The sequence below is a fragment of the Cajanus cajan genome, chromosome 10 (genome assembly GCF_000230855.2).
Source record: "Cajanus cajan strain Asha chromosome 10, NIPB_CcT2T_4, whole genome shotgun sequence".
NCBI classification, from domain to species: Eukaryota; Viridiplantae; Streptophyta; class Magnoliopsida; order Fabales; family Fabaceae; genus Cajanus; species Cajanus cajan.
Genome location: NC_138526.1, coordinates 43626338 through 43698426, shown reverse-complemented (window position 1 = coordinate 43698426; position 72089 = coordinate 43626338). Strand labels below are relative to the sequence as shown.

General features: G+C 30.8%; 2 protein-coding genes across 3 annotated transcripts; one reads left to right on the top strand and one right to left on the bottom strand.

Annotated features, from left to right (window-relative positions):
- Positions 1-18744: 18744 nt before the first annotated feature.
- On the top strand, positions 18745-21759 carry LOC109806453 (transcription factor MYB4). The gene is made up of 3 exons (XM_020368865.3): positions 18745-19366; positions 20001-20130; positions 21182-21759. The coding sequence occupies exons 1-3, from the start codon at positions 19234-19236 to the stop codon at positions 21582-21584; spliced, it is 666 nt and encodes a 221-aa protein (XP_020224454.1). The 5' UTR covers positions 18745-19233; the 3' UTR covers positions 21585-21759.
- A 16461-nt stretch (positions 21760-38220) lies between these two features.
- LOC145952919 (uncharacterized) lies at positions 38221-41078 on the bottom strand. Of its 2 annotated transcripts, XR_014430415.1 has the most exons (4): positions 40565-41078; positions 40403-40436; positions 39847-39969; positions 38223-39226 (listed from the first exon to the last, which is right to left on the bottom strand). XR_014430415.1 is itself a non-coding variant. In XM_083066042.1 (3 exons), the coding sequence occupies exons 1-3, from the start codon at positions 41027-41029 to the stop codon at positions 39953-39955; spliced, it is 516 nt and encodes a 171-aa protein (XP_082922168.1). In that variant the 5' UTR covers positions 41030-41078; the 3' UTR covers positions 38221-39952. The 2 variants fall into 2 exon arrangements, 1 of the variants encoding a protein (XP_082922168.1); XM_083066042.1 differs by having other exon boundaries at positions 38221-39969.
- Positions 41079-72089: the final 31011 nt, after the last annotated feature.

The following is a 72089-nucleotide window of genomic DNA, read 5'->3' as shown; positions in this document are numbered from 1 at the left end:
TAAGCAACAATTATTGAGAAAAACTTCTCATAAGAAGGATTCATCATCATCATCATCATCATCATTTTCACATCATATAGAAATGACCATAGAGATAAAGAGTACTTTTCTAAGAGTTACTTCAAGAGTGAACCATAAAAAAAAAAAAGAGTGAGAAAAGAAAACTCTCATATGAGAAGGAAATCCCTAACATGTTTTAGGACTAGTAACATTAAGTGTTTCAAATGTCTAGTGAGAGGTCACATTATTATCTCTCAATGTCTCACTAAGAAGACCATGATCTTAAGGGGCAAAAAAACCATTATAGTAGTCAAGAGGATACTATAGATTCTTTTTTTACCTTTAGTGGTAATGAAGAAGAAGGGGGAAAGAGCTCTGGTGGAGAGGAAACCTATCCATGTGATGTTGAACTCTTATTGATTTAAAGGCTTCTTAGAAGTCAACCTTGTGAAATTAGCATTTACCAAAGAGATAAAATCTTTCATACAAGATGTAAAATTTTAGAACAAACTTATTCTATCATTTTGATGGTGGTTCAAACGCTAATTGTTGTAGCAGGTTGGTTGCTAAGTTAGGCTTCACTACCATTCCTCATCCAAAACTTTACAAACTTCAATGACATAATGAAAAGAGGATATGATAGTCAATCAACAAGTGAATATTAAGTTTTCTATTGAGAACTATAAGGATAAAGTTTTATGTGATGTAGCTTCCATGGAATCTTGTCATATTTTGTTAGGAAGACCATAACAATTTGATAGAAAATTCATAAATAATGGTCTTATTAATGAAATATTCCTTATTCACAAAGATAAGAAATTTGTATTGCATTCTCTTACACCTACCCAAGTGGGAAGAGGATAAAATGCAAATGAAACTTATGAGGGAAAAAAATGAAAAAATACAAGAGAAGGAAAAACAACTCTTAGAAGGCAAGAATGGTGAAAAACAGGAAAATGTTTCTTCTCAAGTGATTGCCAAGAAAGAGAGTCATTTTACTATAAAAAGCCAAATTAAGAGAACTCTCTATCTCAAGAAATATCATGCTACACCACTCAATGAGATGGCAAAAGACATTTTTCCTTCCTTTTGGGATGGAAAGTTTGAGTATGCTTTTCAATCCTCACAAGATGAGTTCTTTAATACATATTTAGCTCTTGCAAACATTTCTAAAACTTTTGAGTTAGAATATTTTGCATTTGAATTAGTTGTGGGAGCTATTTTTTTTTTGAAAGGTGGACACCCTATTGCTTCTTTAAAGATAACTCCTTTTGGTACCACTCTCGACTACTTTACCTAACCGAGAATTCAATGTTCTTTTCTAAGCCTTACAATCTTGGGGACAACACTATGTTCCTAAGAAGTTTCTTAGTCATGATGGCTATAGGGCTATAGATCACCTCATCTTCTCAAAGGCAAGGAATTTTAGTTGTAAATATGTTAGTTTCTTGGAGCATACGTGATCACAATAGACACCTAAGGCAAAATTTTTAAAAGTTAATAACAAACCTCCTTTAGAAAAACTATAAAATATAGTTTGAGTGTAGATAGTATTGTAGGATTTTTAGGGGTTTAAGAGGACCCAAAGAAAATAAAAATTTTTAAGAATAGGTTCATCCCATACTTAGAGAGGATAAATAGGTTAAGCCACTTTAATCATAAAGAAAACAACATTTCTTGTGGATAAAAGATAAACACCAAAAGGGCGGTTGAATAATGTATATCAAAAAGTCACACTTTTTTCATAATAAAGTAGTAACGCTAGTCAGATAGAGTGCGAAGAAAAGTTAGATAGAACACTAGGTATTTGTATACCAGTTTGTTTTCAACTATCGGAAACTACGTTTAATTCTCAATCTAATAAGATTGAGTTCCACTATCTTTAAACAAAGATACAAGTATTCCTTTCAACAAGTCACTTTTGGCTCAACCCTAAGCATTTTTTGACTTGTCTTTTCAAGCAACTACCCAAGTATTCTTTTCACCATAAGTATTTTTAGGCTTAACAACTAAGTATTATTTTACAAATAAGTCTCTTCTAGACTCTACCTTACAACAATGATTATAAAGGTTACAAAGATGTTGTTTTGTCTAACATAGACTTTATAATACCAATATAGTACAAGAAAGAATGAAGTTTAGACACAAATATAATTTACAAAAGAGTGTCTCTCTTGAATGTCTCTTGTCTTCTTTCTTTCTAAACTTCAAATCCTTTTATATAGTAAATTTAGAAAGAGATGACCGTTGCAACACTTTAAGTTTAGTTCATAAATTTGTTTCGTCTGTCTTTAACGTCTTTCCTTGTGATAAAAGATAATAGTCAACTCATTTAATGCAAATATTAAATGCATTTCACCAAATGCTACCTACTTGTAGAAACAATGTCAATGTAGAGCAACAATAGTAATGCCTTTTATCTTCTTTTCTTCATGATTTTGGGGATCTTTGTCCTTGATTTTGACGGAAAGCATGATCTTATTCTCTTTAAAAAATTTGTGATTTCCAATATGACTTTCTAGTTTGATCTATTTAGGAATAAAGCATTCAAATGAATTTTGTTATTCCCAATAAATGATGAATATTTAATGTATATTAGACAAACTGTATGTTTCGTCTGATTCACATCATCTTATAGATGATCCGCATCTTACACTACATCTAATATAATAGAAGAAGAAGAAGAAGAAGAAGAAGAAGAAGAAGAAGAAGAAGAAGAAGAAGAAGAAGAAGAAGAAGAAGAAGAAGAAGAAGAAGAAGAAGAAGAAGAAGAAGAAGAAGAAGAAGATTAAACTTTGAGTCACTTTTAGTAGCTTACTTTTTCTTCTTTATAAATATTTTTCCATGTAAATATGTCTTAATTTTGACCTTGTATTTTTGGGTCAAATAATGTAAGAATTTATTTTCTTGTAATTCATTTTTATTTTTTTGGTGTAAATAGTATTTTAGTGGGTATAACTAGAAAAAATATATACAGGCTTATTGGGCTTCAATGACCCATGATCACTTCCTTGTACACATACTCCAAGTGGATGATTGACCACTTGTGTGTGGTGGACGTCCAACATAGGTCTCATAAGTCATTCAAGAAGCCAACATGTCACATGGTCTTTGGTCACAATTTTGGCACCTTGCCATATGGCTAGCTAGCCTTTATTGGCTCTTCTAAATCTAGGATTTTAACATGAATCACATTTTTCTTGCCTTAACATGAGGCAAACTTTTATTGATTCTTCTAGATCTAGGATAATGACATTAGAAAAAATTGAATTTTAAATTATCACTAGAATTAGTAGTTTTGAGTTCAATAACCTAACATGGGTTAGTTTAGCTTGCATCTCAACCAAGCCCTATATATATCTTCTTCCTCGTTTTAGCACGTCACTTTTGATGTATTTGAAAATATAATTTGGATTTGTTCTCTTAAAAAGTCTTAATTCTCTCACCTGGAGAAAATTTTCTTTATGAATTTTTATCAATGAATTCTTCTTTATGATAATTTCTTTACCATTCTTACTTATCTTCTTTATGAAGTGACGCACCTCACTTCCTCTCCTCAAAGCTTGAAACTAGTTGAAGAAAAACTACAATCGTCTCTCCACTAATTTTCATCCTCTCCCTTTACTTTCATCTAATTAAACATCATCTAAGTAAGAGAAAACCCAGCAATATATATAACTCATCATAATACTTTTAGACTTTATAATTTTAGACTTTTGTTTGTATGGAAATGCTAAAGTCATTTTCTGTTAAGGACTATAAATTATATTGCAATCTAATGGAAACTTATCTAAATCACAACATTCGTATTATTTTGATGATGAAATTATTTGAGGAACTAAAAGTCTTTAAAAAAGTTTAAACAACAGTCGAATCAAAATCAAATTTTCTGATATTGAATTCTTTGAAGATATTTAATTGTTTTTTAATATACATAAAATTTATAAAATAATATTAATTACGCTTGTTAAAGTTTTTAAAATTGCAATTTACTATGTCACAAGATAGAGTACATAATATTGTTTGATTTTTATCGGAAATGATTTTTAAAGATCGATTCTGAATGCATAATTTATTATTTTATAGCAAAAATGCAAGGAGAACAATAAAAAACCTATCGGGTTTTAAAAAAAGAGGAGTCTATATATCACCCATAATAAGATTGTCTATAAAAAAATACATAAATACAAAGAAATTGGCTTAATTGCTCAAATCTTCTCTACGATATGATATAATATATATATGAACAACTTTTCTGTATTTTGTTTCTTCTTCATGACATAGGATAGTGGAAGACAGAAACGGCATAATATTAATATATAAAGTTTCCGTGTCTGGTCTTGGAAAGAAAACATATATTTGATCCCATCTTTCCCTATCTATATATTTCCAAGACCTTGGTCAAAAAGCAAAAGGAAAAGAAAAGCATCAAAGGAAAATCGAAGACATGGTCAGAAAATTGAACCAAAGAAAAAATAAAAAACATCAAATTAAGAAATTTGCATGCCTAGAAAGGTTTATTTTCAGAAAATTAATTATTTTTTAAACATCATTTTTAGGAATTTTGAAGTGTATTACGAGTCAAATATAGTTTGTAAATCTGAAATTTGTATCGAAAACTTAAAACTTTTAAATACTATTTATAAAATTCATGAAATTATATGCATCATATAAACACAAGATATTATATTATTCTTTTAGCTTTATATTAGCGTTGAAATTTTGAGTGAGATCACTCAATCATTTTCTTTATTCATTTAAAGGAAAAAATTTAGTAATTACTTAGCCAAAATTATAGAACTATACATAAATTGTTCAATCGTCATGAAAATTTTGATATTTAATAATTTTATCATTATTTAATTATTTTTAAATATCATCAATATTCAAAGAAGGAAATTAATAACGAAAAATAACTTATTTTTATTTATTTATCAATGACTTATAGCACTCCATTTTCATCCTTACTCCAAGTTCAAAGAATGATTACAAAGTTCATTTACCTCACCCCCAAGAAAAGAGGTGGAACTCAAACTTGGGCCTTATTACACAAGAGGAAGCTCATTCTTGAGATTACACAATATATACACTTTGAACACCCACTAATTTAGGTATTGGAGTCACTATTGCAAATACAACCATCAAATTGAAAACCAAAGGCTTTGGAAAAGAACACGTACTTTTTCTAGCAAGTACATTTTGCGTCTGTCGTGAGGCCATAAAAATCTTTCCTATGTTTACTTGTGCTGATAATTATTAAGAATGACAGACAATGAAAAGATCTCACCAAAATAAACGCTCTTAAATGCAAGTTAAAACTCAAATATATCGAGTAAATGCTCTTGGATACAAGGTAAAACCCAAGTATAAAATCTTGGTAGAAAATATCTCATTTGAGTAAGCGCTTTTAGATGCAAGTTAAAACCCAAGTATAAAATCTTGGTAGAAAATATCTTATTTGAGTAAGTGCTTTTGGATGGAAGTTAAAACCCAAGTACATTTGGCGCTCATCATGGGGCTATAAAAAACTTTCCTACGGTTACTTATGCTAATAATTATTGTACTACCCACATTGGACACCGAAGTCCCAGCTCGACACCCGATCACCCTGTAACATCGATCACACGGCCGGGCAAGTCCCCGATCTATTGGGCCATAGCCAATTTCGGGCCATGATCAACCCTACCCTCTCCTAAGGAGAAAAACCCTAATTCACACCAAAGTATGTGCACTATATATATACGAGACTCACACACTTATAGGAACTAACTTAAGTATCAGAGTCTCTTTTGTAGGTACCCGCCCCCATCTCGGAGTGACCGATGTACCAAACAAGGGAGACTCGCTAATCTCATCCGAAAGGTCACCCCCAGACCGATCTCAGGTGAGAACAATTATTAAGAATGACAAGAAATGGAAAGATCTCATCAAAGTAAATGCTATTGGATGCAAGTTAAAACTCTAGTATAAAATCTTGGTAAAGAAGATCTCATCCAAGAAATGCTCTAGGATGCAAGTTAACACCCAAGAATAAAATCTTGATAGAGAATATCTCATCAGTGTAAATGCTCTCGAATGCAAGTTAAAATCCAAGTAAAAAATTCTTGGTAGAGAAGTTAAAACCTAAGTATAAAATCTTGGTAGAGAAGTTCCCATTTGAAAAGTTGACATGTTTTCACCTAAGTAAAAACCCTTAAATGGATTTTTCATGTATAAAATCTTGGTCAAAGAGTTCCCATCTGAGAAGCCGATATGTTCTCATTCGAGTAAAAACACTTGGATGGATTTTCCAAGTATAAAATCTTGTTTGACAAATTCTCATCTATCCAATAAGTTCCCATCCAAGAATTCAACTACTTCTTACCCAAGAAAAAGCTCTTGGATGGATTTTCACAATTATGGACATGCTTTAAACAATTAAACTTCATTTCCCATAGAATCGAGGCTTATGGAGCTTATGTATATAATCTGATCAAATAATAAATGAAATATGAGGAGATTAGCATAATGTAATGTCCATCATTACTTATTAATTAATTATTTTAAATACTTTTTATTGCTCTCATGCGAACGGTAACATATCCCCTATTATTTATATTCTTGCACTTCTTTCTTAGATGGGACACTTATTTTTGACATTACTCTATACACTTCGAACACTCATTAACTTAGACATCAAAGTTCCTTTTATAGATACAATCACCGATCCAAAGAGCAAAAACCTAAAACTTTCGAAGAAGACTAATTGTATAATTGGTTTCAGAAAATATTTTCTATTCTCATTTTTTATTTTTAGAAAATAATTTTCATTTTCTAATTTTAAATTTTAGAAAATATGTTTAGTATGACTATTTTCAATAAAAGTTCATAAAATGTTATTGGTATAAACTTTACAATCAAAATTACTTTCTATATAAGAATTATAATAATATTTTATTTAGTAAATATTTCATTATTTTTATTCTATTTTATATTTATTCTCATTTGAATACTCTCCTCTCATAATAGGTGAATTTCACTTTAAAAAGGTGTAAATACCTCTTATATTTTTTGTATCAAATGAATAATTTATTATCTAACAAACAATAATTGTATATCAAAATTATATATATATATATATATATATATGTATATATATATAATTGATACTACTTATCTTAAATTATAGCAACCAAAACTTAATCACGTTAAATATTAGTCATATTTAATAAATAATATTTAATTAAAATAATTAAATAATATAAGCAACATATTTAATTAAAATTCTATAAAATAATTATATCTAATAAATATTATAATATTAACATATGTAATACATATGAAAGCACCAAACAAAACTTCTCTCTATATAAAAAATAATAAGATATATTGATTGAATTACATGTATAAAAAAATTAAATCTATTAAATTATGTGTGCAAGACTGCAATCTTTGAAATAAGTTTATAAAAAATTTTAATAATTATTATCACATGTCATTGTATTTTCAAAAATGCAGAAAAAAGTGAAAATAATATTTTTTTCATTTTCAACTTTGGACTTCTTTTAAAAGCATTTTCAAAGAAAATATTTTCTAAAATGAAAAATAAGCACATTTTTATACTTTTTTTTTTGAAAAATAAAAATAAAAAACGGTTAAACCAAACGTAGTACTCTTTCCAAGTATAGATTTAATATTTCCATTTCCTTCATACGATAAATATCCCATCCATTTCAGGACTTTGTCGATGAAAATAATTGTTGGTTGCATTTATATTACATATTGAATATTTGGGTGGCTAAACGTTGTGCAACGACCAGCGACAGCGAGGCACACGATGTTGAAACTTTTCAAACGACAAATGTGGATATGAGACATGTTCAAGTGCCGAGTTCATATACGATATGCCATTACTGTTGAAATAGTACTGTTACTATTGATAGTCTTTTTACGATAACAAATAAATACATCCCATCCACTTTCACACTGATTACGTACTTGAGAAACTCACAGCTCAACTTCTGGCGTACGTAATTGTGTATATGGTTCACATGAAGAGGTTGCTTGTCATTCTATGCAACTTTTGAATAGGAAACAGAGTTTGTACATTAATACACTATTTGAGAAAAAGATCTCAAGTTTGTTTTTAAAAAAATAAATAAAATGAAATGGAGTGTTTTACCAAGTTCATTCATAAAACTTGTAATTTTATTAAAATAAAAAGTGATTATTCGTTAAAATATTTTTATGGACTTAGATAAAAGGTACCATCAACGTTAAATTTGGTGTCTTTCACTATTTCTTAATATGTGTGGTGTGTTTTAAATTTGGTGTTACGTCGTTTTTGCTAACCCCACATCTACATGGCATCATATAAAACCCTTCTGTACCCTAACATGGTTCCAATAATTTTTTTAGGTAGATGATAATGAATTAAATAAAAAAATTATTAATCTATTTAGATTTATTAAAAATTCAATCCATCCAATTTATTTAAAGAAGAAAAAAATCATTCAATCTATCTATTAATAATTTTTTAATGGATAGATATCCAATCCATTCATAAAATAATGTTTTTTTTAAATTAAAGAATATTTTTTAAAATTTAATAATATTTTTAAAAATAATATTTAATTTAAAAAATGAAATAATAGTTTTTAAAAGTATATCTAATTTTTTAAATTAAATAATTTTTTTTCACTCGCTTTCTCCCTCTTTTCCTCTTCTCACACACTTTCTCTAAAAAAAAAATTTCTCCACATAGTTGTTAGATCAAAATACTAAAAATATTATTAGACGTATTTAAAAAAGAAAAAAATATAATTAAAGGCAACATTTTAATTATTATATTATATTAATTTATTAAATTGAATTTTTTATATCATTGGTTAATTATTTTTTATGTCGTATATTTTAATGAAACTCAATCTACTTTAATTATTTTAATGAAACACATGAAACACAATTACCTATTTTGGTAGTAGAAATACTTATGAACAACTCACATATGTTTGGAAAATATTTACTTAAACTCATCTAAAACAAAAATAATAGAAAGAGCAACCGACAAACATAGTGCTATATCAATTGAATCAAGCAATTGTCAAGTCCAATCATTTTGCAATACACAAGTACTTTGTCATACAAATTGCTCAAGTTCTTAAAAAGCTAAAATTGTGATATAAATTGTAAGAAACAGATGCAGGATGTCAAAGGTATTTTCACAAGATGGAGAAAAAAAACCTCTTTATCATAGATATTGTCATCAGTGTTTACTTGAGTCCATAGTTAAATCTACAATCACAGTAGAATATAAAAATTAATAATTAATAACAAAATTTATGACATAATTTTAATATAAAATTAAAGAAATCCAAATAGCAAAAAATCGAGTTGAGAATATAATTAGAACTGGAAAATATCCAAATATAAATTAAATACTTGTAAGAAAAAACAAAAAAAAAGGTAACTTAATTTATGACATGCATACACTTTCAAATTGATCCACGTTTAAGAAAGCTGTCTTGTGTATGCAGCTGCGTTAAATCTTGGGGCCAACTATCCTACCCTTTGAGATGCCTCCAACGTAGCTAGAAGATTAGTCACTGCTATCGGCGGTCGATACTTCAGGACGAATAAAAAAAAAATTGTATCAACTTAAGAGAGAGAAAACTCATAATTATAAATTTTTGGATATAGGTAAGACTGAAAAGTCCTCAGCAAGTTCTTTATCATCAAGATCCAACTCAATTGCAAAAGAAAATCAAAATAAAAAAAAATTAAGCATAGTAATTAAAAAACTCAAATTAAATAAAAGACTAAACATTGCTTAGATACAATCATAAAGTTCCATAGAGTCAATCATTTGTACACAATAATACTTCAACATTTTCAAGTAAAAGAGAACTTTGGTACTTATTAAGTATACGCCCACCAATGTTAAATGTTGACTCTGATGCAACTGTGGTCATCGGTATACTCAAAAAATCTCATGCTATTAAGGAAAGTTCAGGATATTTACCTTCATTTGATTTCCAATACTCTAGAATATCCAATTCAATATATTGCTTATGATTAAGTCTATATTCATACAAATAAGTTTGTAAATCTGATTCTTTTCTTGACAATTCACACAACTTACTTTGAAATGTTCCAAAGTTCTCTAAATGACTTGAAGAGGGAATGCTTGGGCTACTTCTAAATATCTTTGTGAACATGAAAAATTTGCCTCATTTTGACAGGAATTAAGATACTCTTGAAAACAAACTTTCAACTTTTCATGAATCTCCTTTGCTAATTTCACACGCTCGTCACTACCACACAACTTTGCATAGCAATATTCAACAAATTGCAACTTATATCTAGAATATAAGATGACAACAAATGATAAGATAACACTGTAAGAGTCCCAACATTTTTCAAATTTCCGTTTCATTTTTCTAGCCATGCAACAAATTGGATTTTCATGTTCAAACTCATCGTGAAAAAAATAGGCAACTTCCCTAATATTAATTTGAATACTCCACACACCATAAAAATATAGGTTAGTAATTGGATAGGTGCTATTTGAGAAAAGAGTGGTGATACCATAAAATGGCCTTAAAACTTCTATTATTTTTTCTACCTCAACCCATTCCTTGTCTGATAAACAGTTATCAAAATAAGGATCCAAATTTTTCAGGAGGGTAAAGGTTTCCCGAAAACCTATAACACTCTTAAGCATGAGATGCAGAATTTCATCTTGTGGGCACATCTTGACGAACCTACTTACATGTTACATATGTGAGTTGCTCTAAACATGATGCAACTTTGACTTTCGTGCATCTGAACCCCTAAAATATTTCACACTCTCTCTAATTCTAGCCAAAGAACCATTTATCGCCTTTAGACCCTCATGAACAACCAAATTTAAAATATGTGCCACACACCTAATATGAAAATACTCTCCATTAGCTACCAATCTTGATCCAAACGATGGATGTCTCTTCAATATATTCACCATTAATTGTGTCATTGTAAGATGCATTATCTAAAGTAATGGTGAATATTTTTTTATCGATGCCCCACTCTTTTAACAAACTCAATAACTTCTCATCCAAATTAATATCAGTATGAGGTGGTGGTAAGTGAAAGAATGCTAACACTTTTTTTTGTATCTTCCAACTCATAGTAATATAGTGAGTAGTTAACACCATGTACTGATTAGTAGTGATTGATGTCCATAAATAAGAAGTTAAACAAAATTTTCCAGGAATAGATTGTTAGTAACATTTGAGATTTTCTTTTTCTTTCCAATATGACTTCAAAATATCTAACTTTGTAGTGTTTGTAAATATTTATTTAGCATGAGGGTTTTAAAAAAACAATGCAATTTCATAACTCCTTCATGTTCAACAAAAGAAAAAGGATAGCCATGTTTAATGATTAATTACCTTAGAAACCTTCTCCCTAAGCTTTTCTTGATCCAGAGACAGATATGAACATATTTTCCTTCCTAAACAACATTTCTCTACATGCTTTATCGTATTTGAAGTTCCACTAGTATATCTTGAAATGTAGGATTTACCACATATTTTACATTTTGCTTTTGGAAGTCCATTCTCATCGACAAACTTCTCAAAACAATCCCAAGCCATAGATGTTTTAATTTTTTTTTGAACTAGGGGCTGAACTTTCTTCAACTTCATCCTCCTCAATTTGATGCTCTTCACTAGACATATTACCTATGAAAATAATGATATCATAATAGAAAATGTCATTCCTAAACAAGAATTTATAAAAGTGAATAAAAAATAATGATCCTAAATTATGTAGTAACAATAATAGTAACATGCATATAAATTAAATAATGTGAGCACAAACACATCTTACCCCACAAAGAACAAAATAATGAAAGAACTAAAAAAAATCATTCTTATAACTATATGTAAAAGAAATTAACAACAATGAAACTAATAGAATCAATGATAGAAAAATTCTCTCCAAGGACAAAGCTATTTCCTTACAAATGATTACATGCTCAATTCTCTCCAAATGTAAGACTTTTGAATGATTCTCTATCCTTACTCCATCCATATATTTAATTAATCATATATAGCAAACCAACTGTTCTAACTATCTAAAGTAACTACCTTATTTTCCTTTTATTCTTCTGAGCAACAACTTCTCTTTCATTAACAACAGTCAACAAAGATAAACAAATTAGCTGAAATAGAATATATTTCCCTAGAAATAAAGAACATGTAAGAAAAACATTAATCCAATAGAGAAAAGAAGTTGCAGAAAAATCAGAATGAAGGGAAATAATGGAAGATTTTGGATTATAGTTTTTGAAAAATATAGAAAAAAGAAGAAGAAAAGATTAATGCAATGGAGATGATGAAAAACATTGAATAAGGAAGAAAAATTCAACATATCACAGTGATACACCTACTGTTGTTGCATGCTTCTTCGATATTAAAGTTGGATAATTGAATTTAGAACTCTTCCCATTAATTTTGGCTACACTTCCGTGTATTTGGTTGCCACTTGCAAAGTAAAGGTGAGCGCGAGAAAGGGGAAGAGAAATAAAATTAGGGTTAATTTTTTCATAAATTAATGTTATTTTTTTTTATAAAAAAAAATAAAAAGTGAGAAAGGGAAAGATGGATAAAATTAGGGTTAACTTTTTCATAAATTAACGTTATTTAAAAAAAATTGATTACAAAATAAAATAAAAAAACTTATTAACGTTAGTTCCTTTTAAAAAAAAGTTATTAGAAAATAAAAGAATGCATATTAACGTTACTTTCTTCTTTTACAAAAATTTGATTAAAAAATAAAAAAAAATGCTTATTAATGATAGTTTCCTTTTTTAAAAGAAAATTTGATTAGAAAAATAAAAAAAAATCTTATTAATGTCAGTTCACAACAAGAAATTTCAGAATTACAAACGATAAATATCCGTGAGTAATTTAAAAAATCCGTGGATAATTACCTACGAATACATCCGTAGGTGTTTTCGTGGATATTGTTGATAATATTTTTAAAAATCATTTTAAAATTGTATTAAATAACACCATTGTTTAGTGCAACATCCCTCAGGTTTGAACTCTCAACAACTCCATTTCATAACACTTCACGCAACTCTTTGTTGGCCAATTCCCTCCATGGGTAGCCTTTTCTGAAATGTCCATTCGCTTTTAGGATCAAAGACTAATTCCACAAATCGATACAAGACTTTTCAATGTGCTTTGTCTTCACTGACACATTTTCTGAAAAAATTTCCCAGAAGATCATTCATCCCTAAATTACTCTATGTCACACAAAAAGTAGATAGATAGTATACAAATTAATTCCTTGAAACTATCATGCACTATACAATATCATACTTTTACAATCTCTGAATCCCTCTCATTCTGGTGTATTTCACAAGTTACTATATAATATAATACTATAATTTTTATATAAATTAAAAAATACTAGTATTTTAGTTTGTGTATTTCACAAGTTACATTTTTATTATATATAATTAAAATTTATAATAAATTATATATAAATATATATTATACTTAAATCAATAAATCATATTTAAAAATTTTATAAATATATATTAAACTAAAATTAGTAACTAATCAAAGAATAATTAATTTCTATATATAAAACACAAATGTCTATCTTGTGCCATAACGTTTTTAGAGACTTTTCTTTGACTAGAAGAATTATATTTTTTTTTTAACTTTTTATCTAATTTAGTTTCTATTTATCATAATTACTTATAAATTAATTTTATTACTTTTAAAACCAATTATAAATAAAAAATAATCATCTACGGATACATCCGTCGAGTTTTTTACTCAAATAATACTATTTTAAAATTTTTTTTACCCAAATAGCAATTGTACAAATTTATTTCCCCAACTAGCATCATTTACTGTTCACGTTCAGGACGGACCGTTCCAGTTTAAAAAATAACACATGACAAATGGATCAGAACGAACTGTTCCAGATTCAAAAATAGTACATAAAAAGTGAAACCAGAACGGGCCGTTCTGGCCTATAAATAAATATTTTTTTTCGATTTTCACTTATTAAATACCAAAACTCAGAAACTAACATCAAATAATTAAATTTATTGAATATTAACATTATAAATATAACTAAATAAATTTATTAAAATTCAATACAACAATAAAGATCAATGGTGGCGGAAACTGTTTATGTTGTTCTCTAATGTCTATCTCTGTTTTAATCATGCTGAAATTTGCCGTAATCACACCACATTACATTTAGCCTTACTGTAAATCTCTCAGCGGGTCATGCGAACAAGGGATATGAACTTTGTGGAACTTGCCGCAATCACACCACATTACATTTAGCCTTACTGTAAATTTCCCAACAGGTCATGCGAGCAAGGGATATAAACTTTTTGGAACTTGCCGCAATCATACCTTGCAGCAATCACATCACATTACATTTAGCCTTATTGTAAATTTCCCAACGGCTTATGCGAGCAAGGAATATGAACTTTCTGGAACTTGTCGCAATCATACCACATTTCATTTAGTCTTACTGTAAATCTCCCAGCGGGTCATGCGAACAACATAATCAGTTTCCTAGCGGGTCGGCCAAAGTCTAGTAGGATTAGAACAGAGATGAACATTAGAGAACAACATAATCAGTTTCCGCCACCATTGATCTTTATTGTTGTATTGAATTTTAATAAATTTATTTAGTTATATTTATAATGTTAATATTCAATAAATTTAATTATTTGATGTTAGTTTCTGAGTTTTGGTATTTGATAAGTGAAAACCGAAAAAAATAATAATTTATTTATAGGTTAGAACGGCTCGTTCTGATCCATTCGTCATGTATTATTTTTTAAACTAGAACGGTCCGTTCTAAACGTGAACAGTAAATGGTGCTAGTTGGAGAAATAAATTTGCACAGTTGCTATTTGGGTAAAAAAAATTTAAAATAGTATTATTTGAGTAAAAAATTCTACATCCATCAGTAATTATTTAGGAATTGTTGATAATATTTTTAAAAATTATTTCAAAATTATATTAAATAACAACTTTGTTTAATGCAACACCCCTCAAATTTGACCTCTCATATTGGCGTCACTCTTCGACATTTCACACTAACCTTAATGTTTATTTTTTAAAATAACAAATCTATATTCATATTTAAAATTTGAATAAATATATATTAAATTAAAATTAGTAACTAATCAAGGAATAATTAACTTCTGTATATAAAGCACAAATGTTTTTCTTGTGCCATAGCGTTTTTAGAGACTTTTCTTTGACTAGAAGAATTTTATATATTTTTTGACTTCTTATCTAATTTAGTTTTTATTTATTACATTTACTTATGAATTAATTTTATTATTTTTTAAAATAAATTATTAATAAAAAAATTACCCACAGATACATCCGTGAATAACCCACAGATATATTCCTGGATTATTACCCACGGATACATCCACGATAATTACCTACATATACATCCATTGCTAATTTCGTAAGTATTGTTGATAATATTTTTTAAATAAATCATTTCAAAATTATACTAAATAACAATTTTGTTCAATGCAACACCACTCATATTTGACCTCTCAACGGCTCCACTCCACGGCACTTCACACTAAACTCAATCTTATTTTGTTAAAAAAATCTATATTCATATTTAAAATTTGTATAAATATATATTAAATTAAAATTAGTAACTAATCAAAGAATAATTAACTTTTATATATAAAGCACAAATGTATTCTTTGTACCATAACATTTTGAGAGACTTTTCTTTGACTAGAAGAATTTTATATATTTTTTAATTTCTTATCTAATTTAGTTTTTATTTATTATAATTACTTATGAATTAATTTATTATTTTTAAAATAAATTATTAATACAAAAATTACCCACAGATACATCTGTGAATAATTACTCATGGATATATCCATGAATAATTACCCATGGATACATTTGTCGATAATTACCCACGGATATATCTATCGGTAACTACCCACAGTTACATCAATTGATAATTCCGTAGGTATTGTTGATAATATTTTTTAAAAGAATCATTTCAAAATTATATTAAATAACAATCTTATTTAGTGCAATACCCCTCATATTTGACCTCCTAGCGGTTTCACTCCACGACGACACTTCACACTAAACTCAATCTTTTTTTTATTTTTTATTTTTATTTATTTATAAAAATCTATATTCATATTTAAAATTTGTATAAATATATATTAAATTAAAATTAGTAATTAATCAAAGAATAATTAACTTCTATATATAAAACACAAATATTTTTCTTGTTCCACAGCGTTTTTTAGAGACTTTTCTTTGACTAGAAGAATTTTATATATTTTTAATTTCTTATCTAATTTAGTTTTTATTTATCATAATTACTTATGAATTAATTTTATTATTTTTAAAATAAATTATTAATAAAAAAAACAATTCCTCATGGATACATTCGTCAGTAATTACCCACAGATACATCCCTCGATAATTTTGTGGGTATTATATTGATAATATTTTAAAAAATATATTTCAAAATTGTATTAAATAACAATTTTTTTAGTGTAACACCCCTCATATTTGATCTCTTAGCGACTCCGCTCCACAACACTTCACACTAACTTCAATCCTTTTTTTAGAAAAAAAATCTATATTCATATGTTTTATTATTGGATCAATTCAATTATTTTTTACACTACAAATATTTTTTTATTAAAAGTAATATAGTTCAAAATTGGTAAAATTTTTATAAATGTTAAGAAATTATCTTTTTAATTTTAGACTATCATGCATCAATGTCACTTCACTAATTATATATTTCTCAATTTAAATAAAATTAACTATATATAATATTAAAAAATATATATTGATAGTAAATTATTATTTTATACTATCATTTAATTATAAATTATATATATATAATAGTTAGTATGAAAAATTATATATATTTTATAATAGTTAGTATTGTTAATCTTTTATTATTATATTTTTAAAGTTATCGACAAATTTTTTTGCATTTTCCACGAACAACATTTTAGACAGATAATCTGTGGAAAATATCTGTCTAAAACATTATAATTTTCCCATGGAAAAAATATGTGGATAACATTCATTTGAAATTTTAGACGGAAAGAATCTGTGGGTAATATCCGTCGAAATTATTCATCTTTCAAACGGACACATATTCATAAGAAAAACTCGTCGGTAATGTCATTTTTCAAACAGATATTTATCCATGTGAAAAAGTCCATCAGTAATAGATGTTTTTTTGTAGTTGTTTCTTTTGTTAAAAAAAATGATTAAAAAAATAAAAAGAATGCTTATTAACGTTAGTTTCTTCTTTTAAAAGAAAATTTGATTAGAAAAAACATTTTTTAAAAATTGTACGGAATGTAAAATTGATTTGCAATCAAAATTATTTATTTTTATATTTATTATCCAATAAATTTTTTAATTTACTTAATATAATCCAATGGATTTTTTATTTAATATAATCTAATAGATTTTTAAAAAGTAGTGGATAAAATCATCCATAAAATTAAATGAATGGATTGAATCCAATCCTTTTCTTTTTTTTTCTATAATAAATAGATTAGATGAATTTCTATATAGATTAGATGAATTTCTATATGGATTAATTGAATGAATGATGGATAAATAGATAATTTTGTCAGCCCACATAATATATTCACAAATTCTTGTTATAAACCAATCATAACATAATTAATCATTCAAGGCAATAACAAAATATAGTATGATGCATGAGATCGAGGATACCCTTTCTTAATCATCAAATAAAGACTCAAGGCAAACAAAATAATAACTTGAATAAACACATCTACACACATGACCACACACGAAATTACCCTTTCTTAAATCCCAAATATTAAAATGTCTCCTTTAAATTCAACAATCAAACATCCGTCCAAAGGTAAGTCATTCAACACAGAGTATAGACATTAAAATCCCAAGTTTAATCCATCAATTATATAATTAAATGTTAATGTCTCATTAATCCTAATCAAGTAGTTAGTGCGAAAACATCATGGATTAGGAAAAAGAATCACATTCAATTCATAGGAAAAAAGACATGCTTTGAAATACACCATACCAATTGGTATATATTTCATACTAGTAACATATTTAAAAAAAAATGTATAATATCATGTCATTATTGTTTATATACCCTAAACATTGTTTTTTTGAAAGACAACAATTTTATTATAGTTAAATTAATTGCACACAAGAAGTGTCAATTAGAATAAGTACAATAATGTCATTGAATTAATATTTCTTGATAAACAAGGACACTGTGATGCAAGAGAATAACGAGAGCCTTACTCTACAATAAATTGTAAAACCGTAATAAATACATAAATTCACTCACAACAAATTACAGAATTGTAACAAACACACTTGCCTCTATTTCTATCTACAAATACAACAAACACCATCTATATTTTTCCAATCTTTTGTGTCTATTTGACTGTGTTGCAATTTTTATTTGATATATTATATTAATCTCTTTTTATAAATGAAAGTATATGTTAGTTTAAATTTATTAATTTATCTTACATGTAACGTTTATGTGGGCGTATTAAGGTAGGAAAAAAAATAAAGTAAAAAAAAATAATACAAAAAAAAGTTTATTTGAGATGTATGTGAAAATTTGGCATAAACAGTAGAAAGTTGACCCTAGATACACATTTGAGATGTACGTAAAAAATAATTGGAAATTTTATGTTAATGTTTTATTGATAATATCATAACACGTCAAATTTAATATATTCACAATGACTTATTATATATCGATATGTTTGATATTTCCACACATTTATTTCGATTTCATTTTTATATCTCATTTCTTTTTCCAATCCCTTTCTTTCTGTTATTTCCATTATACTTACTACTACATTTTTCTATCCATCTTTTCTTGACTACGTGTACCCTCAAATTAAGGTCGGAAAGAATCTATTTTTTTTCTGCGAATTAATGAATTATGACGTTATGTACGTGCAACACGTTGGAGTTGTGAACGCATGTTATAGAAGAGGAGAATAATTCAAGATTTTCTGGCGAGAAGAAGCGAAGAAAATATAGTAAACCGAGTCTTTGTCTACCTCGGCCCCGGCATCTGTTTCTCAGTCTCACGTTTGAACACAGAAGCACAACAACCACAGCACTGAAAGATAAAAACAAATATCATAATATTATATACCTGCAGTCTGCAGAGATGGTGAGAACCCCTTGTTGTGACCAAAATGGACTCAAGAAAGGAGCATGGACGCCAGAGGAAGACAGGAAGTTGATTGCTTATATCACTAAGTATGGCCACTGGAATTGGCGCTTACTCCCCAAGTTTGCAGGTACTTTCATTTTATTTTTTTTCTTACAGTGGGTGAAGAAAATTAGAACATTTACAATATCTCAGATTGCGTTTTATATAGATCTTCTAGTTATACCTTATAATGTGTCTTTGAAACGAAAAATTATCATTGAATCTTCAACCATATAATTTTTAACTAATTTTTATATAACAATCAAGCTAGTGTTACTATTTAATTTCTTATAAATTGAAAAATCTAAATATATGTCATGCAGTGAGTAATCGGAATTATGAACGTTTGTTACGTAAACTACCTAATAATTTTTTCAGAATTGACATTACATTGAATGTAACAAAGATACAAACACACTTAAACTAAAATACTTCTAAAGAGAGAAAAAATAAGATAGAAAAATGAAACAAGCTTCTTGAATAATCATAAGTTACAAAAATTTTATGCATGAACTAATTTGTAATTTTTTTTTAGAGAAATTACGTGAGAAAACTTCTACATTAGTTTATATATTTAATTTATGAAGAAACTTATTTCATTTTTTTCTTCATATTTTTTTTCTTTTTAAGAGTGTTTGTGAAGAAGTTTACTCAACCATTCTTAGTCTTTAGATTTCAGTTCTAGCTCTAACCATGAGAGGTTTGTTTGGTTTGGTTTTCAGGTCTTGCCAGGTGTGGGAAAAGTTGCAGACTGAGATGGCTGAACTATCTAAGACCCGATGTCAAGAGAGGGAATTTTAGTCGTGAAGAAGAAGAAACTATTGTCAAACTTCACGAAAAGCTGGGTAATAGGTATGTATGTTATATATCACCCGTATTGGAGCTATTGTTTCTTCTAAAGTTTCCACAACTCAACGCTCACTTTTTTCACGCAAAATGCAAATCGCATATTGTCATGAATCTGATAAACATCTTACCGCAAATTCGCAATCGCATTGTGATGTAATTTAAAATCAAAACAGTAGAATGGAAAAAGAGTTGGAGTCTATTGAGACATGATTTGCACGGACAAAGCCAAGTATATAAGTCTACTTAGTTTCAAGTGAGAAAATATTACAAATCTGTCGTGAATCCTAAATTTCAATGCAACGTAACATAGCTTATATAAACATAAACATTCTTCGTATGCATATTTTACACTAAAATACTAGTCATAACTCATAAGTAATTCAAAAGAGCCATAATATTGTAGCTTGATCACAGTTTAAAGCTATGCAGACAGCCAGACACCATACATCTAGCAACACCAACAATTGCTTATACTATAATACAAATAAACTTTTTAATTTATTCCATTTTTTTTTATATCTGTTGCACAAGAATTTAATTAAAATATGCTAATAATGTAAAAAAAAAAAAAATTACACCGTCATTCAATTCTATCTAATATTATTATGTAAAATATATTTGTTAACTTTTATACGGTACTATCTTAAAATCATATTGAATTGCCTGTATAATTTATTTTTTTCACCCTAACAGTAAATCCAGATGATTGGTTCGATGTCCTTTAGTTTTTGTGGATTTCAGGTTCTCCTATTGGTAAATAAAACTATAACACGTGTCCTTATAACTCAAACATAAGATTCATTAATGTAACATTTCTGTTTTATTAGTACTTTAACTAGAGTGTGATATCATATATATCATATTTCTAACAATATATTGTATCACAAACTCTACTGTTAGACAAATATAAAGATGAATCAATATCATATAAAAAAAATTATCCGGACTTTAGAATTGATTGAAGTTGTGCAGATTTAAAAGAATATTAAGAGAGTACGGAATATTGTGTGGTGTGTGTTGAGGTTGGTTTGATATCCATCAATTGTACGTTCAGATGGTCAGCAATTGCTGCTGAATTGCCCGGAAGGACTGATAATGAGATAAAGAATCATTGGCACACAGCCCTTAAGAAACGTATTGAAAAAAAGTCATCAGAAGCTAAACGTGAAACTGCAAAAGAAAAATTACCCAAGTCAATGGAGACAGTGTTAGAGAACCACAGTGATTCCTATACAACAGATGCTGCTGCTGCTGCAGCCGCAACAAACCGTGAAAATTGGGTTCCAGAAATCGATGATGATTATTTTTTCTCTGTGGACGCTTATACGGAGTCTGCAGTGTGTGCAGATTTCTGGACAGAGCCTTATTTAGTTGACAATTCCTATGTTCCACCTGAGTATGACGTTGAACTTTGGAGCCAAAACGAATTGTATGAGTGTGAGGGTTTATTCAGCTGATCGCATGTTTCCGGGGATTAATTGGAAACTTCTATTGTTGCTACTCGAGCGTGCCTCTGTATATGTATGTATTTTGAATGCTTAAGTAACTTTATGCCAATTAAAATGTTGTATGTGATGTAAACAATATATTTCGTGACGGAATAAGATAATAAAGAGTAGCAATATGTGATTACTTTCAAATACTTCTTTAACCTACCAATATCTTATGTTTGAATACTATGGATAAAAAAGACGTGACTGGTTTTTTTAAAATTTAATTATCATCAAAATTGATAAATATTTTATACTCATTATATAGTAACAAAAAGACTTATATTTTTCTTAACTTATAAATGTGTATTAAAAAATAATTATGTGCAAGTTAAGAATATGAAAAAAAATTGCTCGAGAGTTGTTTACCATATAAATTAGAACATTTTATTTTTCACAAAACTATAGTAGTCATTATTTTTTATGAATAAAAATTATAATGAGGATAACATGATTCAAGTTTTGGACTATCTACATGCTACTTTTATCCCTTTGTGAAAAACTATAATGACTCAAAATTTAGTCAAAAAAATTGACAAAAACAACCAAGTAAAAACTAAATTAATAACCCCAAAAAAAAGTTGTATATGTGTGTCTAGAAATTTTATTTACTATCTTACAGTTGATTTGAAGTTCCTTTAGTTTCGATAATATATATATATATATATATATATATATATATATATATATATATATATATATATATATATGAAACACTTCTATTACCGACAAATTTAATTATATTTCCAACATTTTTCACTTTAACCCATTTCTTTTTATGGAAAATATAGCGAGTGGTACATAAAGAATATAAAACGTAAGTTAGGATAAAATGCAATTTAATTACATGGAATAAAATATAATTTACCTACGATCAATAGCTTTTTTACAGCAACATATAGACAAATTTAATAAATCAATTGAAGCGAGTAAAGGAGTCCTTACTAATTTTGGAATAATCTACTATAGAACCAAAACATATATCTAAATTCAATAAGTTACTAGTTAGACTCAGGCTAAACACATCATCGCCTTTTGCTAGAAAATTTGATAGCATATTTCTATAAATTCTTATAGATTTGTTTGGGTAAAATTTTAAGCTACTCGAATTTACAAAATCAAAGAAGACTAAGAAAATGAAGACAGGTTCAGAAACGAAGTAATGTTCAAAATAGATGAAGGTTTGATATAATGACCAAAGACCTCGTAAAAATCATTCGATAATGTATTAAGAAATTGAGAGGGAAGTTGTGAAAGGTTAATAGTAGTTGAGAGTGGTTACCTAAAAGGGGGTTAGGTTACCTGAAAACTCTTCAAATAAGTTGAGAATAGCTTGTACGTATCGACCAAAATTTTTGATAGACCTCTTTTTAGGGGTTAATGCAGCCAATCTTACCCTTTCGAGTGAGTATGAGATGGAAGATTAAAGAGGAACAAACTTAAGTCTCCTCTCAAAAATAATATTAAGCCATAATTGTAACAACCAAAGGGGTCCAGAAAGGTTTCGAAAGTCATTCTCTCGAAACAAACTCTTTAAAGCCTCATCAAGACAAGTGTATAAAGAGGCCAATAACAACTTACTTAAACAAACCTTCTTCTAAAATGCAAAGACTGGACAAGAACATAGTAATACTTCGATACTTAAAGAAAATGGGTGCAAAAAACATAGGCAGACAACCAATATAAAAGAAAGACTATATTCTCAGACTCAGTAATAGGGTCACCCTCCTTGCCATGATGAGCATTGATAGAAGCCAAATATGTCTTTTTGTCCCATATGATGAAGTATCCATAAGCAAGATCTCCTCCTCAAATGCCTCAAGATGATACCTATACCCTATAGGCTTTAGATCTGTAATAGCAACAATATCCACCAGAGTCGAGCATACAAACCCACAAAGAAATTCGAAAGCTCGAGTTTCCCTGTTCCAAAAGAAAATAGAAGATAATAACATCTGAGGATAAAAAACATGCAAATCAAACTTTGCTACATGGACAAAGTCAAAAAATACTTGCGTCATGCCATATTGACTTCATAAAACTCTTAAGATGCTCAAGTCACTAAATGTGTCTATCCTTAACAGGGGGGAAAAGCTCTAAAGATTTTAGTGGTATAAAAAAAAAGAGATAAATCTATCTTAGGAGAATAAACGAAAGGCAAGGTAGCATCATCCTTAGAGAGTAAATCATTGGCATATCTCTTTTTATTCTAACCCGAGAAAGGACCTAGGAAAGCATGAGAAGAACCATCTTGAGTAGAGAAGGGAATGAGTACCTAAGAGTGATAAATCTTACGACTAGCCTCCTCCATTCCAGGGATAGGAACGAAAGGATCACTTCCTCCCTCTAGAGTTGAATTAGCAACATTCTCCATCAAAAGTGGAAGACTTGGTGCAGAAAAAGCATAAACAGGGGCTGGAGTAGCTGAAGTAGAAGTTGCTGAAGTAGTCATGGATGCAGAAGAAGAAAGCATAGAGGTTAAAGATGAAGAAGAGAAAATTTTTACTAAGGTAGTAAAGGTGAAAATTCGAAACAATCACTACAAGAAAATGACGATTTTGCGACGGTTATATGGCCTACATTGCGACGGTTAGAACTGCCGCAAAGACAACATTGCGATGGTTTGGGAACCGTCGCAGAATTGTCCGTCACCAGGCAATTTTGCGACGGTTATCAAAACCGTTGCACAAACCGTCGCAAAATTGGAATTGCGACCCTTTCATCAACTGTCGCACCAACTGCCTCTATATTAACATTGTGACCCTTTCATCAACTGTCGCACCAACTGCCTCTAAATTAATATTACGACCCTTTTTTTACCCGTCGGAAATTATAATTTTTTTTTAATTTTAATAAATTTATTAATGTAACAATCCTCATATTTGATCTTTCAAGGGTTCTATTTCACAATATTTTACTGTTTAGCATGTTTTATCCTTACTTGTGCAATTTCTGGGAGACTTTCCAGAAGGTCACCCATCCCTGTACTACTCCAGGTCAAACACGCTTAACTGTGAAGTTCTGATGAGTAAGCTACCGAAATGTATATGTATGTTGTCAGTATAACTTGTACAAATTAATTCATTTAAGTCATCCTCAAATATACAATCTCATATTTGTACTATAATAATAATATCTAAGAATTTTATATTACGAATAATAATAAATAATAATAATAATAATAATATATTTAGTTATTCTTTATTTATATGTACTTACTTTTATAATTAACATATACTTATTTCTATTTAAAATTATAATTTAAATTATTTAATTTTATAATTTATAATGATAATATAATTTATAAAATTATAAATATTTATTTATTACATACTTATAAATTAAATTTTAATATTTTAAATAAATTATTAATTAATTTAATATATTTATTTACCTTAAATCAAGCATATAAAATTAAAAAAAAAATATTTATCCTTGTTTTATTTTCTAATTATCAACTATTAATAAAATACTAACTTAAAATCTTATCTAATTATATATAATATTCTCATATCAAATTTAAAACCAGATATTAGTTATACAAAAATATTAAGATCATATAATAAATTATCAAAAAGATTTTACTAAGTGTTACACCGCTTAATAACTTTATATTAAATGTGAATTTTGAAAATCTAACCGTTAGATTGAAAGTTCATATCTCTTAGATCATACATGTCAAATTTTATTAAAAGTGAACAACAACTTAAAGGTAATCAAAACGTTCATATTTTAGTATATTTTGAAATGTATATTACGTCAATTTTATTTTATGAGAATGAAGTATCAAATCATCTTAGATTAATATAAAATTTGACATATATGATCTAAGAGATATGAACATTCAATCTAACGGTTGGATTTTCAAAATTCACATTTAATATAAAGTTATTGAGTGGTGTAACACTTACTAAAAGTTACACCGGTGTCGTTTGAACCCTCCTATATATATATATATATATATATATATATATATATATATATATATATATATATATATATATATATATATAGGGACGGATGCACGTTTGGAATAGTGGGGCACTTGCCCCCACTACTATTTGACATATACATAATTTTTTATCTAAAAAAATAATATATTTTAAAAAATAAAAATTATATTATAATAAAATAAAAATATAGATTCAGAAAAAATGTTTATTTATTTGATATCTGTCAAATTTTTGAAAGAAATTAATTCTCATGTGATACAAAAAATTTCTTAATAATGAATTAATTTTTTAAAAAGTTTAATTATAATATATATATGTATATATATATATATGTCTTAATATTCACATATATAATGTAATATATTAAAATAAATAATTTTTTGATAAAATAAAATTTGTACCATGCATGTTTATCTTTTGTGTTTTTTATTTATTGTATATGTTGATTGAAAAAATCAAAATAGTAAAATTGTATATATTGATTAAAAAAATCAAAATAAGAAAAATCAGAAGATTTATGTTCCATTTAGAATTGTTATTATATGATATAAATTAAAATAAATTATCATCTAAAAAATATATATTAGATATTAAAAACATATTTATATCATAAATAAATTAAACTGGATTTTTATAAAATTTAACATGTTTATTTTTATATTTTTAATAGTGTTAAAAAGATGGACATTTAAAATAAAATTTATAAAATTTAACATTGTAAATTATTCAATAATATGTGATCTGATAACTCAAAAATTAAGTTATAAAATAATAATTATATTTATTTATATACTCTAACACATCTTACATACAAGATAAATTCATAAGTTTGTTGAAAGATAAATTTATATTCTAGTCACGATTTTGAAATTATATAAAGAAAAAAAAATCGTGTACCTCATGTTAAAGGAAGTATATATAAAATTGTTAATAAAATATAAGTTCATTAAGATAATATACATAATACTTCAAAAAAAAAAAACTTTTAAATTCTAATAAAAAAAATTGTCTTGTAGATTGCAACGGTTTATAGTAAACCGTCGCAATGCTGAAAATTTTGCGACGGTTTATGACTAATTGTCGGAATGTTAAAAAAATTTTGCAACAGTTTATGATTAATTATCGTAATGTTAAACAAATTTTGCGATGGTTTACAATAAATCGTCGCAATGTTGAACAATTTTGCAACGATTTATCATAAACCGTCGCAATGTTAAACAAATTTTGCGACGGTTTACGATAAACTGTCGCAATGTTAAATAATTTTGCGACGGTTTTGAAAAATTGTCATATGAAGGATCGCAATATCAAAGCGACGATGGTTTCTAGATAACCGTCGCAATTTATCATTTTTCTTGTAGTGAATAAAATGCTTAAGTAAGGGCATAAATGGGCCTCAACTAGATTGGCCCCACGTTTGAAATCCAAAATTTTAAATTTTATTCAAACGTATCAAAATGCAAAGATATGATTGCCTGTCCTAAAAAAGCATGATCGACACTACCATATTACTAAAAAGATAGAAAAATCAGAACTTTGATTTGATTTGTGTCAAAAGCATTTAATGAATACAAATAGTGACACATTTAGGGTTCCTTGAGAAAGGCAAAGTACATTAAGATACTTGTAAAAAAAAACATTTGCTCTCATGCATTCCGAGACAAATATTTTTTAGGGGGTATATGTTTGGATAAAATTTTAAGGTACTCAAATTTTACAAAATCAAAGAAGACTAAGGAAATAAAGAGGGGTTCAGAAACGAAGTAACATTCAAAACAGAGGAAGATTTGATATAATGACTACAAACCTCAAAGAAATCATCCGATAATGTATTAAGAAATCGAGAAGTTAACAGTAGTTGAGAGTGGTTACCCACGTCGCATAGTGCGGATTCGTTATGTATCCCATGTTGAAGTAGTGTAAAATAATTGCTCTCCCCTACTTTCTATAAATAAACAAGTTAGACTCATTTGTAAGGGTTAAAAATTCAACTTACACACTCACACGCACCCATTGCCTACATTCATGGCTCCTGTGCACTATTGAGTATGATTTCTTGGCGTTGTTCTTTTCTTTCTTAGCTTAGTTTTAGAATAGCTAAGTTTAGCATAGTTTAGTATCTTTGTTAATTTCTTCATAGAATCCTATGCCCTATAATTCATGTACTATTTGAAGTCAAGGATATGGTTATTGTACTTAATATACACACTGTTCATTTGATTTACTTAAGTGTCTATATGCATAAATCATGTTTTGTGGTAGTCATTGAAGAGCATATAGAAATCTTTGCATGCTAAATCACATAAAATTGGACCTTGACTAGTTTAGCTTGTTTATTTCAATATAGTCACTTATATTTTATGTGTATGAGATTAATTCTTGAAAAACTTGTTGCATTCTAAGAACGTACATAATTGAAACTGGTTGTCTTACGCATACAAAATGGTTTAATCTTTATAGTTGTGAAATTTGTTGGTGATCATAATTGAGAAATATGTAGGATACACTACTTTACACATTTAAATTGAAAACTGTGTTAGTTCAAATAAAAAAGATCCATAAACAAAAATCTCCCAAATAGATTGTGATAAAGCAACTAAGAGCCATCCATACTATTTCTGTTGAAAACAAACAAAAAAAAAGTGCATTAATAATTGTAAATCCCCCCTCCCAAGCATGAAGCATGCGGCATGCATGGATCATTCCCTTTTCTATGGGTCTCGATGAAGAGAAATACATAGAAAACTAACCATAATTAATGACAAATACTTCTTTTAAAAAAATTATTCTTTCAAATTTAAAATTAATTTTTTTAACTCATAATTTTGAAAATAAATATTATTTTAATCCATCCGCTCAAATATCATTAACTAAATCTATCCAATAAAAATCACCTATTACCAAATATGTCACACCAAATTTACATATTAGTATTTTTGTTAGCGAAAACATCTAATGTATATTTGTCTCAAAATTTTACTTTTAATTATGTTATTAGTACTCCAAGAGAATAAAATAAAATTTTGTTAAAATCATAAGGACAAAAAAAACCGTTTTAAAATTTAAAAGATAAAAAAATTTATCTTAAATTTAATGGATTAAAAATATATCTAAATTCCTAATTTATAAATAACCTCTCCATTAATGTTACAGGCATTTTTGATTATTTTTGTCATAAGATAGATTTCGATAAATTAATTGTTTTATTATATAATGCCCTTTCAAAATAAAGATTTTAAAGGCACAATACTGAACCTTTTTATCAAATCATCTTCGATCTGAAATGAAGGCAAATTTTGGCCAAGTATTTGGTAAATACTTAATAAAAGTTATAAAGGAAGAATATTAGTTCGATAATATCGAAAGGAAGATTCTATATCAGTTGGAAATTGTAACCTCCTTGCCTAGGCCGGACCTGATCTTTTGAAGTCTGCTAAACAGGTATCTAGGTGTCGGGTTCAGATATGTCAATTTATAGGGTCGGTAGTCAAGCTCATATAATTCATTGCTAGGTGATCGAGTTTATATAAGCCAACACAACAATACGTAACTTTGAGATAAACGCGAAGGAACAAAAGAAATCAAGTGACTTATTTTTTGAAAGGGGAATGACATGAAAGATGCGACATATCAAACGTTGAGGGGCAAACCGACAAAACTCATACCGCAAAATATGGAACAAAAAGATATCAAAAATATGATGAACATGCACATAGATAAGATATAGGTAAAAAAATTTAGGTTAAATAGGGCAAGAAAGGAACCCTGAAGGATACACATTCATTCAAGAGAACATAGAAGAGAGTTGTATATTAATGTTCCACCAGCGACGAGACCACCAATTCTTGACTGGAACAAAAATATTTAGGCATAGACAACGTCTCAAAAAAACAAATTTCAGCAATAATTGACAGACATATCCATTAAAAAAGAAGAAGAAGATAAATATAGAGGTATTTTATTTGATCAAAAAATACGACGGTTACATCGAAGAAGCAATTTACAACAATTATGAGAAGAAATTACATACCAATTTTGATAAATAATTACCTGGAGAACACATGTCAAACTCTAGGAATCATTAGACAGATTGTACACATGTACGGGGACCTTAGATTCTGACTGTTAGTTAGGAAATCTGTAAATAAGGGTGCCTAAGTTCTTAACAATTTTTTTAGTTGTGATTAGATAAATATAACACTCAAAAACATCGTTCAGGCCGACACAATGGCTGTCGAAAAATTGTTTATGTAATTCACTATCTTAAGTGTAGTTATTCTTTCCCGAATTTCTTCTATCTTCTATAACTTTTTATCCCACCTATGACTCTTTCTTTTGTTTATGACATTTTGTTCTTTCTATAACATCTTTTATTAATTGCATTGTTCTATATCTCTCCATCTTTCTTCTTTCGATAACTCCTACTTTGAATGGCTTGTTCTTATCTTTGTTATCTATGTTTTATGTATCTGTTTAACTTTATAAATTAAAATCTTAAAACATATGGTTAAAAAAAATAAAAAAAATATTATAAGGTATACTTATTTAAGTCTATAAATCTCAAATAAAAAAATCATATCCCGATAAAAACTAAAAATATACATGTCATTTTATATAATTAATGAGTAAAAACAACGTAATATGTCTGATGAGTATCAAAATATAAATATTTGTTTATGCACAATGTTGTTATATCGAAAAGGAAATAAAAAAAATTACTATATATGCTAAGTTTGGTGAATTTATTTGTTTCATACTATTTTCTCAAATTATATGTGATAAATGTATTATACTGGTAAAGAATTCACAACAACATTAAATTTATTTGTTCTGCGAATAAAAATCTTATTTATTAGAATTTTTGTGAGAAGTTACTTGTTTCAAGATTTTTAAATTCTATTCTTATATTCTCAACACAAATTTCTACCAAAAACAAGTTGGTACGTATTGGTTCACCGTCTCTCTTATTAATTAATATCATATTATTATGTATAATATATTTATTAACTTTTATAATAACTAGTACTTTGCAGACTAAATTTTTGTAATTATTATATAAAACTAAATTATATAAAAATAAATATTATATTTAAATATATATATATATATATATATACATATATTATATTTAAAATTTGCATAAATAGGTATTTTTAAATGTATTAGTTATATTTTCTATTTAAGATAAAGTTTATATTATGACAAAGATTATTTTTAATTATTGATAATTTATCTTAAAAATATTAAATTTTAATTTATAAATAAATATAATAAATAAAATTTATTTAGATAAAAAAAAATTTAAAAATCCTTAAAAAATTCCCGTCAAAAAACAAAATACTCTCCTAAAAAATACTCTCGATAGTTTTAGCATATATGGATTGCTTATCTTAAAATCATATTGAAAATGAATTTTTATTATCTGATATTATAAAATCCGGATGATTGCTTCAATGTCCTTTAGTATTATAGGATTTCAGGTTCTCCTGTTTGCTTATTCAATAAAATTATCACTTGTGTATTCTTCTTATTCATATATAACATAAATGTAACATTTCTATTTGAATACTTTAACTAGAATTTGATATCATGTAATATTCATTTCTGAGAATATTGTATCACATACTCTATATATTGTTAGACAAATATAAAGATCCATATAAGTATATATCCATACTTTAGAATTGAAGCACAAATTTAAAAGAATATTAAAACTATTTAATGGATTGAATTTTATTTATCTGGCAAGGATTTAATGGATTGAGTTTGCTTCGATGTAGCAACAAGAACCACTTATTATAACTTGATTGACAAATGGTGTCAAAAGAAAAAGGAAAAAAAAAAACTCTATTTGACTAATAAATTTTTTTTTAAAAAAAGAGACCAAAACCCTGGACACAAAATTATTGGTTGCCTAATTAAGAGAGCATGAAAAGGAAAGAGACAGATCGAGAAAACAATGATGGTAGAACTATGATATTTCTAAAGAAATTATTGGGCGGCATGTGTCGCGACTTTGGTTTTTCAGTACAAACTATTTGTGTGTGGTGTGTTGAGCTTGAGTTTGATATCCATCATCAATTGTGCAGATGGGTTAGCAATTGCTTCTGAATTGCCAGGAAGGATGGATAACGAGATGAACAATCACGGGCATACCACCCTTAATCCTGTCTTTTAGTAGAAACAAAAGCAGCAGAGAAAAATAGAAAGAGAAGAGAAAATAAAGAAAAAGAAAGTAGGTAAGAAATCAAGTCAACACAACATAACATGACTTAATAAAAAAAAGAAATATGAAAGAATACAAATTAATTTTAAGAAATTATTTAATTTAAAATCAATAAATTATTATTATTACTATTATTTTATTTAATATTTATTAGTATAATTTTATTTTTAATTAAAAATAAAAAAAAATTATATCTCAAGTTTATCATAATTGATTATGTATGTATATAATCTGTTAAAATAATAAATTATACACACATATAATTAGTTACTATACCGAATGGTAGCCGACCAGGCCGAACACCCGAGTCCGTGGATGACCCAGCCGAATACCCGAGTCCGAGGATGATCATAATACCCGAGCCCACCGACTACTCGCAAATTGAACGGAACGCGTCGGTGTGCTCGGCCAAGTTTCAACCCTACGACAGGATGATTACGAAGAGCTTAATTAACATAATGCGTCGAATTAACCCCCTAATTTTCTGGGGCCCAATCCCTAATCACGGCCCAACAAGAACCACTATAAATAGGACCCCAACGAGGTATGTAACTAACTTTCAACTACCGCATTTATTACGCCGAGTACTTACTTGAGCGTTGGAGTGTCTTTGCAGGCACACCCCCCTCACATCAGACTACCCGGATAGGAGCGAGAAGACCGAGACCCAGGATCTGACCCACTACAACAAGGAAAAGTGAAGTGTGTATCCTAACACAGGAACATTTGGCGCCCACCGTGGGGCCGAGGAGACATTTTCAGCCCCTTAGAACTCTACAACTGAGACCGAGACATGGTGGTAACACGCAAAGGACAATCAACAACAACCCAACCGATCCCTAACCTCGAAAACAATCTCGCCATGAACAACCAAGAACGTTATCCATATGGAATGCCTCAGACACAACCGGAACCCGTGATACAAGAGGTCTAGCCGAATATTGACCGAGCTCAGCCCGACCTCCAAGATGACTTGCGCGTATTGCGTGAGGAAATGGCGGCCATCTGAAGACAGAGAGAAGTCGATGCCCGAGAGCTGGCCGAGCTGCGTCGGCAAAATGCCGAGCTCCGGAGCCTGAACCAAACTTACGTGCCATCAACTCCCACTCTCCAAGAGGAGTCGGCATACCATGCCCCAACGGACCATATGACCCGAACACCAGTTACCTCTCTGATAGGTAACAAGCCGATACCAGCGTTCACTCCTTAAGGCATCCTTTTTCACGAAGGATAATGGAAGCAACCCTGTTGGATCATTGGAAGAATCTTCCAATCGAAAAGTATGACGGATCTACCGATCCCGATGAACACCTGAACATCTTCTTGACACAGGCGACCCTCTCCACTCAAGATGACTCGACTTTGTGCTGAATATTTCCCACGTCGCTGAAATAAAGGGCCCTGAGTTGGTTCACGAGATTGTCGAGCTCTTCCATCGACTCGTTCAATGAGTTGTCATCTCAATTCACTCTTCAATTCGCGACGAGCAAGCCGTACAAGACGACCTCGTTAGCTTTAGCGGGGGTCCGTCAAGAAAAGAAGGAAAGTTTGAGAAGTTTCATGGACCGATTCAACAAGATTGCCATGGAGATTGGCGATCTTAACCCCGTTGTAGCGTTGGACTGATTGAGCACTACCCTCAGGCCGGGGCCATTTGTAAATAGCTTGTGCAAGAAGCCACCCGTTGACATGAATGATCTCTGACACCGAGCTGAAAAGTATATGCAAATGGAAGAGCTGGCCGAAACCCGAAATCAAGCTAGGGCCGAGGAGAACTACGGTCGAAAGGAATCCAGCCGAGAGCCGACGATAAGGACGAATGTCGAGCCTTCAAATGCTCGCCCCCCACGAGGACCACGCTACACAGCGTATACTCCCCTCAATGCGAGTAGGGCTAAGGTGATGGAGCAGGCCCTCGCATCAGAGATTCTGGTGATGCCGAAACGGGCGAACACACCCCCCAGAGCCAACAAAGCTAAGACGTGCCGATTCCACCAAAATAGGGGGCACTCGACAGAAGAATGTTTAGCGCTAAAAGGCAAGCTTGAGGACCTTATCAAGCAAGGTCACCTCAGGAGCTTCGTTACCCAGCAACCAAGGGAGAGAGACCATCACTCTCGGGAAGCACCACCCCCGAGAAACTGATGCCACCGGTCCCGGTCAACTGAAAGGAGAGACCACTCACGGCATTCTCGAGAAGACAACGACCGGCCGAGAAAGATAATAAACACAATAGCTGGAGGCTTTGCTGGGGGAGGTTCCACATCGTCCGCAACGAAGAGGCACCTCCGAGCAGTGCGATCAGTGAATAGTGTGAATCAGCTGAGTACGCCGAGGATGCCGCCAATAACCTTCTCCAATCGAGACTTTCGGGGTGTCGATCCCGTTCAGGACGACCTCATGGTGATTTCGGTCGAAATGCATAACTGCATTGTAAAGAAAACCTTGGTTGATCAGGGGAGCTCGGCCGACATTTTGTATTGGAATACCTTTGTGCAGCTGGGGATCCCGGAGGAGAGCCTAGAACCGTATCACGAGCCATTAGTAGGATTCTCAGGCGAAAGAGTGATGACGAGAGGATGCATTGACCTGTACACTTGTTTCGGCTTCGACCAGAAGTTCTCGCGAGAGATCAAAATCCACTACATCGTGGTGCATGCGAACACGTCGTACAACATCCTACTGGGCTGACCCTCCATTAATGCGCTAGGAGCCATCGTCTCGACCCCTCACTTGTGCATGAAGTTCCCATCGAGAGATGGACAGGTGATAACCGTGCACGCCGACCAAAAGACGGCAAGAGAATGTTACCTCTCTAGCCTAAAGGTACAGCCAATTACCGACCCCCCGAAGACGAAAGGTGTGAACGTAGTAAGGCAGCCAATGACAGATAGCATTGACCTCGACCCTCGGATAGGTGAGGAAGAGAGGATCGATCTCGCGGAGGATCTTATTCCTTTTTCAGTTAGGCCGAGCACCCGAACAAGTAACACACGTGGGATCTCAGTTGGGCGAGGTCGACTCAAACCGGGTCAAACGAGTGGTTCGAGACAACAAAGACCTCTTCGCATGGACAGCGTCGGACATGCCGGGAATAGATCCCAAATTCTTGTGTCACCGACTGGCCGTATGTCGTGACGCCCGACCAGTTGCACAAAAGAAGAGGAAGATGGGAGACGAGAAGAGAAAGACCGCCAATGCCGAGGTGCAGAAACTGTTGCAAGCGAAATTCATCAGAGAGGTCACCTACACCACTTGGTTGGCCAATGTGGTGTAGGTCAAAAAGGCGAATGGGAAGTGGAGAATGTGTACCGACTACACCGACCTCAACAAAGCCGGGCCCAAAGACGCCTATCCTCTCCCCTGCATAGACCGACTCGTCGACGAGGCATCCGGGCACTCCGTATTCAGCTTCCTCGATGCATATTCTGGCTACAACCAGATAAAAATGCACCCGGTCGACAAGGAGAAGACGGCGTTTATCATCGAGAGCGCCAACTTTTGCTACAAAGTCATGCCATTCGGACTGAAAAACATCGGAGCGACCTATCAGAGGTTAATGGACAAAGTGTTCCAGGGCCAAATTGGCCAAAACATTGAGATCTATGTGGACGATATGGTGGTCAAGTCCAACTCCCTGGCCGATCACATAGCCGACCTAGCCGAAATCTTCGGTGAACTACGCAAGCACAACATGAGGCTTAACCCTGAGAAGTGCACCTTTGGGGTCAAGGGGGGCAAATTTCTAGGATTTATGCTATCAGCAAGAGGGATAGAAGCAAACCGACACAAATGTCAGGCCGTGTTAGACATGCGAAGCCCGAGCAACCTTAAGGAATTGCAACGACTGGCAGGAAGGTTGGTCGCCTTGTCCCGATTCCTCCCTCGATTGGCCGACAAAATTAGCCCGATGACAAAGCTTCTACGGAAGGCTTCGGCCTTCTCGTGGGACGAGCCATGCGAAGAAGCCTTTGCAGCATTGAAAACAACCCTGGCGAAACCGCCGATCCTCACGAGACCTGATCCTGTGAGTCCACTACTCGTATACTTGGCTATATTCGAGGAGGCGATCAGCTCGGTCTTAGTACAAGAGAAAGAAGGAACCCAAGTTCCCATATATTTTGTTAGCCGACTCCTACAAGATTCCGAGACCCGGGTACCAGTTGATAGAGAAAGTGGTGCTCGGCTTGGTACACACTTCCCGACGCCTACGACATTATTTCCAGAGCCATCGAGTAGTTGTACACACCGACTTCCCGATCGCTAAGGTCCTAGGCAAGCCTGAACTCGCCGGAAGAATGATGGCTTGGTCGGTGGAGTTATCCCAATTTGACATCACCTTCAAACCGAGAGGACCGATCAAAGCTCAATGCTTGGCCGACTTTGTGAATGAGCTCCATCCTCACGGCCAATTCGAAGAGCATTGGTGGACCCTCCACGTGGACGGTTCCTCAAACACTACAAAAAAATCAAGTTTTAGCGACCACCAAAATCGGTCGCTATTTAGGTAAATTCAGTCGCTATTTCATTCAGCGACCGAAATAGCGACCGAAAAAATCCGTCGCTAAAACCCTGGTCGCTATTTCAAATAGCGACCGAAATTTTTTCCGTCGCAATTTAGCGACCGAAAAATCAGTCGCTAGCCAATAAAAATCCGTCGCTAAAATTTTGGTCTCCTAACTTTTGAGACCAATTTTGCGACCGAATTTTTTGGTAGCAATTTCCGTCGCTAATTTTTGTATTTATTTAATAAAAACATTTTATAAATCAGTCGCTAAATCGGTCGCTAAAAAACTGAAATAGGTACGAATAAATTCAGTCGCTGAAATAGGTACGGATAAATTCAGTCGCTATTTCGGTCGCTAAAAAAACTGAAATAGGTACGAATAAAATCGGTCGCTATTTCGGTCGCTAAAAACCTGAAATAGATACGCATAAAATCGGTCGCTATTTCGGTCGCTAAAAATTTGAAATAGCCACCAATTATTTTGATCACTATTTCAGTTGCTAATAACTTTAATTAGCTACAAATAATTTCAGTCGCTATTTCGGTCACTAAAATATACCAGTATTTTTAAATTCTTTTTTAATTATAAATTTATACCTGTTAATGAATATGTAATTAACAATATATTTATTACACAATTTATAATAATAAACTAGAACATACTAAAAGACAAAATCTTATCGAAGAAGATTTATATTATAGTGAAAACTAAATAAAATATAAGTATGTCAATATAATATGCTAAAAACACAATAATAACATAAAACGTTTAAACTTGAACAAAGTAATAGTCAAATACAATAAAATATCCCGAAACAAGTGAAATAAAGAAGTTTAATTAAGGGTCTTCTGCTATGTCATCAAGAGCATCATCAACAGCATGGTCAGGATCATCTGGGGTAGTACTCGGTGCAGGAGGGGTTGGCCTTAAAGGGTCAATGTTGAGATGGCGTAGTATATACTGCATCTGCTCATCATGCTGTTGAACTTGTATTAGCTTCCTTTTATATAATGTCATAACTAACTTACAAAAAAGAATAATTTCTAAGTTATAAATTAAAACATAACTGAATTGGAATTTCTAAGTGATAGCCAGTGTCCAACAGCAGTCCAACAACATAACAAAATCAAGTACAAGAAAATAAACAAATTGGCCCCTTTCTTGAGTAAACTCATAGTATAAAACGAATCATCTTCTATTAACGATTTGGCAGCACCCTAAGTGCAGAAGTAGCAACAAGAGAAGAGAATCAGGACAAAACATAAAACCCCTTGAGGATGAAACGAAAATTCAAATTGTCTGCTACTTTCTTGAAAGAAAGAAGAGACAGTAATCTGTCCATTAAAATTTTATATTCCACACCAAAGGAAGTTATATTTACATGTCTAGTCAAGGAAGTTCATTTTGTTGTCAGAAAAGCCACAAGTTTATACATATCTAGAGAAACAACAATACAGCAAAGTAAAAGTAATTAGCATGGCGAATGAGATAAAAACTCATGTAAGGGAACGACTTTAGAACAGTATCTTAACTCCCAAAGAATGCTAACAAATACAACGAGCATAGAGTAAGAACTTGGCTCGAATGCATCTATCTTGTCAGGTTTCTTAAAGCAGTTTTTAAAAACTACTTAAAACTTCAATTGATCGATTATAATTGAAAAGCATGAAGATTAATACACTTTGTAAGGCATGATCAGAGAATCTTATTAAACATATAAACAAACAAAAAAGAACAAGTTGACAATTTTAACATGTGTGGACTATTATTTGGTTTTCAGTTTGTCAATTTTAATGTGGGTATGATAGAAGTGGACTTGGAAGTAGTACATGAACACAAAACCTATGAATTGTTTAAAATATTGATCACCTTATTATCCATGGATAACACATTATAATTTTAAACCAAAAAAGGCTATTAATCTTCATTCATAAAATTATTGGACTACCCAAAATTATTACATGATGCTAAATAATATTTAATTAATTGTGAAAAATTTTAGTAACCGTTAAAAAAAAATCTGAGAATTACTTTTGTTTCTTTTGATTAAAAAAATATTTTCTTCTAATTCATAACCTTTTGGATTCCCTCTGTTCCTCTCATATTCAACATGTACAAGATCAGACTTAATAGTAACTTAGTAGTTGCTCATGAGTCTGCAATATAGGGAAGTATTAATTTAACCATTAATTTGACATGCCAAAAGAGATTTCATTGTGCCTTGTAAATTTTTTCTAGAAATTATGATTAAAACACCAAATTCAGCTTTTGAAAAAGATTTAAAAACTCAAAGTATTAGCAACCCAAAAACAAATTAAAGATCAAAGAAATACCTTATCAATTCTATTTATTACACAATTAAAGCAAGGGAAGTATTAATTCAAAATAATGATCTAATTAAAAGAAAATCATGTCCAAGAGAACATAGAAACCAATATTCAAACTTCTTTTTTATCCTTACTGTTGAACTTCTAATTAGAATGAAAAAAAAATATTTAAATATGAATTGCAACAGGATTCACATAAGCAGAGGAACCAACACCCATGACTTAGATTCAAAATAATATTTATCCTTATTTAAACTTGTATAATTAGAAAAGAAAGAATTATTAGAATTATTATATACTAGAGTATTATCATATTTAACAACTTTATTAGAATTATTATATACTAGATTATAGCTTATTTTTATAGACATATTGCCAAGTACAGGCGTTATTGGACCAGTTAGCATGTTTCCATGAAGGTACCTAATTAAATGAAGAAATCACGCAACAAGAAAAATAAGGTAAGGATTCTTACACAGTAAAAAGTTAGAATCAGTTTTCTAGGCTTTTGCATATGGCAATAGTTGATATCGCTGGCATGTCAACTATGATCTAAAGCACCGCAGCCACAATAGCAGCAGGGAAATATCACAGCCTGCATCAAAACAGATAAAAGAAACATCATTGAAATTTCATAACAGATGGTGCAATGTCATGAGTCATGTATTTAGAACTTTTTTATAGCCACAATTTTGTTTTGAAGTTCCCAAAATCTACCAATGCAGCTCACTCATTAGACTTTCCAATATGGTGTTTATCTAGAAAAACTCTATCATAATGTGGCTTTCGTTAGATATTTTGGCATTATATTTCATGAACTTTGTCCTTGAAAATTGTCACCAAATCACAAGCGCACACTAGCAATTCCTTTTGGTGTTGATGGATCGATAAAGATGGACTTATAAGCAATCATTTTTTCTCCATATAACACGAATATATCATCTTGAGAAAGAAACAAGATGCTGCCACTTTTTCCAAGTGAAGATATGTCCCTTAGACCATAACCACCACAAATGGATATCATGTACTCTACAACATCTAATTTAAACATCTCTCTCAAAAATTCTTGGAAATATATGCTTATGTAATTATGCAGAGAAAAAAGAAAATAAAAAGGATGTTATAGAAAGCTACATGTAGTTAAGAAACTAGGAGGCATACATTAATCAAGCACATGACACATTCAATTCATTAAATGAACTAGGAGGTATATACCTGTTTGGCAAGATTACAAGCACAATCTGGTGAGTTAAGGATTTCATAATAAAACACAAAAAAGTTGAGAGCAAGCCTAAGCCTAATCAAGTGGGTGGGGGCTAAGTCAGCAAGAGTAATATCCTGCATCAAGGAGACAAAAATTTCAATTTCAGTAACACACTAGTAACCACTAAAATCCATAATCATTGAGGGTGCAAGCATCTAAAACCTAATGGTTATACATATTTAAACAAAGGAACCAGGAACCCAGCAGCCTAATCATTGTAAAAAAGAAAAAACAACAAACAAACAAACATGAAAAACAAAGTGCAAAGGAAATGAACAGCGAGAAAAACACCATCAACAACAAGTAAACCATGGCATCACTTCAAAACACAATTGCTCGAACTCCAGACCTAATCACAGAAAGCCTCAAACAACATTCACAATTACTTGATCCATAAGTAATTATTAACAAGTAAAACTCAGCACCCTCGTTGAAATCATTAAAGATGAAAGGCTACAACAACAAGAAGGAAACAGCAGAGTAATTGAGAAGAGAAACTAAGCGCACCGTTTGGTATATCCTTTAGCTGCGTGCCACGTCCCTGAAAGAAAGAAAAAAAAAAGCAAACAGATCCAAACGATTCAAAACATGAACACTCCACTCCAGTCCTCACGAACCCAGAAAATAAACAATTAAGTAATTAGATTAAATAAATAATATAAAGTGTACCTTCTCAATTGTGAAACCTTTACTAGCGGAGGATCTCGCAGACTTGGCCGGCGAGGGCACAGAGTAACGCTCCACCGTTTTCCTCTCCCTCGTTGGCCTCTCACTCGCCGGCGTAACTGGATCCTTCTTCTCCGATGCTTTACTCTTCTTCGGAGTCTCCTTGCCGCGTCCCTTTCCCTTAGCCTTCGCTTTCTCTTTCCCTTTCTCTTTCTCTTCCGCTTCGTTCTCCTCCTCTTCCACTTCTTCCTCATCGTCGTTGTCGTCTTTCTCCTCTTCGTCGTCCTCGTCGATCTCTTTCTTCTCGCCGGCGTCTTCCTCTTCTACTTCCCGGTTGCTTGCTCCGTTGACATCATCCTCGGATTTAGCGGCCTCCGCGGAAGCCTCCTTCTCCGGAATCTCGGAGGCCGGTGGCGATTTGGCGTCGTGGAGCGGAGGCTTGGAGTCTTCTAGGGTTTCGGTGGCCATGGATGGGGGAGGGGGGACCAGAGAATTGGGAACCCTAGCGTTGAGAGAAACCTTAGAATTGGAGGAAAAGGGAACAGAATCGTTGTGATTGAGATTAGAAGAGAGAGAAATGAAATTGGAGTTTGATGAGAGGGCGCGCTGGAGGGTGAAAGTGTGTGTGTGGGGTGGTTTTCAAAATTTGATGCCAAATTGTGAGCGGGTTTCGCCACTAGCTCACTCACTCACTCTTTCCCCCTTCTTTTTTGCTTTTCTCCCGGCAAAACTACTTACTACTAACCTAAAAAATAAGAAAATGAAAATTAATTAATTAATTAATTATTAATTAATTAAGATTTTGGGAAAACCCCTATAGTGAATTGTAACGGAGGGAGGGACTGCCTCGCTCTCTCGCCTCACCTGCTTGTTAATTACGAAATAATGATTACTGATTATTATTATTATTATTACTGAATTATTGAATCTGTGGGCCACTATATCCTGCCAAAGTGTGAGATGATGATATGTGAATTGTGATTAGGCATGGTAATTAAAAAATAAAAAATAAATATTTATGAGCATTTTTTTATATTTTTAATTTGTGCTTAATTTATTTAAAATAAATAAATAAATAATTTTTTAAAATTTAATTTAAATCAAACATGTTATTATTGAATTAGATTAAAATAAAGAAATTGTTTTAAATTTCACTTGTGTCGGATAATCATATTAATTTATTATCAAATTTTTAATTAGTTTCATATCCTATTAACATAATTAAATAATTATGTTAATAAATAAAGTTTATTTATGTTAATAAATAAAGTTTATAAATAATTAAATAATATTTATCTTAAAAATAAACATTATTTTTAAGGGTTGGATTGTTAAATTATAAAAATTAAATCATAATAAATCAAAATATTATAAAAATTATAATTCAAATAAAAAAAAATCAAAAGTATTAAATACATTAAAATATTATAATCAAAAGAAATCTAGTATTAAATCAAAAGAGTATAAAAATCATAACTAAAATTATAATAAATATTCTGATATTAAATATTTGTATCAAAGAAATTATTACAGATTTTAAATTTTATTTATTATTTTTTATAATCAAAAGATATCTAATATTAATTCAAAAGATTATAATAATTATAACTCAAATCATAATAAATAATTTGATATTAAATTTATTATATATTAAAATTAATTAAATATTTTTATCAAAGAAACTGATACAGATTTTATATTTTATTTACTATATTTTATAATCAAAAGAAATTCAATATTAAATTAAAAGATAATAAAAAATTATAACTAAAATCATAATAAATTTTCTAATATTAGATTTAGTATATATTAAAATTAATTCAATATTTATATTTAAGAAATTGTTACAGATTTTAAATATATATTTTAAAGTTTTTATTTTATTAAATTAATTGAAAATAAATTATATTTTATCACTTTTTAATAAAGTAAGTGAATGATAATAAATTATCTAAAATTTTTAAATATATTTTAATTAAAAATATTTTTTTTATCAATACAATGACTAAAAGTATTATAATAAATAATAAAATTAAATAAATTAAATCTTATAATAGTTATTTTTTAATAATACTAAATTAAATATTCTAATTATTTTATAATAAATTAAAATAAAAAGATAATAAAATATTTTAACTGGTATTTCAAATAAAACACATTAAAATATTATAATCAAAAGAAATCCAGTATTAAATCAAAAGATTATAAAAATCATAATTAAAATTATAATAAATATTTTGATATTAAATATTTGTATAAAGATATTGCTACAGATTTTAGATTTTATTTATTATATTTTATAATCAAAAGATATCTAATATTAAATCAAAAAGATTATAATAATTATAACTCAAATCCAGATAAATATTTTGATATTAAATTTATTATATATTAAAATTAATTAAATATTTTTATCAAAGAAACTAATACAGATTTTAGATTTTATTTACTATGTTTTATAATCAAAAGAAATCCAATATTAAATTATAAGATAATAAAAATTATAAGTTTTTGTATTATATATATATATATATTGCTTTCCCAAGAATACTAAGAAATCAAGTTGGTATAACGGTATGGCCGTTGGCCCATATCCCCCATAACCAAGGATCGAATCCTGGCTTTGTAATTTTAGTTAAACAATGCGAAAAAATTTAGCTACCGAAATTTAATCGGTCGCTAAAAAATTCAAATGTTCAGTATTAGCGACCGAATTAAATTCGGTCGCAATTGTTTGATAATTATTTTCAAAATTGGTCGCTAATTCCGTCGCAAACTATATTTTTATGAAACACAAGTAAATAGCGACCGATTTTCTCGCTACCACTCTAATCCGTCGCTAATTCGGTCGCAAAACAACGATTGACAAATTTCAGTCGCTAAATCGGTCGCTAAACAGCGACTGATAAATTTCAGTCGCTAAATCTGTCGCTATTTTAATCGGTCGCTAAATAGCGACCGATAAAATTCGGTCGCTAATTTCGGTCGCTATTTTGTATTTTTCTTGTAGTGAAATTGTCAAGGAAGCGGTGATGGAGTAATTCTGGAGCGACCCAAAGGAATAGTTTTGGAACAATCCCTCCGCTTTCGATTCAAGGCTTCGAACAACCAAGCCGAATACGAAGCCTTATTGACTGGACTAAGGCTAGCCGAAGACATGGGTGCTTCGAGAATCAAGTGCTTGACCGATTCCAAAGTCATAGCCGAGCAAGTAGGCGGTAACTTCCAAGTAAAAGATCACAACATGATGAAGTACTACCATGCCTATCAAAAATCGAAGGCAAACTTTCAAGAGGTGTTGGTCGAGCACATCCCGCGCGAGGACAACACCCGAGCCGATCAGTTGGCTAGGTTGGCCGCGACCAAGAAGTCGGGCCAACTAAAGACCATCATTCAGCAAGAAATCGACCACCCTAGTGTCGAAGCAGAAGTCGTAGCAAGCGTTGATGCCGACCACCCCGGCCAGAGCGACCCACCTGACTCGCGAGCCAAAATCAAGGCATTCATCACCAATGGCGCCGCTCCGACCGACCCGACCGAGGCCAAACGATTGAGAACACAGGTCAGCAGATATGTCATCATCGCCGATCAGTTATATAAGCGCGGCTTCTCTACTCCCCTACTCAAATGCCTAGACCAAACCGAGGCCGATTACGTGATAAAAGAAGTTCACGAGGGTATTTGCGGAATGCACTCCGGAGCGAGATCGACTGTTTCCAAGCTTCTACGTGCCGGGTACTACTGGCTGACCATGAATACCGACTACAGAGCCTTTGTGAGGAAGTGTCAACAATGTCAGAGGCACGGCAACTTAATTCACCAAGCCGCCGAGCAGCTGCATTACATTCCCCCAGCGTGGCCGTTCGCCACATGGGGGGCCGACATCCTTGGACCTTTCCCGGTGGCCAAGGGACAATGCAAGTTCCTCATCGTCACCGTGGACTTGTTCACCAAATGGATCGAGGCCGAGCCCCTGGCAAACATCTCTACTCATCAAGTACAAAAATTCCTTTGGAAGAATGTCATCACCTGGTTCGGCATCCCTTCAACCCTGGTGACCGACAACGGCCTTCAATTCACTGGCCGAAAACTCAACGAGTTCTTAACCGGCCTAGGAATACGACACAAGGTCACATCGGTCGAGCACCCACAAAGGAACGGCCAAGCCGAATCTGCCAACAAAGTCATCCTGACAGAGTTGAAGAAACGACTAGGGGAAGCAAAGGGAGCATGGGCCGAGCAGTTGCCCGAGGTACTTTGGGCCTACCGATGCACGCCCCAGTCAACCACACAAGAGACCCCCTTCCGATTAGTATATGGATCCGATATAATGCTCCTAGTAGAAATTGGAGAACCATCATTTCGTCGAGCCCACTTCGACGAGTCGAACAACGAAGCCGAGCTCCGAGCAAACCTGGACGTTGTAGAAGAAATCTGAGACCGAGCCCTGGTAGTGGCCGAGGCCACCAAGCAGCGCTACAAGAGAAGATTCGACAATAAGGTGAAGCCTAGAGAATTTCGCGAAGGAGATCTTGTTTGGAGAGTCACAGGCGAAGCAAGAAAAGATCCGAGACAAGGAAAACTTGCCCCAAATTGGGACGGACCCTTCCAAGTGCGACAAACCTAAACAACAGAGCATACAAGCTGGAGTACCTATAGAGAACCAATTCCGAGAACTTTGAACTCCTCGCATGTGAAAGTGTATTACAGCTGATGTAATAGTGCACTCTTTTCCTTGACCGATTCTTTTTTCCCTAAGGAGGGTTTTGGGTCGGCAAGGTTTTCAACGAGGTACTTCATTAATAAAATTTTCAAATTTCATCATACCGTTTGCTGTTATATTGTATGTCTAGGTCGCGTTCATGCAAATCCACTCGTATAAGCCGACGTCGAGTAATCCTCGGCCGACCACTCAAAGTGCTCTCGAGCCCTACAGGTTTCCCTCCCAAGTACCCTCCTCGACTAAGGATGTACCTAGGCCGAGCACTACAACGCACAGACACCGAGCAACCCTCGGGCCAACCATACACAGGCACATTCGAGTACCCTCCTCGTCTAAGGATGTATCTAGGCCGAGCACTATGCACGAAGGCGACGACGCCGACCAATACTTGGCCGACGACGAAAAGTGCACTCGCGCCCAACAGGTTTCCCCCCCGAGTACCCTCTTCGACTAGGGATGTACCTAGGCCAAGTACTACGCATGAACGCGATGACGCTGAGCAATACTTGGCCAACGGCGAAAAGTGCAATCGCGCCCGACAGGTTTCCCTCCCGAGTACCCTCCTCGGCTAAGGATGTACCTAGGCTGAGTACTACGCATTAATGCAACGACACCGAGCAACCCTCGGTCATTCAATCTAGTACATTCGAGCAATTCTCGTCCAATTACTTAAAACACGAAATCTCGACCAAACATACTCAAACCGAACACTCACGAAAACCGTTCACTCTCGCGCAAACGAACACAATACGCATCAATCATCAACATAAATCGCGAAATTTACCCCCTCGGCCATACATACAAGTCGGTCTATGTCTACATTACTAAGCGCTTATAAACATGCGAAAAATTAGAAAGCAAAATATCATTGAAAAAGTATGGCCGACCAGAGCGGCTACTTACAAAAAAAAAAAAACAATTATCCACCGGTGCCAATGGCCAAATTACAAAAGGCACTAACGGCCCGGGTACAAAAAAATAGAAAAATCCTAAACCTAGCCTACTTCCGCCGAAGCCAACTTCCTACACTGCAGCCGAATCCTCGAGATTTCCATCGCCGACCACATCGATGATCGGGTCCTCCTCTCTTGCTGGCGGCGTTGGCGCCCGAGTCGAAATACCTCGCTGAGGAGCCTCTTCGTCTGGCTGGGCCCCTTGAGGGAACTCAGCATAGCTCATAAACTTACCACCTAAGAAGTCTCGGCTAACATCAAACTGAAGGTCAGCCGGGACCTCGCAGAAGTGGTAAGCTTGCCTGACCGCATGCTGGAAGCCGACATCATGTTGGGAGAGGATCTGCTAGGTGGCTTCGGCCTCAAACTTGGCGCCAGCCTCTTTCAACCGAGCAATCTCGTTCACGGAGGAGGAGGCATCGGTCTTCATTCTTTGAATGGCCAACTTTAAGTCGTCAGCCTCCCTTCTATAGGCGTCGACAGCCCTCTTCAGTTCTTCGGTCGACTCCGTTAACTTGGAGTTTGCAGCCAACGCCTCCTTCATAAGGGTGGGCAAAAAAAATTAAACTGAACTGAACTGAACTGAATTGGTGGTCAACTGTACTAGAAAAAACTGAACTGTTTGTAAAAAAAACTGAACTGAACTGTTTAAAAAAAACTGAACTGAACTGAACTGTTGTAAAATTGAACTGTACTGAACTATAAAAACTGAACTGAATTATAAAAATTGAACTATTTTTATAAAAGAATAAAAATTAAATGTGTTTAACATGTTATGTCTTAATGGATTAGCTCCATAGTCTAATAACCAAAACTAGAAAAAAAAGTGATCTGAAAAAAAAATTGTATCAATTTTGCCGAACTTAACGGATCAATTGAGCTATGTTGAATTACTTATTTTTAGGCTTAAAATTTACTGAGTTTGTTTGACTTAATTTTATATTTTTTCCTTTCAAAAATTTAAATAAAACAGAAAATAAAGTAAAGTTGGCAAATGTGTCCTATTTTGATAGATTAATGAGTCAAAATTGTTCAATTCAAAATATCATAACAGTTTAGTGCAGTTTAAATTGCAGTTCAGTTCAAGTTTTTATAGTATAGTTCAGTTCAGTTCAATGACACAAAAGAATAGTTCAGTTCAGTTCATCTGAACTAATATTTAGTTTAGTTCAGTTCATATGAACTACTTTTAAGTTCAGTATAATTTTTATAAGTTCAGTTCAGTTCAGTTCGTTTTGCCCACCCCTACTCCTTCACCGTAGCCTCGGCTTCCTTGAGCCGACCATGGAGCCTCTCCTCTGAAATGGCATGCCTGTTCATGACATGCTTGGCAACAAGAGAAGTTTGAGTATCAAGCTCACAAAAAAGCTTATACGCGGCCTCGGCAGACATGCCCCCCAAATATTGTAGCCCGCCCCCGGTAGCAAGGTCCAGACCGACCAGGTTCTCGGTCTGTACATTAGGAGCAAGGAAGTTCGAGCCTGCAAAAACGACTGGAATGGCAAAGGCACCGCAACCCGATTACTCCAGTGATAACTGCTTCGGGCGTTTGCTAGAAGAGCTCGGACGCTCCGGCTCTATATTTTGCTCGGCAGCCCTCACCCGAGAGGTGCTGCCCTTCTTCTTGGCATCGGCCAAAGGGATGATCATGTTGGTAGGCCTATCCCGCTGCGCTTTCAGAGCCGACCTCGCCGGTGGCACCTTCCCACTAACCTTCGCCTCCTTAGCGCTCTAGGCGAGCATGGCAGTCACATCAAGCTTACCTCCGGCCATTAAACCTGCAACAAAACAAATCTTAACATCAATTTAAAACTGATTAAACAACCGAAGCCTAACACACATACCTAGCAAAGTCATCTCAAAATGGGACGTTTCAAAAATGTCCAAGAGGCCTCGGACAGGCAAGCCCTTCGGTAGTTTATCGAGCAGTTCCACAATCTCCATATCCTCGGCGGGGAGCTATGATGCAGGGATCGCTTCGAAACGCGTCGGGCGCCTCGTCCAGTAGAAAGGGAAAAGAGGTGAGCCTTCTCGGTCGTAAAAACACTGCCTCAATTCTGGCCCCCAGCGGACTTTGAAGAATCCACTCTTAAATCCTTTATAAGAGGAAGTGAAGGCCCGGAGGAACCCACGCTTCGGCACACGAGCCAAGGAAACCCATTTCACTGGTTTTCTTGGACGGCAAGTATAATAGAAGAGAAAGGCGAGTGGTCGGGGCACAAGACCGAGACAAAGACACAAATTCCGAAAGGCTTGCATGGCCGCCCAAGCGTTAGGGTGCAGTTGGGTCAGCGCAACATTTAGGGCTCGGAGGACTCCCATCTAAAAATCATCAAAGGGAAGCTCTACACTGAGATCCTCGAACCAGCACATGTATGCGTAGAAATAATCGTCTTCATCGGGCCCTGACTCCAAAAACACAAAATCAGTGTCCGACCCGTCGTCTTCACACGCTTCGGCCAATAGCGGAAGCTCGTCCTCTCCACTTCCAAAGCATTTTTCTAGAGAGACGAATGTGTCCAGCAATCCTTGGTCGGATAACTTCGAAAAGTATATGCCGACCTCTCCGTCCACCCACTCATACCCGGGTATTTCCACTGTGCCGTAGTCGATCTTCGCCTTAACCTGAGCACTCGGACCAGCCACGCCTGTATCTCGGATATCGTCGATTACTTCCAACTTGTCTCCACTAGCTTTAGCACGAAAGGTTTCAACATGTGGACTCGGCTGGCCGACCCGGCCTAAACCTCTAGCATCAACCTCGGTAGCCCGTGCCAAAGCCACAGCCAAGGTAACCGGGGGCGACACTTCGACCACCTCATCCCCACTATCCTCATGTTCGGGATGGTCGGAAGGGAACACCACTTCACATTGCAGAGGCGGCAATCTGGATATCTCACTCGAATTCGACCCCTCTCTATCTAACACAGCGCCCGACGCCTCTGACGACGTCCAACTCCTAGCCGAAGAGTAACCCTTGTCCATTTATTATTAAAAATAAAAGAATACAAAATTTACCTTGATCAGTGAACTCGGACGAACTTGACTTCGAGAGAGCTCGGAAAATTTACAGCAAGTAAAATATTTCGCACCCCCACCCCTATTTATAGACAAGGTAAACGGGGGAGGTGAAAAGACGTCCCGAAACCACAACCGTTCGATCTGGATCATCCAACGGTCCAGATTTAGTAACCGTTGGGCCTGTAACTGCTAGGGCCAACGTGGCAGGCCACACCCGTGGAAGTCTCGGCGTAAGTTCCAACCGTTTGAGATCTCGGTGCAGGCTTCGTACGTCTAAGGTCCCGGCCAGGCTTTGCCCTATCGAGTTCTCGGCCTGGGCTTCGTCTATCAGAGGTCTCGGATTACGCTTCATTCGGTCGAGACCTCGTTTTGACCTTCGTACGTCTAAGGTCCCGGCCAGGCTTTGCCCAGCCGAGTTCTCGGCCTGGGCTTCGTTTATCATAGGTCTCGGATTACGCTTCATTTGGCTGAGACCTCGTTATGATCTTCATACGTATAAGGTCTTGGTCTAGGTTTCGTCTAATCGAGGCCTTGGCATGGGTTTTGTACGTCTAAGGTCCCGGCCAGGCTTCGCCCAGTCGAGTTCTCGGCCTACGCTTCGTTCAGCCGAGACCTCGTTATGGTCTCCGTACGCCTAAGGCCTCGGCCCACACTTTTCTCAATCAAGACCTCGACATGGGTTTCATTCGTCTGTGGTTTCGACTTAGACTTCAGTCATCGCGCCATGCCATTAGAAACTAACCTCACTGACTACGCCTCCAACATTAAAACTCGGCCATGATCATCGCTCCTAAAAGAGGATCATGTATTCGGCTATAATAGTCGGTAACAAATCATAGTTGACAACCATAAGTGCAGAACACCCTGGTTTGATCACCGAGGCCAATCAAAACCAGCCACATGGGGAACACACACATCACCACTAACGGTCGAGACAGACCCCTTTTTTTCCCACACCGAGAACCACGACCCTACACATTGAAACCGTCTTCGCCTTTTACATCCTCGACGCTGCAGGGGTTGTATACTGAATGGTAGCCGACCAGGCCGAATACCCGAGTCCGAGGACGATCATAATACCCAAGCCCACTGACTACTCGCAAATTGAACGGAATGCGTCGGTGTGCTCGGCCAAGTTTCAACCCTACGATAGGATGATTACGGATAGCTTAATTAACATAATGCGTCGGATTAACCCCATAATTTTCCTGGGCCCAATCCCTAATCACGGCCCAACAAAAACCACCATAAATAGGAACCCAACGAGGTATGTAACTAACTTTCAACTACCGCATTTATTACGTCGAGTAATTACTTGAGCATTGGAGTGTCTTTGCAGGCACACCCCCCTCACATCGGACTACCCGGATAGGAGTGAGAAGACCGAGACCCAGGATCAGACCCGCTACAACAAGGAAAAGTGAAGTGTGTATCCTAACACAGGAACAGTTACGTTAAGTAATTTTCATATAATCGATTATGTTTAGTTATATTAAGTAATTTTATTATATAATTTATATATATATAATATAATATGTTAGATAATATATTATATACATATATAATTGATTATTTTACTCAAATTAATCAAGTATGTATGTTATAAATGTCACTATTTCTCGCATTTTTTAACAACAATGTGAAGAAGTTAGTTTGGTAAGGCTTATTCATTCTTCCAAACAACTTTTATATACTTCACTCTTCTCTTCTTTTTCACTTTCACTCTCTTTTAATAAGATCAATCATTGAAGAAAAAAAAACTTATATTTATTAATTAAGTTATAATCATTTGAATTTTAAGTTTAAGTATGAACTATAAAATAAATTATATTAAAAAAATTCACTCTGAATATGTTTATAGTTGTCAATAAATAATATTCATTGTTTATGATAGTAGGTATTTTATTTTATAATAATATCATGATTTTAAAAAAAAAATTCTTTTGAACTAAAGTCAAACTCTCTCCAAGTCAATGGAAACGATGTCAGATGACTCTAACGAATTCTATCACTGTATTTAATACAATGGAAACAAAAATAAAAAATAAAAATAAAAAGAATATATAGCGAAGAAAGAAGAGAAATGGTGGAGGAAATAAGAGGATTGTTATATAATTCTTTGAAACATTAAAATATTGATATCTTTTAATAAATTTATTATAAAATAATTATTTAATTTAATATTTTATAATTTAAATTAATTTTTAATGATTTGGAATGATTTTACGTTATTTCGTTTCATTGTCTCCACGTGTAGTGTGGATTCTCATGCATTTCAACAAATGCTGCTGCAGCGTGTGCCGATTTCTGGTCACGGCGTTATGTAGTAACCCAATTTCGTCCGGGAAATGTTAATTTTGTTTAAAAAAAATAACAAAAAAATGTATGTACAATAAAAAAGACAAAAATATAGAAGGCAAATGTAACACCTCAATTTTTATACTTTTTGTAAAAGGTAATTTAGTAATTTTTCATATGATTTTAGAAACCCAGAACGGGTCGTTCCAAAATTGGAACGGGTCGTTCTAACCTTCCAAAAATTTATGATTTTCGTATACTATTTTCTACTTTATGATTTTTTTAATATTTTTCCGTAAAAAATAACATTGGTAACAACTCCTCTTTTTTAGTTTATTTTTTACCGTCGCGACCGAGGTTGCTACACCTTATTTAATTGACAATTCCACGGTTCACCTGAGTTTGAGACTGAGTGTGTGGGTGAACTGTGAGGGTTTATTCAACTAATGGCATGTTTCTGGTCATTAATTAATTGGGGATTTCCATTATTAGATCGAATTTAAGGACGGGAATGAATACACATATATTTGTCATGTATTTGTATCCATTTTAAATTTTCAGAAATTTAATTTATTTTTTAAAAAATTTATTTAGCATTTATATAATTCTTATTTTATTTTAAGTTTATATGAAATGAAATTTAACTAAAATAATTTTATAATTATTATTCTATATTAAAATTCTTTTTTTTTAATATTTTTTTAAAAAATATTTAATTAATTTTTAGGTATATATATACTTGATATCCAATAAAGACAAGAATAGGAACATAAATCAATACCCATCAAATATCAGGACTAAAATAAGTATAAAATATAGAAATAATAAATAAAAATAATGAAATTCGTATCCGTTATGCCCATTATTATTTTTAAACAGAATAAGATAACAAACAATAATATGATAATAGTTTATTAATTAATATTTCTTTAATTTTGAGTAAAATTTTATTGAATTTGAATAATTGGGTAGAAAAAATGATTGACAAGAGATTTTACTAATAAACATAATTATTAGCAGAACTGATAAATATTTTATACTACAACACACACACATATATATATATATATATATATATATATATATATATATTCTTTTTTTTTTAACTTATAAGTGTGTATTACAAAAATAAATTATGTATAAGTGTGTAAGTTATGAAAAACAACCCTATGTTGCCCATACAAATTAGAACATTCTCTTTTCCGCAAAACTATAGGAACCGCTATTAGCATTAACACTTGTAAAAAAAAATTATAGTGACTCAAAATTTAGTTAATAAATTGACAAAAAACAATCAAATAAAAACGCAATTAATTAGTCAAAAAGTATTAAATTAGATAACAATTAGATTTAAATATATTTTTAATCTTTATAAAATTCACAAGTTTTGATTTTAGTCTTTAATTTTTTATATTTTTTATCTTTCTAAAATTTAAAACTATTATTTTTAATTTATTATTATAAATAATCATGTTAACTACTAATTTATTTATTAAAAATCAAATAATCATTTCAACAACACTTACAACTCTTCGTAATGTCATGTTCATGTGGGCAACTCTAAATTTTTTTTATAAATTCTTAAAATAAATATTATTTACTTTTCTTAATTAGAAATTCTTTTTAACTTTTTATTTAATTTAGTTTTTTTCTATCATAATTATTTATGAATTAAATTTTAATATTCTTAAATAAATTATTAGTAAATAAAAATAATCTTATACTACAATATAAATTATTTATCATAAATCCAAAATACAATTTATATGTTTAAAAATATCTATTTATATAAATTTTAAATATAATTGATATAATTCACTATAAAAAATAATATATATATTCAAACATAATATTTATTTATATATGAATTTTAATTATATATAATAAATATTTAATAATTATATCACATATACTAAAATACTAATTTTTGAACCAAGGAATTGAGCACAAGTGGTTAATGTGCTAAATCCAAGGTCATTCGAATAGTGTATGAGTTTGATCCTTGGTGGAAACAATTTGGTCAGGTTTTACTTACCTCCCGATCAAAGCTGATTAATCTAAGGCGAAGTTTTAAAACACTAGTACTAAAAAAAATACTAGTATTAAAAAAACTGAAAACATCATAACAAAGTAGTGACAAATATTTGCCTTTTGTTATGAATAATAAATTGGTAGCTCAATTAGTGAATGTCAATATTCAATGTACATTATTATCATTTATATTTTTATTATGTATTATTCTCTTTTTGTGTAATTGTTCAACTACTATATGTACTTATAAATAGTCTAATCCTTTCCTAGAAATAAGACACTAATTAGATTCTTTTCTCCATCTCATATTGTCTTATTTATTCTCTTTGCTTTATCTTTCTTTTCATAGTACGTTATCAACACAGTAATCTTTCATCTATTGGTGTTGCAACTTACAAGACAAAGTTGTGAAAAAATTTCTTGAAGAAAGACATATTTTTCAAGATAAATATTTTGAGAGTAGGTATTGACAATAGCATCAATATTGCAACAACTCACACAATTCTCAAGAATAATAATTTTTTTATCAAATTTAGTCATGTGAAAAAACAATGTTAGTACTATATCTGGTACTATAAATATAATTGAGGGCTCTAGGAGAACTAATATATTATTATCAGGAAGAACAAAGTTGCATATTAAAAATGCATTATATTCACCTAAATCTTATAGAAACTTGTTAAGTTTCAAGGATATTTATTTAAATGGGTAGCATATTAAAATAAACAATAAAGAAAATGTAGAATATCTTTATATCATGAAACTTCAATTGAATACAAAGGAAGTATTAGAAAAATTAACTATTTGCTCCCATGGTTTGTATTGCACATATGTTGATGCAGTTAAAATGCATACTATTATGAACCAAAAGTTTACAAATCAAAATAAATTTGAGATTTGACATGACTAGTTGGATCATCCTAGTTAGGTCTATCATATGCGAAAAATAATTGAAAATTTATATAGACACTTATTGAAGAGTCAGAAGATTCTTCAATCAAATATTTTCTCGTGTACCATTTTTTTCTTAGGGAAGATAATAATTAAACAATCATCAGTAAAAATTATGAATGAATCTATCTTATTTTTAGAATGAATACATGGTGATATTTGTGGACTAATACACCCCTCATGTGGACCATTATATATTTTACGATTTTAATTAATGCATCAATAAGATAGTCACATGTTTGTTTATTATCAACTCATAACCAAACATTCGCGAGATTATTAGTTAAACTAATTTTTTTTTACTATCTAGTTAAGAAAAATTGTATGGATAATACTGGTGAATTCACATCTCATGCTTTTAATGATCATAGTATGTCCATTTGAACATCTAGTAGCACATGTTCATACACAAAATGAACTTGCAGAATCATTCATCAAACATTTAAAATTGATTGCAAGATCATTACTCATGAGATCAAAACTTTCAATATCAACTTGGGGCATACAATCTTACATGCTGCAATATTAATTCACATTAGGCCAACAAGTTATCACAAATTCTTTCTTTACAGTTGGTTTTCGATGAGCAACCTAATATTTCTCATTTAAGAATCTTTGGATGTGTTGTATGTGTTCGAATTGTCCCATATCAAAAAACTAAAATGGGTCCTCAAAGAATATTGAGAATATATGTTGGGCATGAATCTCTATCTATAATAAAATATGTTGAACCATTAACTAGAGATTTATTTACGGCTCGGTTAATGAGTTGTTTTTTCCAATATTAGGGGAGAAAACAAACAACTAAAAAAAGATATTAGTTGGAATGAATTATCACTATCTCGTCTTGATCCTCGTATAAAATAATGTGAACTAAAAGTTCTAAAGATAATTCATTTTCAAAATTTAGTCAACCAATTACTAAATGCATTCATAGATCTAAAAAGGGAGACTAAGTCATATGTACTTGCTATTAATGTTCTAATACGAGTCGAAGTTCCTATTGGACAATCTAATATTGCAAACGAGTCACAAATACGCCTAAAGCGCGGTAGATAAATTAGTTCCAAAGATAAAAATCCTCAAATAAAAAATAGGGTTAAAGAGTAAAATGATCAAATTAAGGATGTAAAAACTCAAAAAGATTCCTTTGACATAACTAATATTCCAAGTCCAAAAGAAACTCAGGTACCTGAAATTATTGAAAATTAAGAGATCTCAATAAATTATGTCATGAATAGAATATAATGCAATCGAAACAATGTCAATATTAATGATGTATTTAAATATAATATAGTGCTAAATGTAATAAAAGATATTTAGGATAAAGAACCAATGTCCATCAAGGATTGTTGGCAAAGAAATGATTGGCCAAAATTAAAAAATGCAATTGAGGCAGAATTAGACTTACTTGTTAAGTGAAAAGTTTTTGCACTAATAGTACGTACACCAAAAGGTGTAAAATTAGTTGGATACAAATGGAGTTTTGTGTAAAAACGAAATGAAAATGGTGAAATTCTGAGATACAAAGTAAGATTAGTTGCTCAAGGATTTTCCTAAAGACCTAGTATTGATTTTGAAGAGATATATTCACCTGTAGTGGATGCAAGTACTTTACGATACTTAATTAGTTTGGTTGTACATCAAAAACTTAATTTATATCTAATGGATGTAGTTACAACATATTTGTATGACTCTCTTGATGTTGACATTTATATGAAACTCCCTAAAGGATTTAATTTGCCCAACAATGTAATTTTTAGAGAAGATTATTTGATCAAGTTGAATAAATCTCTATATGGACTAAACCAAACAGGTTGTATATGGTATAATCGTCTAAGTAAATTAATATTTGTTACAAGGATATAGAAATGATCTAATTTGTCCATGCATATTAATTAAAAGATCTAAAAATGGATTTATCATAATTGTAGTTTATGTAGATGACATAAACATTATTGGAACTCTTGAAGAGCTTTCAAGGGCAATAGATTGCCTAAAGAAAGAATTTGAAATAAATGATCTAAGAAGGACAAAGTTTTGCTTAGGATTGCAAATCGAATATTTAAAAAATGAAATTTTTGTGCATCAAGAAGCTTATATAATAAATGTGCTTAAAATGTTTTATATAGATAAATCACATCCATTGCATACTCCTATGGTAGTAAGATTTTTAGATGTTAACAAAAATTCATTTAGACCTCACAAGAAAAGGATGAAGAAATACTTGGTCTTGAAGTATCATTTCTCAATGTTATAAGGACATTAATGTATCTTGTTAATTATACACGACCTGATACAACATTTATTGTTAATTTGTTAGCAATATATAGTTCTTCACCTACACGAAGACATTGGAATGAAGTTAAACAAATTCATCGTTATCTTAGAGGTACAATGGATATGGGATTATTATATTCAAAGGTTCTCTAACCAAAACTAAATGATTATGTAGACGTAGGTTATTTGTCAGATCTTCATAATAGTAAATCACAAATAGGATATTTGTTTACTAGTGGTGGTACAGACATTTCACGATGATCTGTAAAATAAATTATAGCAGTCACTTCATCTAATCATGCACAAATTTTATTATCATTACATGAGACAAGTCATGAATGTGTTTGACTAATATATATGATTCAACATGTACGAGAAACTTGTAGTTTATCTTCTACAAAAATGATATCGACAGTTATATATGAAGATAATGTTGCATGTATTACACAATTGAAAGATAGATACATAAAGAGGGATAGAACAAAACATATTCTACCAAAAAAAAATTTACTCATGATCTTCAAAAGAATGGTGATATAAATGTTCAACAAGTTCGCTCGTGTGACAACCTAGTAGATCTCTTTACAAAGTTATTTCCAAGAAATTTTTTGAATAATTGATACACAAGATTGGATTTCGTCGTCTTAAAGATAATGATATGCATGAGGAGAAGAAATAAATATTTAAGAATAATGTACTCTTTTTCCCTCACTAGATTTTTATCCAATATGATTTTTTCGAATAAGGTTTTAATGAGACACATTCTAAATATTGGACATCTTATAAATAATAATTTGACTCAATTAGTGGATGTCAATGTTCAATATACATTATTACCATTTATATTTTTGTTATATTTTATTTTATTTTTATGTAATTGTTCACTATCATATGTATTCATAAATAGGTTAATCCCCCCTAAAAATAATACATCAACCAAATTTTTTTCTCCATTTCATATTGTCTTGTTTGTTTTCTTTGTTTTATCTTTCTTTTCATAACATATTTATGCAACTATATTTTATAATCATTTTTTCTGCTGTGTATATATTGCACTAGATTTTTCTCTACAAACTTTTGCCATAAAAACATCCGTAAAAAAAGATAACGGACAGAGAGTTGTAATACTAATAAATATAATTGGATGGAAAATTTGTAGGAATATCCATAGGTAATTTTGTATTTCTTGAAAATTCTTTACAAATCATGTTAACTGTGAGTTTTTGTAGATTTTTGTAATGCCATAGATTATGTGTAGAAGTTAGACCATCAAAAATATTTAAATTATACCTTAATGTATTTAATAAGTTTAAAGTTAGACCATAAAAAATATTTAAATTATACCTTAATGTATTTAATAAGTTTAATATAATAATCGGTATGATTTTGTTATGTAGAAAAGGTAAAATAAAAGGCTAAATTATTTTTATTTATGCATTACTAGTTTTCTCTTTAAAAATTATTTTGAAAATAAATATATAATATTTTCTGGAAGCAACATAAATATATAACAGTTAATAAATAATAAATATAAAGTTTCTGGACACAGAGCTCTGAAAAATGCTTTGTTGACGTACCATAATAATATAAAATAAAATAAAAATCTACAAGAAATAGACAAATTTAATGAATGAATTGAGAGAGAAGATGAGTCCTTACTAATTTTGGAATAATCTACTGTAGAACAAAAGATATGTAAATCCAATAAGTTGCTAGCAAGGCTGAGGCTAAACAAGTCAACTCATTTTGCTTGAAAATATGATAGCATATTTATGTAAACTGATATAGATCAGATTGTGACGAAGAAAGGAACTAAGAGCCACCCATACAATTTCTGTTTAAAATAAAAAACTTGTGCATCATTAATTCTAATTCCATCCTCCTCTTTCAAGCATGAAGCATGAAGCATGAAGTATGCATGGATCATTCCCTTTCGTGCTGTGTCCCGACGAAGAGAAGTACAATGAAACCTAACTAAAACATACTTCTTTCGATTTGCCAAATTTGCAAATAACCTCCTTTTTTCTTTTTTTTAGACCACAATTATTCTTCATTGAAGTTGGTGCTGAATATCAGGGCTAGGAACAAAGTTGAAACAATCTTATACTACTTTATTTACATATTCATCGATTGTTAATATCTTTATCATGTCAACATAAAATAAATGATATTACAAAAAAATATAAATATAAATATAAAAAAAAATTTCAAGTATATAAATTTAAAATTTTTATTAAATTATAAAAAATTAAAAAATTAAAAAAAATAAGTATAGAAACTAAAAATAATTATTTTAAATTATAAAAATTAAAAATTAAATTAAATAAAATAAAATTATAGAGGCTAAAAAAATATTTTAATTTTTTTTAATATTTATCATTTAAAATTTTAGCAATAACAATTATACAAATTTTCAAATACTAATAATATTTTCATATCTTTCCCTATACATTCTTAGGGTGGTTTTTTTAAATTATTATTTACTTAATTAATGTGTGTTGTGTATAAAATATGTTTAAGGAAAGCGTTCTTTATACAGTAGTAATAATGGACAATGAGTTTCATAAATTAAAATTTAATTAAAAAATAAAGTGATTGAATTTGAAAAACTTAAATTCTTAGAATTGTGACTTCAAATAGTTAATCAAGTTGTTCATATAAATTAACTATTTTCCTGATTTCAATTACCAATTGTTTATAGGTTAATTCAGAATTAGAGAAACATATGTACAAAAGAGTTGATTAAATAATAAATTAATTAGGAGGAGTTCAAAATTAGATTCATCATATACAAATTCTTAATCTCAATTGTTTTATACTGTTATTAATTTTTGTTCATTCTCATTCTCAAAAGTTAACCAAGAATTCAAAGTAATCAAATTATCATGCATAGACAAAAAGCAATTTCAAAATTAGATTCATCATACAAATTCTTAATCTCATCAATTGCTTTATAGTGGTATTAATTATTATTCACTGTTCATTACCAAAAATTAATCAGGGTGCACATTCAAAGTGATCAAATTATCATGCAAAGACAAAGTAATAAAACAATTCAATCACAGAAAGAATATTCATCATATTAATTTGTTGATCAAATAGTATAATTTACATTACAATCCTAGGAGTGAGATTTAACTAGAACTGACAGGAAATAATCCTAATATCTAACTAAAACCCAAGCAAGAAGGAAGAAAGATCAATTATAATAGGAGAACCCGGCCCTCTTCTTTAGAATGCTCCAAGTCTTTTACGAATTCTAAAACAATAACAAAGAGCTCTAGAAAGAAAACTTGGAAACTAAAGCAAAGAACAAGATGATCCAATGTATCCCTAGACTTGGAAACTTAAGCACAAATTGTGCTATTTGAGCTACTTTGATCAGCAAGATAGTGCTTCTCAATTCTTGGATGGCTAAGCTATACTTCCACATCTCTATGAGGGCATAGATGTTTGATGATGTACTGTCGTGCTTAATGGAGAGTGGTAACGCTTCTAATTCGAACCTAGCTAGGTGCGCTTCATGCGCGTGCAAATTTATCAGCACAGTCGTGCTTCACTATTCAACTCTAAAATTAATCTTTTTTGGCCTCTTTTTGCCCAAATTCTTCTACTTAGTTCAACTGACTGTTGCACACTTAATATTAAAAAGTGAGTTTTGTCAAAAGAATGTGAATATAAAATGAAATAAAGCAGTAATTTATGGCATGTTAAAGTACAACAAATAGTGGTTTAACAATGTGGTGTTAGTAGTAAATAATATGTAATCTAAATTTTAAAGTACTTATTTACTAATAAAATTTGTTTGAATAAATTTCTCTAAAAACACTTTTAAAAAATAAAAAATATAAAGGAAAAATAAAATAGATTTCTCTATAAGTTAAAATTAACTTATATCCAAATTAATTTGTAGAAACTCTCTTCTAGAAATTTTTTAAAAATCTTGTTTTTAATTTGTATATAAGTTAATTTTAGTTTATGAAAAAATATATTAATTTTTTTCTATTCTTTTTCTCCTATAAGTCTTTATGGAGAAATTTATTCAAATATACCACTTATAAATAGTACAGTTTTTCCTTTTTGCTTTTCGTTCATTGCTGACACTTATTTATTAAGTAGCAGTTGGAATGATACTTTCATTTATTTTTAATTTTAGATTTAGGATTATATAATACTTTAATAATAAACTCACGATAGTAACTTTTCTTTTTAAGTTTTAAAAGTAGAAAAATATGTCACTATACAAAAAGACATATCATTACAACTCAAGTGTTTCTTATGTTTGATAGCTTATTCACCACTAAACTTATACTTTTAATTCATATTAGTAAAAACAAATCAAAAGACATACTTCGTGTCTCTTAAATTTTTTAAAATCAAAGATAAAATAAAGAGATAATGAAATAGGTGATAGTGGAAAAAATATGAAAAGGTTTTTATTTTAACATCTGAAAAATATGATGGTCCATTAGAATATAAAGATAAAAATCAGGAGTTTTAAAATCCCAATTGTAACTTCTTTTTTTTTTCTTTTTTTCTTTTTTCATCTTCGGATAAACTGAAGAATCTGGGTTTGCTAACTGGCTACTTTGGGGCCTGGTTTTGTTCTTGTTCATGCATTAGAGACTCCTTTGTAATTTTATCTTGTCAGTATTATGGTATCAATTAATATAAGGAAAACTCTACGGTATTCATGCGATACCGGAACAGTGGAATATTTTTTTTTTTAATTTATTGTAATTACTTGTTTTATTTTTATTTTTATTTATTATTTTTAATAATTTATCTTTATAAAAAATTTTATATCTTTAAATTATTTTTATATTTTTATGAATTTTATCTTAATGTAGCATCTATTATAATTAAATAATTTAATATTAATATTTTGTTAATACGTTTTAATTTTTTTAGAGTTAATTTTTTTAATTTATAATATAAATTATTTTTTCAATTATATTAGTTATTTTTTTTTCTTATTTTAATATTTTATAATATTATTATATTTTTGTTTTTAATTTTTTAATTCTATTACATATAAATAAAATTTGTTATAAAAATTAATCTTTTGATTACTTTTTTTTGAATTAATCTTTTTGATTAATTTATTTTATATAAATTTTTAATCTTAAATTTATGTTGTTTTGAATTTATTTTTAAAATTTATTTATTCATATAATGTGATATACTAAAATTTTTCAGTTTTGATGGGTAGCATAGTAATTTCATATAAAGTATTAACGTCCAAATACAAGGAACGATTGTGACACATCATCATGGGCCAGGTTGATGTTGACTTTTCAAGTCTTCCGAAGCCACCATGTTCACCATCCCCAAAAATGATCCTATGAATAAACGTTTTCATTCAAAATTCAAATACAAGGATTGGGAAAGGAAATTCAATTTTTCACGTCTTTTCCTCTCTTCCTTTGTTTCCGCTTCTTAGCCATTTTTCTTCCATCCAAATTTGTTTTTAGGGATGATTGACGAAACATTGATCTTACGTTATTATACAATCTTTTAAAATGTTAATATATTCAAATTCTCTTCCATACACATGGATCAATTATAGAATCTTTGATCAAATGCTTAAAGGACAAGGTTAGCAACAAATCATATCACACTCTGTTTGTGAAAGAGATGGAGTTTTTAAGACTACCACAAAATTTTTCGTTATATCTTAATAAAATAAAAATCTTAAAAAATAATTAAAAAATGATCGTATAGAAAATGAAAAAATAAAAATAAAAAGGATCTTATACAACTACACCTTCCGACCAAAAGATCGAGAAGATACTATTTTATCATCTGCCTGAGATCACTAGACAACAACTCCTATACACTAGAATATTTGAGGGTGGAGGACTAATGTATCCTCTAACATATATATATATATAAAGTAATACAAGTAGCTAGTCATGTATCATTCTGTTTCTTAATAGTTAATATGTATGTTTTGACGGATCTCTTGAAGCACATCACTTAGATTAAAAAAATTTATATTGCAAATTTATTAATTCTAAAGAGATTAAAAGAGTAGCATCAGAGATGAAATAAAAGTAATTTAATACAGATTACAGACAGAAATAAACAAAATTTTAAAAAGATTAAAAAAATTTATTATAAAACAAAAAATGATTAAGCCGCCACCTGATACTGCTATGGTGATCTTCTGGGAAAGTAAGAGGAATTGGTTTATACTTTCTATGATTCAATCTATGAGAAGTGTGAACTGAAACTAAAGAAAACACGTGTGTCACTCCACAGACAACCATTATTTATATTGCGTGGAGCTGAATGACATTTCCCACTTCGACAGTGATCGTCCGCAGTTTTAATGAATCCACCATCCCCATTTTCTTTTTCACTTATCACATAATTAGATTTCTTGGATTCCTTCATATAAAAAAATATATATATACATTTTTGTTGAAAATTAATATATCTACTTTTAAAAACATGTTAAAAAATTAATCTCTAATTATGATTGAAATATCTTTGGTTAAAAAAGATATATGACGTGGAATTATTTTTTATTTTTTTATTTTAAGTTTACCGTTACGCTGATAGTAACTTGTATTGTATTTATAACTATTTTTTTTTCTTCTATAAAATTCAATAATTTTGAATTTTTGATAATTAAGATTAGCTGCAGTTTTTTTAAATGATTTTTTTTATCCTTTTAATTTTTTATTTAATATTTTAATTTTTTTCATTTAAAATCATTTAATGATCGATATATAGTGACATTATTAATAACTTCTATGTTATAAGAGGAATTTATATATATATATATATATATATGAGAGAGATTATAATTATACTGATGTAATTTTTACTAAGTATTACACCGCTTAATAATTTTATATTAATTGTGAACTTTGTATGTCCAACCGTTAAATTAAAAGTTCATATCACGTTATACGTATAAAAGTTATATATAAAGTTATATATATGATTCTCTATTTTCATGTACATAATTTTTTTTATATTTTTAAATAATAAAATATTAAAAATTAACTATTTTTATAAATTCAAGACACAAATCCAAGATCTTAAGATTTAAGAATCAAATGTAACAACACTTAATTCAATAATATTGATAATTTTTAAACACCTTCAAACAAATATAAAGATATGAAGTGTTTCAATCCCACTAATATTAATAAAGGGATTTATAATTTAGAAATGATACTCGGGTAGAGCAGGTTTTGCTCTCCCTATTCCCTCCCCTATAAAGGCTCGTTGGGTTCGGATTTGAGTTTCAAAAAGATGAATTTCTATCTTTAAAACTCATTCTCATCTCCATTAGATTTTGTCCAGTTCAAATAAATCCATGAGAAACTCATCACATTATTCTTATAATCTTAATTTATTTATACATTTTAAATATATTAAATTTTAAGTTAATAACTATATCACAATGTAGATTGTAATGATTAAGCAAGTCTCTACTCTTTATAACTCACCTACAACACAACAAAAAACATAATAAATATACGCTAGTCTAGAATTATCAGGCAAACAATCCCAAGAAAATCATGTAGTGATATATATGTAAGGAAATAAACAATTGAAAACATAGAATAACTCAATGAGATTATAACTAAATCATGTACATACACATATGCATAAATATCATACTACAAAACATAAAGATCCTAAGTTACAATTCAAGCAACAACTAAAAATATGATGTCTCAGAACAACAACACAAGAGAAAGAGACATCTCCAACATGGCACCAAAATCCTACTCACCCTCTGGCCTAATCCTTATTCCCATAATACTATTATCATTGCAATCTAACAAAGAAAAACAAAGGTAAACTCGTAAACAAGAAAACAAATTTAGAAGCAAAGAGCTAGCTATAAAACAACTTTATTAACACAACACATTAGCAACCCAAGTCTCAACTTAAACATGTCAACATTTCAACTTACAACATAATTATACAACTTAGCATATGAACAAAACAACTTTTCAACATGATATATGAGCAATGCAACAACTTATAGCACAACAACTTAACAACATAATAACTTTATGTATTGTTACGCATTTCAATTAAGAGAGCTTTTACAACAAGGTGAGTAGTCTAAGTGATTTGACTCCACCGAATCAACAACACGATCATTTTAGGTTGCTCAATCAATAAAAGAATTTGGATATCAATCCATAACATAACATGATTTCTTATATTTTGTCACTTATACTAGGAAAGTCTAGTACTTGCCGTCAGGTATAACATGACTTGGGTGTAAGTTCGCCACAATATTTACATGCATTAACCAAGTCATATGAAAACAATCCACCAACTATCCTCATGATACCATACACATTTTCAATATTCATTTAAGGATTTTACCCATCGATTTCACATGTTACTCAATTTAGCCTCTTCTAAACTAGTATGACTCGACCTAACCCCCATACGATATCAACTAAGGATTTAAAAAAGATTCAACAATTTACTTTAAGAGAGAACAATATTCAAGAAAAGTTTTTAACAATTGGGCTCTTAGAGCACTACAACACATATCCACACAATGAGTATTTCAACTTTTAAAACAACATATTTCTTCTAGTCTTAAGTTCACAACATAGTTCAACATCATGCATTATGCATTTACAACACAAGACTACACAACAACATACCTCATGTATTCACAACATGTATTCACAACACTAGACAACAACATGCTTCACATTTTTACCATAACTTAACATTTTACAACTTTAAACAAAAAATTACATTCAACTTTAGAATAACTTAATCTTCGTTGTACATCATCATAGACTAACATACTATGAACTAGATTCAATCATCATCAATTCTCATATAAGAAACCAACACAATAAAATATAACTTAGAAGATTACAAGTTTTCACATGAAACGAGTGTTTTAAGCCATGGGAAGCAAGCTCTAAGCAAACAATTTTTTTCTCTAAGCGAACGAAATATACTCTAAGTCTTTGATTCTCAACCCCAAAGTCTCGAATCCTAACTCAACTTCTACAATTTAAGCTTTGAGGAAAGATCAAAGCAATTTTTTGAAGTAGAAAGGAAGAAGAATCTCTTTTTTTTTTTTTTTTTACTTTAGAGTCTATCTCTTTAAAATTTCTCTAGATTTGTGAAGGAATAAACTTATGAGGTTCAAGTCCTAATAAATTCTTATATACTCAAATTTGACCTCAACACAAAATAACTCTTAAACAATTAAACTCATAAGAATTCCTTAATCTTTAGTGTTTTAAAATATTAAAACATCATATATAATCAAATATCAATTAAATAATATAATTAAATAAACAATAAATTACAACATAATATTACATAAATAATATATAAAATATAATAAATAAGAAATAACTTACAAATAAAAAAATTAAGAATTAAATTATAGTTTTAGCTAAGCATATAATTTTAAATTTGTACTTAATTATTGTTATAATTTCAATTAGTTAACTATTAAAATAATTAATATATATTTATATACACATGAGCACATACACATACATACATATATATATAGGGAAATTCTAATGTACTCCCACCTATTTTTTAGTAGGAGTATGTTAGCAACCTACATCAAAATTTTAGGACAAAAAAATCACTCATTTCTTTTGATTTAGACAATTCATACAAAGGATATTATAGTAATTTAATTTAATTTTAAATAAAAATAAAATATTTTCTCTCTCTTATTAATTTCATTCTCCAATTCATTTCTCTCTCTTATTAAATTTCTTCTCCAACTCATTTCTCTCTCATCTCTCATGATATCTCCCCGCTCTCTCTCTGAACAAATAAAAATTAATTAATAGAAAAAATAAATAACTTAGAGAATGAAGTTAATAAGAGAGAGAAAATATTTTATTTTTATTTAAAATTAAATTAAATTACTATAATATCTTTTATAAAATTAACCAAATCAAAAGAAATAGGTAGTTTTTTTGTCCTAAAATTTTAGTGTAGGTTGCTAACATACTCCCACTAAAAAATAGGTGGGAGTACATTAGCATTCCCCATATATATATATATATATAGAAATTCATCATATTGCAATATATTATATTAACGAATAGAATGATGTCGATAAAATAATTAAATTTTATTAAATATATGCATTGTTTTTGCACCGATACTGTATATAAATTATTAGAGATAAAAATAAAAATAATTTAATATTTTAAATGTAATATAAATTATTTTTCAATATTTATTTTAACAAATAATTCATATTACTCTTAAAATATTATATTCTTTTTTTAAAATACATGCATTGATTGTTTTGTACTCTCTTAAGTTGTTGATTGACCTATCTATATTGATGAATCAACTTCATACGGATTATTTGCTATTTGAGCTTGATGTTAGAGAGGTTGTGTACCTTTCTAGGTCATCCAGCAACCTAGAGAGGTCAACAAGTTGACACTTGTTATGGATTATGGCAATCATAACAAATCACACAAATAATAAACACTAGTGGAAAAAAGACTTTTAAAATCGGTTATTTTGGACTTTTAAAATCGGTTATGGAACCGATCTTAAAAGAGCCGATTTTGAAAAGGTAGACTTTTAAGATCGGTTGATTTATAACCGATCTTAAAAGTCTGGACGGTGAAAAAAATTAAACTGGAAAGGGCCGTTCCAATCTGTTCAACGGCCAGTTCTCCATGGAGAACGGTCCGTTCTGCAAGGAGAACGGCCCGTTATACTCAATGGACTTAACGTTATACTCACTCATATTTAATTATACCTATCTAGGTTACAAATAATATGTAATTGATTTGTTGAGAAAATTAAAAGCAGAAACTTCATTTTAAAGAAAAAGGATAAAGGGATATTTTAAGGGTTTTTCAATTGAATAAAATTGTAAAAAAAAATGAATATAAATTAATTTGAATAAATAGATTCGCAATTTTGATTTCATTAGACTTTTGTCATATGTATTAAATTATTATAAGTTCACATTAGACTTTTGTCACATGTATCAAATTATTGTAAGTTCACAAAGATTTTTGTCACATATGTATCAAATTATTGTAAGTTCACATTAAACTTTTGTCACATGTATCAATTATTATAAGTTCACATTTATGTTAATCTAACTCCCAATAAAATTATTTAAATCTCAGGCATGAAAGTCTAAATCCCTTGATTAATCACTTAATTCCTTGCAAAAACTAATCAAACAACTTCCATTGAGATACAGAGGCTATAAATGTCAAACTAATTAATAAACCTTACATTATCTCTAGTTATATAAGTTTTATTAGGTTTCTCTTTCAGTTTGTTGTTTCAAAAGTGTTTTCCAACAATATTTAATCTCAAAAAATCTAATTATAGGTAATTAAGCCACAAAAATATTAAGAGTAAAAAGAGAAACTAGTTAAGTGAATAAAAACTTTTGTAATCAACTTAGAAATGGTACATGAGTTTTGGTTTAGCTACACCAGCCCACAAAAATTAAGGGTGAATATAGCTACTTATGGACATATGGAAGAATAAAATTGAAGAGGTGGAGAAGTGAATGTGAATGTCATGGAGATTCTCTTTGGTAGACACTTTCCAAAGAGAATCTCATCAAAATGAGAGATAAGTCACAATTTGTTAGGCCTTTAAATATCACCAAGAATAATGGATCTTATTAGTCATTTTTGAATTTTTTTCCACTAAAGTTTGGCTTGCTTAAGCAAAGACACATGAAATGTAGACCTATGGAAGTCCTATCGCTAAAGTGTGTTAAGTTGGCATTTAATTGATGTTTGACAATGAAAACTTTTTTCTTTGATCTTGCTTAAACATGATTATTTGCTCAAAAACTTACTTTTTGATATTGCTTAAACGACCCAAAATATGTCCATTTAAGCAAACTCTACTTTTTAAACTTGGCTCCTTCCAAACTCTACCCATGGAATTTAACCTAAATTATATGTTAAACTAATTAATATTGAATATAAATTTCACTAAAATTAATTCTTTAAAAAAATGGAACAATCCTAAATTTAAGGAAGATGCACTACAAAAAATTGTCATATAGTGACATGCACTCCATGGTGACAAAAAAAATTGTCACTAAAAATTTCTTTTACCTACACAATAAATACAATATATGTTGATATATTATTAAAATGTGTGGATATAAGGTATAGTAACACACAAAATATGTTGTTAAATCTCATTCAAAATCAATACTAAAATTGTGTGTAGCTATATATCAAATAGATATATACCAACATATATTATATCTATAGTGATACTTTTTATATGTCACAATTTTTTGTAGTGATGCAATTGACATTTATGAGTATATATATATATAGGTATCTAGTAAGTATAAAGATGAAGATTAAAGTTGTGATCAACATAGATAATATAGAGCTAAGTATAAGTGTCTTTTTTCAAGCACATGTAAATAGTATTGTAGTTTCCTACTCAAGTCTTATCTATTGTCATCAATATTTCACACCCATTGAGAAGATAAAATTAAGAATAATATGAGTGAAATAATATAAAAGAAAAAGGAAATAAATAAATAAATAATATAGGATATAGAGATGTAAAAAAATTAAATTTTTTTTATAATTATTAATTAGTTTTAAAAAATTAAATGATAGAACCCAATTTTTCATTTTATGACTTTGGTTAGACATGTCAAATAGTTTGAATTCATCCGGTGAGGGTGGTACAACTGGTTAAGTTTCTTTACTTCTATTAACTAAGATTTGAGATCAAATTTATTTTCTCTTATATCTTATATCTTTCTATACAAACTAGTGTTAGGGATGAAATAGACGGTCCGTAATTTCACTAAAAATTCTCAAAAAAAAAATTAGTAATTAATTTTGATCTCATATAAAATTGAGTCTTATCCTAATCTAAATTTTTGAAACATAAAAAAAAAGTAATTTGGATTTAATTAACTATCATGATTAATTCGACAGAAAGTATGGCATATGAAATATCACTAATAGAGTTTAGTGGCACACTAACGGTTAAAGCATTTGATTAATCATACATTATATATAACTTTTAAGTATATCATTGTATGATAATTTTTAATTATATGACAATATATGTATTATTGGTGCATAAATTATTTTCTAGAAAAAAAATAGTTTTAAAATTACTTTTGTCCGATATCCGATTCAGCTGTGTGAAAATTAATTAATGCAACAAATTAAATTGACATGTACGTAGTGGGTCAATCAATCCATTGGTTTTAAATTTGAAAAATAAATAATATACCGAAATTTGAGTAAGTTTAAAAGTTTAATGTTTAAAAAGAAATCTACTAGGTCTCCTTTCCGTTCGCAATTGATTACTTGAGTTGAATGTTTACAAAATGGTAAGAATTTTTTTGAAGTAATTGGATCATTGTTTAACTGTTATGTTAATTATATTTTATATATGTAAAAAAAATTAAAAATTAAGCACTATATTGCTGAAGCAAATGGAAGAATTGTCTTATAAGACCTAATTATTTAATTCAGTAAAATTAAGAAAAATAGTTAATTTAATTGATAATAATAAATTTATTTTGTTTAAATATTTTTTTAAAATTATTCTTATATTTTTCTAATTAATCAATTAAAATGCATGTTCTACACTGTACTTACACGAATCAGGTCGGATGCCTAACTCGGATAAGTCATCTTTGCTCTGGTTGGTCCGAGATGGTCCAAGATCAGTTGTGAGGACGATTTCCTTCTCTTCTGGTCTCCTTGCTCGAGCGCCTCGGATGTACCTGCAAAAAGGACTTCGACGATCAAGTTAGTTGCCATTCCATTGTCCATTCTCATACTTATGCCTTACCTGGGTTGTGCGATTTTCTGAGATAACTGCTATAATGGTTATCCGAGGTGAGTTAACTATAGTTAAGTCGGTTGGATTTACCATGTGTTATATGTTTTGATGTTCTCTATGGGCTGAGGTGTTGGTATTGCTGGTTTCAAGGTCTGAGTCAGCTAATATTTGGTCAACACCTTACGTCGTGATCTTTGCATGACTACGTTCCCACATCGGGGATGGAATGTGGATCTCGGCATGACCTCGGTCCCACATCGGGGGTGGTACATATACTATTTCTTTCTTTTAATTAATACTCATTTTTTTCTTAATCAATTACTTTATGTTCTTTAAAAAATTTATAAATAATACATTTTATCACACTTTAATTAGAAATATGTCGATAAAAAAATTAATTTATAAACTAATATGAATTGTATTTTATATAAAGGAACATAGTAGTAATTATTCAAATGTAATTATTTAAAAAAAATGAAAATGAAGATAATTAACAAGTTCCAATATTTATGTGAGAGACTGCCAACAGATGAGAATAAAGATACTAGTAAGTAGTAAGAAGCAATGTTTTTATACGACGAGATCTTATCTTAATACTATATGTAACATGGTTTAAAAAAAATGTGGCTGATTTAGTAGCCCGGAATGGGCCGTTCCCAATCTGGAACGGGCCGTTCCAAGCTATTAAGTTAAACTAAAATTCGTGGTTGGGAATGGGCCATTCCGGAGGGAGAACGGGCCGTTCCAGATGAGTCCCGGAACGGGCCATTCTGTTTTCAGAACGCGCCGTTCTGGGCGTGGATTTTGTGCGTGAATTGGGAGTTCGGAACGGGCCGTTCCGAACTCGGTACGGGCCGTTCTGGGGCAATCCGAAAATCTATAAATAGGGGTTAGGGGCCTTCAGGAAAATGTGAGTTTTTAGAGAGAAGTTTTAGAGAGAAGGTCTCTGAGTTAGTGAACTCCTTTCTCTCCCAAATTTCTCTGTTTGACTCCTTTTCTCCTCTAGACCACTAATGTCTTCTGATTTTTCTTGAAATTCAGATTAGAAAGCTTGCTTTGGGATGATTGAAGTTTCGGGTTGAGCTTTGGAAGGGGATTCTATTTCGTCACAGTTGTTGGCTATTCTGAGCTAACCTTCAGGTAAGGGAAGCTAGAATGTTTGTTGTGTAGGTTGCATGTGAGTTTAGAAACTCAATAGGTGCGTGAATGTTGAGAATCCATAGATGGATTGAAAAAAATCTCATCTTTTGGGGTTTTGAGAAAAAAGAGGATTTTGATGTATCGGTTGGATGCATGTGAGATTTGAGTTATTTTGAGTTGTATGGAGCCTATGTATTGTGATTTGGTTGCGTCAAGCGTGGATACTCTTAAGAGTCTCTGTTTCAAGGACACCGAACGTGAGTTGAACGCGCTGGGCGTGGATGAGTTTTAGGACTCTCAAGTTGGGATTAGGCTGGGCGAG

Coding starts and splice junctions, on each gene's coding strand:
- LOC109806453 (XM_020368865.3), top strand. CDS start 19,234: ATGGTGAGAACCCCTTGTTGTGACCAAAATGGACTCAAGAAAGGAGCA. Junction 19,367..20,000: donor CTTACTCCCCAAGTTTGCAG/GTACTTTCATTT, acceptor TTTGGTTTTCAG/GTCTTGCCAGGTGTGGGAAA. Junction 20,131..21,181: donor CACGAAAAGCTGGGTAATAG/GTATGTATGTTA, acceptor TTGTACGTTCAG/ATGGTCAGCAATTGCTGCTG.
- LOC145952919 (XM_083066042.1), bottom strand. CDS start 41,029: ATGGCCACCGAAACCCTAGAAGACTCCAAGCCTCCGCTCCACGACGCC. Junction 40,437..40,564: donor AAGGTTTCACAATTGAGAAG/GTACACTTTATA, acceptor TCTTTCTTTCAG/GGACGTGGCACGCAGCTAAA.